The sequence below is a fragment of the Borostomias antarcticus genome, assembly GCF_949987555.1.
Source record: "Borostomias antarcticus genome assembly, contig: scaffold_156, whole genome shotgun sequence".
Classification (NCBI taxonomy): domain Eukaryota; kingdom Metazoa; phylum Chordata; class Actinopteri; order Stomiiformes; family Stomiidae; genus Borostomias; species Borostomias antarcticus.
Window position 1 is genome coordinate 7,166 of NW_028176739.1, and position 72,089 is coordinate 79,254.

The 72,089-nt window shown below is 43.0% G+C and overlaps 1 protein-coding gene across 1 annotated transcript; it reads left to right on the top strand.

Moving 5' to 3' along the window:
* Positions 1-43,794: 43,794 nt before the first annotated feature.
* On the top strand, positions 43,795-56,510 carry LOC311328168 (HTH-type transcriptional regulator CysB-like; the record flags this gene model as incomplete). The annotated part of the gene is made up of 2 exons (XM_084462180.1): positions 43,795-43,863; positions 55,509-56,510. 2 exons carry the CDS (start codon positions 43,795-43,797, stop codon positions 56,508-56,510), a joined length of 1,071 nt encoding a protein of 356 aa, XP_084318306.1.
* Positions 56,511-72,089: the final 15,579 nt, after the last annotated feature.

Below are 72,089 nucleotides of genomic sequence, written 5' to 3' on the forward strand. Positions count from 1 at the left end.
TACAGATAACCACCTGGCTTGCTCTGTTCAGGCCGACAGCCATCAGCAGCTCCAGTTTTCGACAGTCGCCAAAGAACACAGGGTCTCCGGCAAGACCTGCTTCGTGAACATGCTGCGGGTCGTCATCGATAGCAACAAAAGCCTTATTTTCCTGTGTTAAGAAGCGGGCAATGGTCTGTCCAATCCGGCCATAGCCACAAATCAGGGTATGATGATGCATATGCGCAGTCTGCTTTCTAACTTCTTCTTCTGTTGCCCGGTGAAAGTTCTGCTCTGATTTATCAAACTTCATTAGTTTAACAATGCCATTGCTGTTTCTGATCAAGAGCGGGGCAATGATCATTGAAAGAATCGTAACGGCCAGCACAATAGATGGCAGATTGCCGCCACTTTCACCGTATTGTGATGCTAGGGCTACTAAGGCAAAACAGAATTCACCACCATGGGCAAGAGCAAGGCTGGCTCTCAACGATATATTCTTGGTTTCACCATAGGTTCTTGCTAGTACATAAATCGCCACAAACTTGAAAACGATCAGTGCTATCGTTCCCAGAAGGATTTCCTGCCAGAAGTCCAGTAGCACATTCATATCCAGCATTAGGCCGACTGAAACGAAAAAGAGCCCCAGCAATACATCCCTGAAAGGCTTGATGTCGGCTTCAACCTGATGTTTGTAATGGCTTTCGCCCATCATCATACCGGCAACAAATCCGCCTAGTGCCATGGATAAATCCATCGCGTGGGAAAGCCATGCGGCCATCAGCGCTATAACCAGTGCCATCAGCACAAACAGTTCTTCTGAGCGAGCCTTGGCAACTTCATGAAAAATAAGCGGAAGAACCCATTTGCCTATAGCTAGCATAAAGACAACAAATACGATACCTTCAGCAAACGCAAAGCCCAGTGAAGAGACTATAGAATCACTTGGACCGCCAATAAGGGCAGGGATCATAATAAGGAAGACAACAGCCGCAATGTCCTGAAATAAAAGAACACCGATGGCAAGCTGCCCTTGCCTAGAGCGAATTTCATTGCTTTGAGTGAGTTCTTTGGAAACAATAGCTGTGGAGGACAGTGCCAGAGCCGATGCACATACCAGCGATGCCAGCAGGGCAAAGTCAAAGGCTATTAAGATTCCGAAAATCCCCATGGCCGTAAGAAGAACCTGTAATCCACCCAAGCCAAATACTTCCTTTTTCATACCCATAATGGTTTTTATTGAGAATTCCAGCCCAAGCGTAAAGAGGAGGAAAACCACACCTATCTCAGCCAGCAGGGCAATATCAAAGTCCTGCTGAATCAAACCTGATGTTGTCGGGCCAAGAATGATCCCTACAAATAAATATCCAAGACTTTCAGGTAGTTGGAAGCGCTTAAAGAACGCAATGGTTACGGCCGACATAGCCAAAATTAGCATCAATTGATTGAAAAATGTAAAGTCCATGGGATCGCCAGTTGAAATTATTAGTGCCCAAAGGGAGTATAAGCAAAAACACAATATTGTAGTTATATCTACATAATCTTTACTAACTACATGGTTATATTATCGATATGATAAACCCACTTTTTATGAAATAGTTCATGATAAATGTGTTTTTACGTACCACATATGGGTGTTACATTGGTGAAAAGGCTGATAAAATCCTGAATCTTTTTTGGATAAACAGGTTTGTCGGTGGACGGCAACCTTGTGTATATCTGAGGGATACGGGTCCATGTGATTGCTACAGAAGAGGTGAAGTAGCTTGCATAGCCATTCACTCTTGAGTAGCTGAATGACTGGCTTAATCTGCCAGTTTCAGGATATGATACACAATATTAACTTTTGAAGAGGCCCAGAAAGTTTAAAGTCCCTCACGCCCAAGAGTTACAGCGTAATATAGTGTACGCTAGCGCATCATTATTATGCTTAATCTTCCGGCTATCGACGTGTAAACTGGGCGCTATTCTTGGTGTTCTGTGGCTTTGTCATGCAGTCGTATTAACTGAAGCCTTTGAACATCATGGATGTATTAGACTTTTCTGGAAATCGGGAAAGTAAGAAAAGTCTAACATTGCGTTATAGGATAGAATTATCAACGGTTGTTAATTGGCAGGGAGAGCATGATTAACTACGCCAGAGGTCTCCTCAGAGCTGAATAATGGCAGCTATTCTGGGAAAAACGGTGTTTGAAGATAAAACCCGCTTACTAAAACTGGCAACCTATGCATCAGTTGTCACTGCAAGTGTTTTGATTATCGCCAAGCTAATAGCGTGGTTTATGACTGGCTCAATGAGCCTGCTTGCAACCTTGCTGGATTCCACCATGGATATCTTAGCCTCCATGATTACCTTGTTTGCAGTAAGAATTGCCATTGCTCCGGCAGATGAGGATCACCATTTTGGCCATGGTAAAGCAGAGCAATTGGCTGTTTTAGCTCAGTCAGCATTTATTGCTGGTTCTGCTATAGTTCTTGTCCTTAATACGCTGGATCGAATGACTAGTGATGACGTCATTCTTGGAAATGAGAGCGCAGGTATTGGGGTGATGGTTTTTTCTATCCTTGCAACATTGATGCTGTTATCTGTTCAACGTTATGTCATCCAAGAAACCAACTCGGCGGCTATCAAGTCCGACTCTCTTCATTACCAAGTTGACCTGCTAACCAATATGGCTGTTCTGGTAGCACTTATTGGTGCCAGTTTTGGCTATAAGCAGGTTGATAACATTCTGGCGCTGTTTATCGGCGGTTACATGTTGTTCAGTGTTAAAAATATGTTCTGGGAGGCAATCCAGCAGTTAATGGATCATGCCCTTCCAGAGGAAGATCTTCTGGAAATTGAACTAAGAGCTCTATCGATTGAAGGGGTTCTGGGCGTTCATGATGTCAGAACTAGAGTATCTGGTTCAATTCCTTTTATCCAGATGCATCTGGATCTTGAAGCAAATATTCCGCTGTTTCATGCCCATGAGCTCGGAGCACAGGCAAAACTGGCAGTTCTAGAATATCTACCTGAAGCTGATGTTATTGTTCACTTGGACCATAAACGTCGTGAGGAAGATGAGCCAGATTAAAAAAGTTCAGTGAGGTTTCTCTGGTTTCCAAGGAGACCTGTTCAATGGATTTCCCAGTATGGCTGGCAATTACTTTGATAACTTCAGGCAGAAAAGCCGGCTCATTCCTACGGTTTCCGGGTTTTTTGGCCAGTGTTTTTGGTAGTAGCCACGGTGCATCCGTTTCAACCATCAGTCGGTTAGCAGGAACATCTTTCATCAAAGGGTGCAGATGAGTTCCACGGCGGTCGTCACAAATCCATCCAGTAATGCCAATATGGCAATCCAGATCAAGATATTTGTAAATGGCTGTCTTGTCAGCGGTGAAACAGTGGACAACCAGTTTGCTGATATAGTCACGATAGCTTTTGATAATTTCAGAAACCCGCTCTGATGCATCACGCTCATGGCAAAATATGGGAAGGCCACTTTCTATGGCAAGTTCCAACTGACTTTCAAATACTTTCTCCTGAACTGGCCTGTGGGAAAAATCCCTATTAAAGTCTAGGCCAGTCTCTCCTACAGCCACCACTTCCTGCTCATTTAATAATTCTTTCAGCTCTTTGAAGGTTTGAATATTGGTGTCTTTTGCCTCATGTGGGTGTATACCAGCAGTACAAAAGCAATGGCCTTGGTAGTGTCTGGCTAAATCTAGAACTTGCTGCGACACCTCTAGAGATGTGCCTGTAAGAATCATGGTTGTAACACCATGCTCAATAGCACGACAGACCACATCATCCCGATTTTTATCAAAGGCTTTATTACTGAGGTTTACACCGATATCAACCAATTGCAGAGTCATCAATTATCCTGTTATAGCAACATTTCTAGTCTAGTACGGCATATTTTGGTGCATGTTTTTAAACAAGGTCTCAAAGAAGCTTATTCCCATGTACCAGCTTAAGGTAAGAAGATAGGCTCGGTTAATATGACCCATAAATTAAATACAAGGCAGAAGATGAAGTTAATGTAAGTCATCCAGCCGGCGATCATCCTATTAAATCAACACAGCAGATTACCATTGGACAGGCAGGAGTTACAACAAGTTGGTTTAAACACGATCGTCGCTGGTTACTAATGGACGAAAATTTACGATTGTCACATAACGGAGATACCCAATAGTGGCTCTGGTAACGACCGAATTAGTGGATAATGGACTGAAGATCTAACATACAAATGCTGAAAATGTTTTTGTTTTTACTCCTGTAGATGTGGATAGGTGAGGTAGTACTTTACAAACAGTTGTCGAATAAAAGTACAGCTACAGTGCCACGGATACTGGTAACGAAGCAGCGAACCGGTTCAGCAAGACGCCTGACTGGTGCTAAGTATTCAGATCAGAGGAAGGTGATCACACCACCTTGGCTGATGGTTTCCCATTCCTTGCGCGATGTTCGACTTTTCGTGCGATCTGACAAGGCATGACTGCACCAACTTTCTACTGTTAAAAGCAGTCCAAAATAAAGATGGTTTCATCCATGCCAGTTGAAGATTTTATCACTGAAGTGGTTATAGTTATCAGGGCATACAGACTCTGGTAGTATCCAAGCTCCATAAGGTGTGTCCAGATGACAGAAAAGAAAGTTAAACCATATACGGCAGAGTTCAAGGAATCAGCTGTGAAACAGGCTGTAGAATCAGATCAGCCAGTCACTGAAACCTCCAAAGATCTTTGTGTTACCGTTAATACCATGAATACCTGTATTGCCAAGTATCATAGACCTAAGTCACCTAGAAAAGTCGAGAAGAATGATGAGCACGTATACTACGAGCTGAAACGTTTACGTAAATAAGTAGCAAGCTTAAAGATGAGCATGTCATCTTTAAAAAGGCAGCAGCCTTCTTTGAGAGAGTATCTAAGATTCCGGTTTATCAGAGATAATCAAGATAGCTTCAGTATCATAGCCATGTGCCTAGTTATGTAAATAACTTGGGCCGTTACGATTGTAGTTCCCGTACTAAGTTGAAAAGATCCTAGTAAGACCCAGCGTGGGAGTGCCTCTTTTTATACGACACTACAGACGCTCAAACATCATGGTTGTCAATATATACGGTAACGAAAAAGAGGCGGTTTTATGGTGACATAACGTCGTCAAACCAATCACTCCATGACACCGTCTTTTGTTCACGCATCCTACGCCAATACCATCGATTATTCATTCTTCACGACAGATCGTGATCATTTGGACGCTCTCAATTACTCTGATGGCATGAGGGAAAAAATTATCATAGATGTGATGGATCGCTCTTATGATCTAACGATTAAAAAACATCGTGAGAGTTGCCCCGATATGGTTGGAAAAGGATAGGCTATGCAACTGGTAGCAGATGCGGCTCAAGACTTTTAAGGTTTTTACGAACAGCGCAAGATTGTGATGGAACAAACAGAAGACATGCAGGTCCTCAGTTTTGACGGTAATGGTCTAGTGATGCGCCCGGAAGGGTTGAGGTACGCACTAGGAAGAATGCGCAAAAGAGTCAGCAGAAGCTGCAAACCATACTCAGTCATGGAGAGAAGAAAGATAGCCAACTAAATGGCACCGGCAGCCACCGTTTATACGGTAAAACCCAATCCTCGAACGGCAAAATCAGTCATAGCATAGCTATATATCGGAAGAGCGACAACGTTGTTAAATTCCGTCCTTCCACCAAGAATAAGATAGTGTGGGCCAGTGTAGAAAGAGAGGCGTAAGCCGTCATAGGGGAATCTTTCAAGGAAGCGCTCAGGCTAGATCCGGCGAAGAAACGGCAGTTGGTCATTTTATTGATTGGCACCATCATCAGCGGAAACTGATTACTTGGATTATGAAAAAGAATGTAGTTAAAGCAACCATAATCATGGACTTTATCCATGTACTTGAATATCTGTGGAAAGCCTAGCACTGCTTACACAACAAGGGTAATGAGGCTATTGAAATATTGGTGGCATAACAATCCCTGAAGATACTCATGGGAGAATCTGACAAAGGTGGCCATGGAAATCAGGCAAAGTGCGAGCAAGAGAGGTCTGACAAAACTGGAGGCCTTTGATCAGTGTGCAGACTGTCTTCAAAAAAACCGTCCCAGCCTCTGCTATGACAAGGCGCTGGATGCTGGATATCCGATTGCCAGTGGAGTAATTTATGGAACTTGCCGCCATTTGATCAATGACCGTATGGATCTAACCGTGCCAAAGTAGTGTTTGCAAGGGCAGAGACTGTGTTAAAGCTACGCTCACTGGATTCAAGTGGAGATTGGCAGGCATGTTGAAACTCCCATAAGTAATGCTCTCGCCTTCGTAATCATGGAGAACCAATGAATGAAGCGTAGTAGCAAGGGAACCACTACCCCCGAGCATTGAAGGTAAATAACGTGAGTTAGACGCTTCCATTTTGGCTACATCTCTTGGATTTTAAGGTCTTGAGGCATAGGAATATTTTTTGAACAGTGCCCAATGGCTCCTTCTGAGCCTTTGTCAGCTAATAAACTGAAGTTACACGAGATAATCCCTTGCGCTACATAGGCTTCAGCCTTTTTTGACATATGCATGTTACAGAGGAAAATGTATTTGAGTGCTTGATTGGCTGGCAAAAGCTCAGAAGAAACCATTGGACACTGTTCAAAAAACATCATTATGCCTCAAGCCCTTAAAATCAAATGCGTGTGGTTCTTTTGATACGACAATGCAGCTGCTAAAACATCATGGTTTTCAATATATCCGGTAACGAAACAGAGATTGTTTTATGGTGATATAACATTGTCAAACCAATAACTACATAGGGTGTGGCTCTTTTGATACAACAACGCAGCCGCATCCCTATCCGATTGCCAGTGGAGTCATTGAGAGAGCTTACCGCCATTTGATAAATGACCGTATGTATCTAGCCTAGGCAAAGTGAAGTTTGCAAGAGGCAGAGGCTGTGTTGAAGCTATGATAACGTAATTCAAGTGGAGATTGGCCTGAGTACTGGAACTACCATAAGAAATGCTCTCGCATGCGTAATCATGGGGAACTAATGAATGTGGCGTCGTAGCAAGGGAACTACACTAGATTGCTCCTGCTCCTGCTCCTGCTCCTGCTGTGACTACAACGCCTGACTACGACAGAACCAAACAAGATGGTCAATTGTATGTAGGTATTTTTCCTGACGTGATTTCTATGCTCACCGTCGCTACCAATGACCGGCGATTTCTGTGGCTAATCATTGGCCTACTTATCCAGAACCCTTGTAGAAGACGGCGCAACACTTAGTTGCCTTAGTATGGATATAACTCTCTATGGTGCCATGCTCTTGTTGTAGAGTGGATTCAAGGTTCTAAATGATAGCGTCCAAATGATCACGAGCTAGTGAGAAGAATGAATAATCGAAAGTATTGGCGCAGGATGCGTTCACAAGAGACGGTGTTATGGAATTATTGGTTTGAAGACGTTATATTGCCATAAAACAGTCTCTTTTTCGTTACTAGATGTATCGAAAACACTTATGTTTTAGCGGCTGCATTATCGTATCAAAAGAGCCGTACTTAAATCTAATGGCTCTAGCCAAAATTTAAGCGACTAACTCACGTTAATAACGTACTCAAATCATTCTTTTTATGTAACATGAATATATACAAAAAGGCTTAATCCTATGTAGCGCAAGGTGTTATCTCGTCAAACGAATGTTTGTTGCATTCCGTCCTACCTCCAAGAATAAGAGAGTGTTGGCCAGTGTAGAAAGAGAGGATAAAGTCATGATAGAAGAAGCTTACGAATAAGCGTTTGGCGAGATTAGGAGCAGAAACGGCAGTTAGTCATTGTTATTGATGGGCATCCTAATCAGCGGAAACTGATTACCGTGATTATGCAAAAGGAGGGAGTTAAAGCAACCACCATCATGGACTGTATCAATGTACTTGGGTGTGGTTCCCATGCTACTACGCACATTCATTAGTTTTCCATGATTAAGAAGACGATAGCATTCCTTATGGAAACGCGATGTTCTCCTTTTTTAGAGCTACATAAAGTTTAAAATCCACGAATTTCCAATGGTTATAGTGAATAGTGTATATTAACACAATATAATTATACTTAATATTGTACCTATTGACGTGTAAGTTTGGCGTTATTCTCGGTTTTCCATAGTATGGTCATATGGTCATATGGTCATATGGTCATATGGTCATATGGTCGTATTGACTGAAGCCATTGAAAATCATGGAATTATCTAACCTTAGTAATCCTAGATAACTAATGAATGGAGAGTCGTAGCAAGGGAACCACACCAACCGAAAACCATGAGGTTTTAGCGGCTGCATTGTCGTATCAAAAGAGCCGCACCACATTGCTTTTGCCAGAGAGAAAATGCTTTCAAAGCATCGTCTGGCAGCGAAATGCCTTTTCCCCCAGTTTTCCCAGATTCCTAGCCTTCTTACAGTAACTTTTCCTATACCATCTTTGTCAGTGCTTCTTGGTCACTGTTCCTGCTATGATAATTCTGGAACAGCACCAAACGTTGCTCAACCTCTCCATAACCCATCACAGGAAGATACTTCAGTAGTAGTAATAAACCTAATGGCCTTCAACAAGCTGCAATGACATCGTAGGCGCTTTTTTAACTACTCCTTTGCTCCTTTGGTATTCAGGGAACCTGGCGAGATAAACAGCTGTTTTTGCTGATCTAGAGACTGAAGTGTTTAGGTAACATACAGTGCCACATACTCTACCAGATAGCCATTATTCAAGGCCTCTTTGAAGCAGACCCAGTGTTTTTTGATGATCTGCATTACAGCAGGTTTTATCGTTTATATTGCCGCTGCATGGAGCCATTAATAGAGGAATACCAACTTGATCCTCTGTCATTAACTGCAAGAGCACCTGATTCAAATCAGGCCGGTGATCACGGCTATAGCCTTGGCAGATATGGATGCAGGTCCAGTCGTCTTGGTTTTCATCGCTGTTGGAATCACCGTCCACATGCAGGTTGGTACCGTTCAGGTTCAATGCCATGCCGGGCAATTACAGATTATTGACGACCTTGATGGCAAGGTTCAGATACAACTAGCTGACGCCAGCGTCATACAAGTAATTAAGGCTAGTCCAAGAATCTTGTCGGTTCAATGTTCTGGCTGAATGCCTTCTACAACCAGCCGATCAACAGGCTTGTTTTCGAAAAATTCTGGAACCATATGCAACGTTTGCCCGGTAAAACCAAGGCCATTAATCACCATTGCTACAACTGCCTGTCCAATCGTGACATTCCATGCATCAGAGGCAATGGTTATGCGTGCATCAACATATTCAGCTATCTTTAGATCACGGCATGTTGCGGCAACCAAACCAAGGTGATCTATACTCTTAATCTAGTGCGAGCAGGGCTGTATCACGATTTTCCTGAATGCCTTTTACCGTTTGGACTGTGGTATTCAGGAAAATATCAGTTGTGGTGATGAAAAACAGTCACATCAGTTGCTCGCTTGTTTTCCCTAGCTATGACAGGAGAAAGAATTTCAGCCATTGAATACTCATACACGTAATGTGGCACATGATGGTAACCAAAACTGGCTATGGTCAAAAATGTTTGTATGCTGTTTTGTATCCTATGCATTGGATTGTGTTGAGTTGCCAACTCATAAAAAGTATGAAACAAATGCATGACTCCAAAAGCCTCACCAGACGCACCATGACCGTGATTATGATAATGTTTGTGTGCCCCACCAATAAACTCACCAACACCATGTGCATGGTCAACTATTTCTGCAATATGAAATACAGCGCCAGAAGAACTGGCGAATTTATTCCATACTGTCTGGCTAGGAGCCAAATTAGCAGGTGGAAGTGGAGGTGCGTGACCATGCCCGCTTTCCGGCAAACCTAAATGATGTGCAGCCCCGAATATATGTAAAACAAGGCCAATTAGGTCACCATAACCGATTAAAGTTTTAAACGCCTGATGCCTGTATAATTTCCACCGATCAAGTATGTGGACAGAAGAGGGAATATTATTATCAGCAAAAAGAATGACCATAGAGTAACTATCACCAATATCCAGAATAATGAAGTCCTCAAGGAATGCAGTATTTAAATAATCAGTATCTTTCGCTGAAAGTTCATGTACTTCAGGTTGGAATAAGTGGAGGGTTTCTGAATTTTTTGTTTTCCCTATCAAATAGTCAGATAGTTCAGTCTTATTATTAAGCTCTTTATAAGCATGAACAATAAGTGAAGGATGTAGCTGAGTAATAATTGCCCTAGTCAGAGGGTTATCTTTTGCCCCAAGTTGAAGTTCTTCAAAATCAACACTAACCGGAATTTTCGTATCTTGATCATCTTTGTATAGGGTTATGAAGCCTAAGTCTATAGTACTGGCAGGGACACGATGTAAGTGGCCTTCAAATTTTAACTCTTTAATCGGGAGTATTGAGCCATTATTCTGGTAGATACCATTCTGATGAGGTTCGAATTTATAATGGCATACATTATCATGACTTGAACACTCAACGGTTATTGTACCTTTAAATAACTCTTGTTCAAGATAACTTAAGGATATTTCTACAGATTCTACCAAATTATCCAGTATCGCTAATGCACCACCTGAAAGAAAGATAAAAAAAAACATGGCAAAAAAGCTGCTTTTTTGAAAAGCTGGCATACTTATTCCCCAATCATTTGTTATTGATGGGGCTTAGAATAGACTGCATTGAATAAGATGCAAAAAAGAATGATTCCCATTTGACAAGAAATATCACTTGCCTATTTCTTATCAATATAGATTTACCTGATTACCACTGTGCCCATGGCAGCAAGGCGCCTTAAGCAGGCTTATTAACAGTGACAATCGTGAAAGACATTGGATGTGATTATTTTGATTCGACAATGCAGCCGCTCAAACATCAAGGTGTTCGATATATCGGTAACGAAAAAGATACGGTTGTATGGTGATATAACGTGTCAAACCAATAACTAATCTAGGGTGTGGCTTTTGTGATACGACGCCACATTCATCAGTTCTCCACGGTTACAAAGGCGAGAGCAGTCCTTATGTAAAGTCGCAATACCCTGCCAATCTCCACTTGAATCCAGTGAACGTAGCTTCAACACAACCTCTGCCCCTTGCAAAGCAATCTCCTCTGTGCCTAGGCTAGATCAATACGGTCCATTGATCAAATGGTGGCAATCTCCCTAATAACTTCACTGGCAATCGGATAGCCAGCATACAGCGCCTTGTCATAGCAGCGTTTGGGACGCTTTTTTGAAGATAGTCTGCACACTTATCAATAGCCACCAAGTTTTGTCAGATCTCGCTTTGCTCGAACTTTACCGTATCCCACGGCCTCCTTGTCAGACTCTCCCTAAGTATCTTCAAGGACCGTTCTGCCACCCAGCTTTCAATAACCTCATCCACCTTGTCATGTAAGCAGTGCCAAACTTTCCACCGATATTCAAGTACATGGATAAAGTTCATGATGCTGGTTGCCTTAACTACCTTCTTTTTCATAATCCAAGTAATCAATTTCCGCTGATGAGAGTGCCCATCAATAACAATGACCAACTGTCGTTTCTGCTCTGGATCTCGCCTAAGCGCTTCATCGAAAACTTCTGCTATCACGGTTTCCTCCTCTCTTTCTACACTGACCAACACCCTCTTATCCTTGGCTGAGTACGGAATTTTACAACGTTGTCGCTCTTCCGATACATAGCTATGCTATGACTGATTTTGCCGTTCGAGGATTGAATTTTAGCGTACAACCGGTAGCTACCTGTGCCATTTCGTTTGCATCTTTTTTCTCTTCTGGGCTGAACCGGATTGGCAGCTTCTGCTGCCTATTTTGCGCCTTCTTCCTAGTGCGTACCTCAACCCTTCCGGGCGCATCACTAGACCATTACCGTCAAAACTGAGGACCTGCATGTCTTCTGTTTGTTCCATCACAATCTTGCGCTGTTCGTAAAAACCCTAAAAGTCTTGCGCCGCATCTGCTACCAGTTGCATAGCCTATCCTTTTCCAACCATATCGGGGCAACTCTCACGATGTCTTTTAATCGTTAGATCATAAGAGCGATCCATCACATCTATGACAATTTTTCCCCTCATACCATCATAGTACTTGTCAGTATTTAGGTTTAACTAAGCATCCAGCCGAAACCCGCTGGATTGCTGCCGCCGGCTGTAACTGCGACCGCCTGACTACGACAGAACAAAACAAGCTGGTTAACGTGAGTTCGACGAGATAACCACTTGCACTACATAGGCTTCAGCCTTTTGTACATATTCATGTTACAGGAAAAGAGTAATTTTAGTTCTTTATTGTCTGCCCAAAGGCTCCTTCGGAGCCTTTGGGCACTTTTCAAAAAACATCCCTATGCCTCAAACTATTAAAATCTCATGACTGTAGCCGCAATTGAAGCGACTAACTCACGTTGAATATATCAATGCACGTAATGCCACTATCGTAAAGGCAGATGTTGCATATGTTTCGATAATTTTTCGAAAACAAGCCTGTTGATCGGCTGGTTGGAGAAGGCATTTAGTTAAAACATTTAAACGATAATATTCTTGTACTGGCTTTTGATGACTTGTATAATTCTGGCGTCAGCGAGTTGTATCTGAACCTTGCCATCAGGGTCATCAATCATCTGAAAATGCCCTGCATGTCATTGAATCTGGACGGTACCAGCCTGCATATGGATGGTGATTACAACAACAATGAAACCCCAAATGACTTGACTTGCATACACATCTGTCATGGCTATAGCAGTGATCACCGTCCTGACTTGAATCAGATGGCCTTGCAGTTAATAACAGAAAATCAGGCTGGCATTCCTCTATTCATGGCTCCATGCAACGACAATATAAACGACAAAACTGCTTTAATTAGATTATGAAAAAATACTCCTGATTACCATCTAACCAAAGCAGCCTGCTCGTCTAAACTTACGTCACCGGTTTTCCTCTAAGTAGTTGATGCGTCATGGCAAAAAACAAAATTCAGTTTCAGAAAAGCATACTCCTTGTGTAGTTCTTTAAGCAATATGGTCAGGAACAATAATGCATGGACCAGTTTGTCACATGGCGGTGCCAGAATGGGTTTGAATGTCCTCTGTGTTGTTGCTTTGAGTATTGCACCATGTAAACCAGTGCAACCGCTGCTGCTGCCAGACATCATTTACCAGTGGGTCCACTCTGTAAGCTGCAAACTACCATTTACCACTTGGTTCATAGGCATATTTTTAATAACCTAGACCAATAATGACATATTGGCCATGTGGCTCTCTAGACAGCAGGAAATCTCTTATAGTACTGCTTGGCACTTGAAGCACAAGCTTATGCAGGTAATAAAAGACCGGGATGCCAGCAAGGTTCCTCAAACTGGCTAAGGTGGTGGTAATCAGGGAAAACACTTGGCCTGCTTCAAAGAGGCCTTGAATAATCGCTATCTGGTAGCGAATGTGGCACTGTATATTGCCGAAACCATTCAGTCTCTCGATCAGCAAAAACAGCTGTATATCTCTCGGTTACCCTGAATATTAAGAAGGCAAAGGAGTTAGTTAAAAAAGAGCCTTCGATGTCATTGCACCCTGTTGAAGGACATGAGGATTATCACTCTGCTGAAGTATCTTCCTGTTATGGATAGGCTGAACAACGTTGGGTTCTGTGCCTAAATGATAATCGCAGGCTCAGTGACCAGAAAGCGTTGACCAAAAGGGTACAGAAAAAGTCACTGAAGGAGACCGGTAATCTGAAAAACCATGGGCAAAAAGGTATTTCTTTGTCGGGATGATGCTTTGAAGGTATTTTCTCTATGGAAAAAGCAATATGGATACTGTCAAAGATCAGAGCCAGAGATTATCAGCAAGCCATGCTATGGAAAAAAAGGCCGTCCATCTACGGATAGTGAACCTGACCATATGTAATACCATGTACAAATAGCCTGCTTCGTAGCATGCGAGAAGTACGAGGATGTACAGGCTTCACTTGGTTGCTTTATTCTTGGCACGAATGGCCTGAATCAGGACGATCTGAATACAAGTTAACTATTGTTTACCTATAAATCGCAGCAACATGGTGGAAGATGATTTCTATTTCTGAGAAACCATGATTTCTTGGCGTCGTCCATTTACATTTGCAAGCCTGAACGCATTGAAGCGCTGCTAATAACAATGACACTATGGCTTATGGTCTATACTGCCTTACTGCACAGAATAAGATATGAACTGAAAAGGCAAATACTATTCTTTCCAAATCAGAAGAAAAAGGCCTGCCATAACCACACCTCCAGATTGGTATTATTCTGTTCCCATGGAATTAATGTGTTAATGATCAATAATCAAGAGCGACATGTGGTTGGCTTTAAGGAAAGACAATGGATGATCATCCAAACTTTAGGTGTTTTTACGAGTCGGTATATTCCTGATAGAGGTGGTGAAATACAGTACCTCTGGTAAAAAATTACATTGACCTATTTTCAACCAGCGCTTGGCATTCTCATGGCCTATCCAAATATCCCTGTCTGTGTGTGAAATGTTAACATCAACAATAACTAAAAAGTTGTAATCATGGATATAACCACTGATTAAATATGCTTGTAAGCCGCTGTAACATTTTCTTTTTCAAAGAATTTAATATCATGATTACTATTTTCCCCTTATGGTAAGTAACCATTGATAATTATGATGGTCTTACCATTTATATCATAAACGAGATGTTCGACTTTTTTAGATACCATAAAGTTTAAAATCCAAGACTTGCCAAGGTTACAGCGTAAATAGTGTACGTTAGCGCAACATAATTATTCTTAATCTTGTGCCTATTGACGTTTAAACTGGCGTTATTTTCGGTTTTTCAGAGTTTGATCATATGGTGTATTGCTGAAGACCTTGACAATCTTGGAATGTTAGACTTGAGGGAAAGTAAGAAAAGTCGAACAGCGCGTGTTGTAATCTCCAATTATGACTCTTTCCTGAGCGCTTGGGGTAGTCTGTTGGGCAGCCTCTTTGCAGATTGAGAGCTGGAGCTTTACTCAGCAAGGCAACGCCATAATGGTTTTTCTGGCCATGGAATTCTACGCTGTAGCCCATTCCTGTGACTTCTTTTACAGGGACGTCATTATTAGATACTTCGGTCTCTTGAAGGCCCATAATATCTGGACTACTGGCATCGATAACTTGCTTTAGTGGTGTAGCCTTGATCTCAGACCATTAACATTAAAGCTAACTACTTTCATTACTTTACCCCTAATAAAGATATCATTACCTACATGATATTAATTATTTATTGAACCAACCAAACGCATAATAGGAATTTAACATAATACATATTATGCGCATAACAATTTCATTGAAAGAACATTCTCCATTCATGGAAAAAATACCTACAAAGGGCTTTATTCACGACAATTTATACGTAATGCATATTTTTAGAGAATTTTTCCAAAAACCAGTTGTCCAATCTAAAAGATGTTCAGGATTTTGAGTAATTAGACGTCATCGTGTTTTAACGGCGTTCAGCCGGAGTTGAGTGAGCGGAAGATCTATTAATGCTCTGTACACTGATCGGTATTACATTGGCAAACTGTTTCTTAACGTAACAGTTTTGTTACCAATTGCCGAAATACTTACCGTCTGCAATCAGAAACTTGCTATAACGGTGGAAAACTGTCTACTATTTATGCTGGCATAGCAGTCGCCGTAACAGTTGTACAGACTAGGCTAAAGCCTAATAGCATGGAATTTAAACGACGCTAATAGTCCACAACAAACCTCATAACCAACTAGAGAAAGGTAACTGCCAATGACTTTGAAAGGCCTCATTAAATTAACCCAACTGATGCAGGAGCAACCACTGACGGTTATTCAATGGCAAATTCTCCTTGTGGTTGCAGAAAACCCTGGAGAAACCATTACAGATCTTGTAAACGCAGAAAAACTGACTTGCGGTACCCCAAGTGATATTGCTGTAAGTGTTAAGCGTTTAGGTGAAGGAAGACATGATCGACCAGGTCTTGGGTTGATTAAAAAAGTGCAGCATGAGGATGATGGCCGGTATTTCAAACTGACGCTGACTGCAAAAGGCAACAAGCTTGTTGAGAAAATTAAACAGAAATCTCGTTATTTGAAATGAGTGCATCAACAATATAGACAGGGTTCTAAATAGTTGGGAGAGTACAAAGCAGTTACTCTTTAGGACCCCATGCCTTCAGACTTCTTACTCTTCTTCAATTGCTCTACGACTATGCAGAGAATGATGTCAGCGGCGCCTGTCTATGACCACGCGAAGCGCTGGTTCTAGTGGCTCGTGATGTTAAAAGTATCCGTGGACTAAACCTTATCACCCATCTCTTTAGCCAAATTACTGTTTGCTGGCCTATATTCATGTTTTTATCACATTACTGCAGGTAAGTTCAGTTACCGGCAGCACGTATATTATTGAAAAACTATTGATACCAGTATCATACTACTGGGATCAATAATTCTATACTTGATGTTTTGTTACCTATGAAAAAAGAAAATCAGGATAAACAACGAAGACACCTTATATTCAGTATTCTTGATGATTTGAAAGAACAAGGAGAGAGAATCAATGCTGATAAAGTTGCTCGTATAGGGAAAATGGGCAAGCAAACTATCTTGCCTTACTACAATGAGTGACGTTTCTTGGTAACCTTCGGTGAGGAACAAGAGCTACCGGATGAGCTAGTGACAGGCTTGAAGAGAGGTATGGCAAAGTGGAACCATAAGCTGACTGAAGGGCAAAGGGCTTTTGAGGAGTCAGCAAATCAAGAAATTGATCAATTGAAAGAAGCTCTACAGCAGCTTTTATATAAAAATGATGTTTTAACTAGCCATAATGACGATTTTCTCGCGCAAAACCAACAGGCTCAGTCAGATTTGGAAGCTATAAAGCTGGAGGTGCAACAAAACACGTTACAGCTTAAGGATTTGGAAATCCTTTTGCAGTTAGAGAAACAGCAGGAAAAACAGTTGCAACCCGTTTTTGAGGAGCAAAAAACAACTCATCAGCAAGCTATCAATAATCTTGTAAAACAATTGGATAAGCGGCATCAGGAGCAACTGAATCACTGGTTAAATTTTGTTGATGATGAGCGTATGATGAAACATTGGTTTGAAAAAAATATAGCTAAACTCAATAAAAAGTATGGTGAGCTGAATAAGGTTATCATGAATTACATGGACGTCTTGATAGTAAGTCAAAGGCCTATACTCGGGTATGCGAGGAAAGAAAGAATCTAACATATAGTAAAGAGAAAGTGTATGCAGCCCTTGCACTGATACAGCAGCTTATGGTTTTGCTGCACTGTAAACAGATGGATATCTTGACGTATGTTAGAGATCTCCAAGGTGGCTCAAGGGAGTTGCTGATTATCCATCAGCAATACCAAGCAGGAAAAAATACCATGAGAAACTTGAGTGTCGCATCACTGAGATGGAAGGAAGAGTCAAGCTGTTTAATAGTTTGGAGCTTGAGCTAGAAAGGGCTAGCGATGCTGCAGAGGCCTTTGAAAAGACACTGCCAAAAAGACTTTATCATGAAGAGGTTAAAGAGTGAGTCAGTCTTTTCCCCATGTCTATTTGATAAGGCATACCATGCCATTTGCCAATGATGTTAATAATCATGACAATCTTATGGGTGCTGGTAATGATGGTGATGCCATGGCTATATTTTTAAATAAGTCAGGTGCACGGTCAGAAGAAACCCTTAGGCATTATGAGCGGGAAGTTACTCTACTAACGGTATATTTATATCTGTAGTTAGGGGTTGAATACAAAGAAGTAAGGCTAAAACAGTTACAGAACTATCTTTATTTTATTAAAAATTTGCCCTAGCGCTGGCTGGTCAAAGGAGTTCTTCATGGTCAACCCAACATGGTTATGTTTCGATCACCCATTAGTCCGGGTAAAAATACTGACCGAATAATTGATATAATTTCATCTTTCTTCTCTTTTCTTGAGAAAAACCACTATGTTTTAGGAAATCATGCATCTTCTCTGGTTCGCTCAGGTGAAAAAGTAGCTAAAGGGAATACAGTTATTCGCTTTTTTTATGAAAATTAGTGGCAATTTATCAAGGAGTGTCTTGAGAGTTTACCATCCAAGACGGATATGGAGCGCCTTGAGGCCAACCGCACGCGATTTATCATGTCATTAAGTTATGGGATGGCTTTAAGAGAGTCTGAGCTTACTGGACACACTTGCTCTGACATACACCATGATAATAATGATGGCTTTTACCTCAGCGTCCTTGGTAAAGGAAGAAAAAGAAGAAAAATACCTATAAATGCTAATATTCAGCAAAAGATTATTCAGTATCGACAGATGAATGGCTACTCAGGGTTGTATGGCAATGATTTTCCTTTGGCTCAAAAAGTGCGAAAAACAAACGCCGCTATTCGCAATCTATCCTCTAGATGGCTTCGATACTGGTGTAAATCCTTTATTTGGTATTGCCAGGATAGAGCGGATCACATCATCAGGCACCGACTGCAAGGTCTACCATTTCATACACTTCGTCACACCGCACTCACACACTTGACGCGCAGAATGGATATTGAGGATCTTGCTATATTTGCTGGTCTCGACTCGATTCATACTACGAGCCAATATTATCATGCAGACGCGAGTCGATTGAAAATGATGGCTGCCGATCATCATATTTGATAGGACAAGAATAGAAGGCCTTGCTTCTATTAAGAATTGTTGTCACAGGTAACGATGGAATTCTCTAGGGTGATATTGGGTCTTATTATTCATGCTCAAGGAAGATCATGAACTGTTGTCAGGGTTGCAAAAAACCGGTTAAAGGGCGATATGTCAAGGCTGTTGGGGTGATGTGGCATACGAACTGCTTCAAGTGTAACGGATGCAAAAAGCCGTTTGCAGGAAACACTTTTATGGTCTTCAGGAATCGAGCTTTCCATCCAGACTGTCTTAAATGTCCTAGTTGTAGAAAGTCAGTAAGTGGCAGTTACATTGAGCATGACAAGATGCCATGGCATCCAGTTTGCTTGGAAAAACAAACTGCTACACTGTGCTCTGTCTGCCAAAATCCTTTGACGGCTAATTATTTTGTCGATTTCTGGGGGAATGCATTTTGTAATAACCACTATGGTCACCAAGAATGCTCAAGCTGTGGCCGGCTGGTGTGCGATAATCTTACGGATGGTGGTATGCAATATCCTGATGGTGTGGTGATATGCAATAGATGCAGCCTTAATGGAGTTTCTTCGCAGGAGCGTGCTGAAAAAATAGCGGAGGAAATGCGCTCTGCACTGGCGTCAGTTGGACTAAAACTCAATTCAACCCAAACCCCGGTCAAGCTATGTGGTAGGGATGAATTAAATGAGGCGAGCCATCATGATTTTCATGAGAACCACCCTATTCTAGGGGTTACTAAAACGACAACCACTCATCAAAAAGGACTGGTTTTAGCCAGAAACTTTGAATGTATTTTAATTCAAATAAACTTACCAGAAGAGCATTTCCGCACAGTAATGATCCATGAATTAACTCATGCTTGGTTTTTTTATAATTATTACGAAAATCTTCCTTTGAAAGTTGAAGAAGGTATGTGTGTTCTTATGGAATATATCTGGTTAAAAAGCCTCGATACCAAGGATGCAGAGTACAGACGAGAGCAAATAGAGCTTAGTTCAGATCCGATTTATGGCGATGGGTTTAGGAAAGCAAGAAAGTCTTTGAATTATATGCCTCTTGTCTCACTTCTTTATTTCATTAAGGATAAGAAAAGATTCCCGGGACGTTTCAGTTCCTTTTTCTTTCATGGCTAAAGAACCTGCAATTCAGTCCACAAGGATAAGCTAATTTCCACTGAGCCTTTGCAGGAGATTAGCCATGGAACAACAACTCAGCTTTCTGACGCTGAATTCACTCCAAAACGTTGCCAAACCAGCAAATAACATTTCTTACTCGTATGGATAAGCTTATTCCCTGCCACGACTTGAGGCTATTATTGAACCTAACTATCCCAAGCAATGGGCGTAGACCTAACCATTTATTCACTATGCTACGAAGACACTGTCTTCAGCAGTGGTATAATAACTATAACATCAGTGATCCAGCCATGAAAGACGCCCTCTACGAGATTGCTTCTATGCAACAGTTTGCCGGATCGTCTCTGGATAAAGCTATTCCAGATCGCACCACCATTATGCACTTTTGACATCTACTGGAGGATCACAATCTGGCTCATGCCATTTTCCAAGACGTGAACCATTGGCTGACAGCGTTTGCTATCATTTGAAAGAGGCCACACTTGGTGGATGCCACCATCATCGAAGCACCAACATCTACAAAGAATAAGGTGGGTCAGCGAGACCATGAAATGTACCAGACCAAGAATGGAAACCAATTGCATTCCGGTATGCAAGCGAATCATATAGTGCCGATGCCAGAACCGGCTTAACTCATAGTCTGACGACAACAGCCGCCAATGAGCATGATCTGAATCAAGTCAGTAACCTATCGCATGGTGATAAGCAGTTTGTCTTTGCCGATTACGGATACAGGGTAGCTAGGAAGCGGAAAGAACTTGATACAGAAAGGACACAATGGCATATAGTTGAACAACCTAGAAAGTTGAAAGCACTCAGGAAACACCATTGAATCAACAAAGTTATTTTGAACTCTGAATACCTTAAAGCCAGTATTCTAGCCAAGGTGGAGCACCATTTCAAAATCATCGAATACCAGTTTGGATTTATCAAACTGCTTTTCACCAACACGATTTATATTTCCCTGAATCAAACTGCCAAACGGTAAAAGACATCCTGATTACCACTGTTCATCATCCAGCTTAAGGAGCCTTACTGCCATTGGGCCAGTTCGCGCAGCCATGTAACCAAGCCTTAATACCATTGCTTTCAAATCAAAGCGCCGGTTGAATTGATAGCAATATTCAGCAAGGTATCTTGGCAGATACTTCTGGTTAATATTGTGGTAACTACCTTTCAAAGAATTTTTGACTTTCCAGATCATGGTGTTAACCAACGTTAACAACTCATAGCCATCGATTCGTGACCACCACCTGTTACCACTGCTGTATGTTGGTGTTCGGCGTCGGCTATTCCTGTGAATGCACCTAGGCCATAACTGACAACATAGCAGGTATGATCACCAAGATACTTTGGTGCCCAGAGTTACAGCTCCTATTTCCGGAAACTGATGACCATGTTGAACAGCATATACAGTTGGTAGTTCTCCTCGTTGGTTTGCACGATGGTAACAAAGTGGTGTTTATTTTCAGAACCTCTTCCACATTTGCCTCCATGGTTTTCACCACCACAGTAGGAATCATCCATCTAAACATGTCCCTGCCACGTACGACTGTCATCACGTTTTTCATTACCTGCATAAGCTTGTGCTTCAAGCGCCAAGTAGCATTATAAGAGATTCCCTGCTGTCTCGAGAGCTCTAAAGCAGATATGATATTCTTGGTCTGAGTCATTAAAAACGTGCCTAGAAACCAAGTGGTAAAGAGCAGTTTGCTAGCACCAGCAATGGTGCCACTGGTCAATGATGTCTGGTGACGGCAGCGATTGCATTGGTAAAGCTCACGGGTTCTTAGGATGCAATACTCCCGACAACAACACAGATGACATTCAAACCAATTAGGCCACCGGCATTTGAAAAACTGGGAACGTCATTGTTGTTCTTGGCCATATTGCTTAAAGAACTCCACAAGTCACATGCCTTTATGAAACTGAATTTTGTTCTTGGCCATTATGCACCTCTTCCTTCGAGGAAAAACGGTGACGTAAGTTTAGACAAGAATGATACTTAGGTAAGATGGTAATCATGACAGACATTGGTGTGGTTCCCTTGCTACGACGACACATTCATTAGTTCTCCATGATTACGAAGGCAAGAGCATCCTTATAGCAGTTCCCATGCGCCTGCCCATCTCCACTTAAATCCAGTGAACATAGCCATCAACACAGCCTCTGCCCCTTGCAAACTCCACTGTGCCAAGGTTAGATCCATACTGTCATTGATCTAATGGCGGCGGCAAGCTCTCTCAATGACTCCACTGGCAATCTGATAGTCAGCATACAGCACCTTGTCATAGCAGAACCGTGGGACGGTTTTTTTGAAGATAGTCTGCACACCTATACATGGCCTCCAATTTTGTCAGACCTCTCTTGCTCGCACTGTGTCGGCTTCCCTTGGCCACCTTGTCATACTCTCCCCTGAGTATCTTCAGGTACCGTTCTGCCACTAAGCTATCAATAGCCTTATAACCATTGTTGTGTAAGCAGTGCTAGACTTTCCACAGATATCCACGTACATGGATAAAGTCCATGATATGGTTGCCTTAACTCCATTCTTTTTCATAATCTCGGGAATCAGTTTCCGCTGATGATGGTGCCCATCAATAACAATACCTCACTGACGTTTCTTCTCCTGATCTCGCCTGAGCGCTTCCTCGACAGCTGCTTCTATCACGGCTTCCCCTCTCTTTTTACACTGGCCAACTCTCTATTATTCCTAGCTAGAGTACGGACTTTAACAACGTTGTCTATCTTCTTATCCATATCCATGACTGATTCTGCCGTTCGAGGATTAGATCTTACCGTATAGATGGTGGTTACCTGTGTCATTCATTTGCGATCTTTCTTCTCTCTAGGACTGAGCTTGGTTTGCAGCTTCTGCTGACTCTTTTGCGAGTTATTCCTAGTTGCTTCCATAAACCATTACGATCACATCACTAGGCCATTACCATCAAAACTGAGGGGCTGCAGGTCTTATGTTTGCTCAATCCAGACCTTGCGATGTTTGTAAAAAGCCTAAAAGTCTTGAGCTGTATCCGCTACCAGTTGCATAGCCTGTCGTTTCCCAACCATACTTGGGCAACTCTCACGATGTCGTTTAATCGCTCGATCATAAGATCGATCTATCAAAGTACTTGTCAGTATTGCGGTTTAACTGAACATCCAGCAGACACACGCTTGATTGTTTCCGCTGGCTGTCACTGCAACACCTAATTACGACAGAACCAAACAAGCTGGTCAGTTGTCGTGAGATATTTTTTCTACCGTAATTCCTCTGCTCACCGTCGCTACCAATTACCGACGATTGCTGAGGCTCATAATTGACCTGTTTATCCAGATACCTTTGGAGGAGAAGAAGGTGCAACACTTCGTTGTATTCAGTCAGGATATAGCCCTCTATGGTGCCATGCTCTTGTTGGATAGTGGATTAAATGCACTGAATGACAGCATCCAAATGATCACGAGCTAGTGAGAAGAATGACTAATCTATGGTATTGACGTAGGATGCGTTCACAATAGCTATGTTATGTAGTTATTGGTTTTACGACGTTATATAACCATAAAACCGTATCTTTTTAGTTACCAGATATATCGTAAACCATGATGTTTTAACGGCTGCATTGTCGTATCAAAAGAACCACACCCAATGGCATTTGACCTCCAGAATGGCTCGCAAGCTACCGACACGCAATATCGGTTCATATCTGAATATCATGTCATGGTGTCAGCCAATACAGTTTGAGAACTCAATCGCTGTTTGTTAAAAGAACAGTAGGAAAGCTAGATTCTGCTTTTTGGCGACTACATTGGACTTCCGGTCGCTCAATAAAGCATGACCACCGACAACCTAAGCCTAACTCTTCATTATTTAGACAAGACTTAATGCAAAGAAGTTAAACTTTGGAGGCGAGTACCGGAGTCGAACCGGTCTAAATGGAGTTGCAGTCCACTGCATAACCGCTTTGCTAACTCGCCCTAGTTTGAACACACTGGTGCCCGAGACCGGACTCGAACCGGCACGATCCTGCGATCGAGGGATTTTAAGTCCCTTGTGTCTACCCATTTCACCACTCGGGCAATACTTGAATATTACAGAGTAGAACCATAAAAAAACAGGCTTCTGCTTGCACTTCTATTCTGGCGGCTAGTACCAGCGCAGAACCGATCTAAATGTAGCTGCAGTCCACTACATAACCACTTTGCTAACTCGCCAGAATCTGGATTGGGAAACGAGGTTCTCTCTTGTCATAAGCCGATCTCAACCTTGGCAAGGTTGCGCTCTACTAACTGAGCTATTCCCACAACTTTATGTTAAACGACGTAGGTAACTGACTGTCAGCGCCAGAACACGAGGCGTATTATAGTTTTTTTTGTTTTTATGTCAACCCTCTCCGTCGTATCAATCAGGCTTGTTGAATGGAGACAGATCTGGCCAAGCTGCCTTCAGATATATATACATAGACCATAGTGTAAGTTTTGCGGACAAATAAAGTAGCAAAATACCTAGCAAACCAACCCATGAATCAACAGGAACAGGCGATAACAACAGCAGAGTAATGGATGCCATTTGGGCCACTGTTTTCGCCTTTCCAATCATACTAACAGCTACGCTGGTTCGTTTACCAAGCTCGGCCATCCACTCTCTGAGTGCAGATATAACGATTTCACGGCCAATAATGATCAATGCTGGCACGGTTACCCAGAATGCCCGAAATTCATCAATCAATAGGCATAATGCCGTTGCCACCATAATTTTGTCAGCCACAGGATCAAAGAAAGCACCAAATGGGGTTGTTTGATTCAGTCGTCTGGCAAGATAGCCATCAAGCCAATCCGTTGAAGCGGCAAATGCAAATATTCCTGCACAGGTAAGATAGCTCCACTCAAAGGGGAGATAAAATATGATGACAAGAAAAGGAACTAGCACTATTCGTGTTAATGTCAAAAAATTCGGAACATTCATAAAAAGCCAGAAATAAAAACAGGAAATTCCCTAGGTCTTACGCTACACAGTACTGCTCCACAGTGCAGGAGCCTGTCCGAAAATAGCGCCCGTAACTAGGTTGGCAGAAAAATTGAGGATAAAAAGCTGATTCTGTGAGACGAATAATCCGCTATTTAACGAACAAAAGCGACTTTTTAGACCAGTTTTATGCCACAGCGTAGGGTAGCCTATTCTTGGACGGGCTCCTAGTCATTATGCAAATATTCATGTATCTGCTGTGCCAGTTTAAGACTGATACCTTCAACTTTCTTTAATTCTTCAAAAGTTGCATTACTCACACCATCGCTACCACCAAAGAACTTTAGTAGCGCAGAACGCCTTTTCCCGCCTATCCCTGGGATATCTTCAAGAACCGAGCGTTTTCTTGCCTTCTGCCGGCGTTGTCGGTGTCCCGTAATTGCAAACCGATGCGCTTCGTCCCTGATCTGCTGTATTAAAAGCAGTGCTGCATCATAACCTGCTGGGTTTAGTTCTTCGCTCTTATATATAAGCGTTTCAAGACCTGCTTTTCGTGCTACACCTTTAGCAATACCGAGTAATGGTATTGTAAGATTGAGTTGAGACATGACCTCTGAAGCCTTGCTCAACTGACCTTTACCTCCATCAATGATGATCAGGTCAGGCTTTATCCCCTCACCCTCTGGAGCTTCAGCTAGTTTCCGGTAACGCTTATCAAGAGCAATTGCCATAGCGGCATAATCATCACCAGGCTCTATACCAGCGATATTGAACCTCCTGTATTCACTGTTAATTGAGCCTTCAGGTCCAAAAACCACACATGATGCCACAGTGGCTTCGCCCATGGTATGGCTGATATCAAAACACTCCATACGTAATATTGGATTATCCATGCCAATCAGTCCATGAAGTTGAGTGAAGCGTTTTGCTAGGTGACTTTTACTGGCCAAATGACTTTCAAGGTTTTGCTGCGCGTTCTTATTGGCCAAGCTCAGCCAGTCATATCTGTCAGAACGGACTTTGCTCTTAAGTTTGATTTTTTTACCTGAAACGGTAGTGATCGCATTCTCCATTGTGCCAGCTCCAGAGGGCTCAAATGGGACTACAATTTCATCAGGCAGGTCACGGCTTCCAAACAACCGAACATAAAATTGTGCCATAAAGTCTTCAAGATAATCTGCAGGCTCGGCTTCAAGCTTAAACTCTGAAAAGTAGTATTTGTGGCCAAGCATTATGCCGGATCGAACAAAAAGAACATCAAAGCAGGTATTACTAGCTACTTGAGCAAAGCCAATAACATCAATGTTACCGGCCGATTTTGTCACAGACTGCTGCTCCTGAACTGCTCTAAGGTGATTAATCTTATTACGAACTCCAGCGGCTTCTTCAAAATCAAGTTCTTCAGCAGCTGTTTCCATACGCTTGATCAGAGAGCGAATCAGTTTCTGGCTTTTACCTTCAAGAAACTGCTGAGTGTCTGAAATATCCTGCAAATATTCTTCTTGTGTCACCAGTCCAACACAAGGGGCTTTACATCGGTCAATCTGATACTGAAGGCAAGGTCTGGTACGGTTCCTGAAATAGCTGTCTCTGCACTGGCGGATTTTAAAAATCTTCTGAAGCAGGTTAAGGCTTTCTCTTACAGAACCTCCGCTGGGGTATGGACCATAGTAATGATCTTTCTGGCGCTTGCGCCCTCTGCAGAAGTCCATTCTTGGAAAATCACTATCACCAGATATGTAAATATAAGGATATGATTTATCATCTCTCAACAATATGTTGTAAGGCGGCTTCCTGTCCTTGATAAGGTTCTGCTCCAGAAGGAGCGCTTCGGTTTCGGTATGAGTGATAGTTAGCTGAATATCAGCAATTTTTCTGACCAGCGCCATTGTCTTTGTCGTGAGCCCGGTAGCTCTGAAATAGCTGGATACACGACCTTTCAGGTTCTTGGCTTTGCCGATATAAAGCGTATTCCCTTTTTTATCACGCATATCATAGACGCCTGGACGGCTCGAAGCCTTTTCCAGAAAAGCCTTGTAATCAAATGTTTTATTTCCTTCACTATCTGCCATGAAACACCAAAAGGATATTGGGGTGGTTCTTTTTATACGACAATGCAACAGTTAAAACATCATGGTGCTAGATATATCCGGTAACAAAAAAGAAAAGGTTTCATTATGACATAATATTGTCAAACCAATAACTACATAACACATCTATTGTGAACGCATTCTACGCCAATACCACCTATTATTCATTCTTCTCACCAGCTCATGATTATTGTGACGCTATCATTCCGCACCTTGAATCCACTATCCAACACGAGCATGGCACCATAGAGAGCTATATCAGGACTGAAGGCAACTAAGTGTTAAGCCTTCTCCTCCAAGGGTATTTGGATAAACAGTACAATTATGAGCCGCAGCAATCATTGGTAAGCAACTAGCGCCGGAGAGCAGAGAAATCACGGCAGAAAAAATACCTCCCAACAACTGCCCAGCTTGTTTGGTTCTGTCATAGTCAGATGTCGCAGTTACAGCTAGCGGAAGCCACCAAGCGTATTTCCGCTGGAGGCTCAGTTAAACATCAATACTGACAAGTACTATTATGTAATGAGGGAAAAAATTGTCAGTGATGTGATGGATAGCTCTTATGATCGAGCGATTAAACGACATCGTGATAGTTACCCAAGTATGGTTGGAACACTACAGGCTATGCAACTGGTAGCAGATACGGCTCAATACTTAGAGCCTGTTTACGAACAGCTCAAGGTAGGGATTGAGCAAACAGAAGACCTACAGATCTTGCAGCTTTGACGGTAAGGGCCTCGTGATGCTCCCAGATGGTTTGAGGGAAACAACTAGGAAGAACGCGCAAAAGAGTCAACAGACACTGCAAACCAAGCTAAGCCAGGGAGAGAAGAAAGTCACAAACGAATGGCACAGGTAGCCACCGTTTATACGGTAAAACCCAATCCTCCAACGGTAGAATCAGTCATGGATATGGATATGGATATGGATATGGATATGGATATGGATATGGATATGGATATGGATATGGATATGGATATGGATATGGATATGGATATGGATATGGATATGGATATGGATATGGATATGGATATGGATATGGATATGGATATGGATATGGATATGGATATGGATATGGATATGGATATGGATATGGATTGGAAGAGCGGCAACGTTGTTAAATGCCGTCCTCAAGCCAAGAATAAGAGAGTGTGGGCCAGTGTAGAAAGAAAGAATGAACCAGTGATAAAAGAAGCTTTCGAGGAAGCGCTCAGGCTAGATCAGGAGCAGAATCGGCAGTGGATAATTGTTATTGATGGACACCATCATCAGCTGAAACTGATTACCTAGATTATAAAAAAGAAGGTAATAAAGGCAACCATCATTATGGACTTTATACATGTACTGGAATATCTGTGAAAAGCCGATCACTGCTTACACGACAAATAGGATGAGGCTATTGAAAAGATGATAGAACGGTCCCTGAAGATACTCAGGGGAGAGTCTGACAAGGTGGTCCGGGGAATCCGACAAAGTGTGAGCAAGATAGGTCTGACAAAACGTAAAGCCATTGATAAGTGTGCAGACTATCTTCAAAAAAACCGCCCTAGGCTCTGCCATGCCAAGGCGATGGACGCTGCTATCCGATTGCCAGTAGAGTCATTGAGGGAGCTTGCCACCATTTGATCAATGACCGTATGGATCCAACCTAGGCACAGTGGAGTTTGCAAGGAGCAGAGGCTGTGTTGAAGCTACGCTAACTGGATTCAAGTGGAGGTTGGCAGGCGAATTGAAACTTCCACAAGAAATACTCTTGCCTTCGTAATCATGAATAACTAATGAATGTGGCATCGTAGTAATGGAACCACACCCAAAGAAAATTATCAAACCGGCTGTGAATTATATCTTCAGAGGGCTGGAAACGAACAATCTTGAATTGATACGAGATGTTCGACTTTTCAGTCGATCTAATAAGGCAAGACTTAACCTACTTACTACTGCTACAAGCAATCCATAATAAAAATGGTTTGGTGTGGTTCTTTTGATACGACAATACAGCCGCACCCAATGAATAATCTATGGTATTGGCGCAGGATGCGTTCACAAGAGACGGTGGTGTTATGGAGTTATTAGTTTGACAATATTATATCACCATAAACCGTCTCTTTTTCGTTACCTGATATAACGTTAGTTCGACACTAAGAAAGCCATTGATACTCCTTCTGTTAGTACCGGAACATCAATATGTGGCTTCCTTGGATGCCGTGCATAGGCAATCAATCCTGCCATCAGGTTTACAGCAAAGTTATACCTTATTACCACTGTTCATCAGCAAACTTAAGGAGCCTTGCTGCCATGGGGTAAGTTCGTGCAGCCATGTAACCAAGACTTAATACCATTGCTTTCAAATCAAAGAGCCGGTTGAATCTATAGCAATATTCAGCAAGGTATCTTGGCAGATCTTCGGGTTAATATTGTGATAACTGCCTTTCAGATAATTTTTGACTTTCCAGATCATAGTATTGACCCACGTAAACAACTACTTAACCGTCGATTCGTGACCACCATCTGTCACCACTTCTGTATGTTGATGTACGGCGTCGGCTATTCCTATGAATGCACCGTGGCCATCACTGACAACACAGCAGGGATGATCACCGAGATGCTTTTACGCCCAGAGTTACAGCTCCTTTTCCCGGAAACTGGTGACCATGCCGAAACGCATATACAGCTGGTAGATTTTCTCGTTGGTTTGCACGGCGGCAACAAATTGGTGTTTATTTTCAGAACCTCTTCCACCTTTGCCTCCATGTTTTTCACCACCCCAATAGGAATCATCCATCTTAACATGTCCCTGCAGAGGACGGCTGTCATCACGTTCTTTCATTACCTGTATGAGCATGTGCTTCAAGCGCCAAGCCGCATTATAAGAGATGCCATGCTGTTGCTAGAGCTCTAGGACAGATATGCCATTCTTGGTCTGAGGCATTAAAAACATGCCTAGAAACCAAGTGGTCAAAGGCAGTTTGCTAGCTTCTAGCATAGTGGCACTAGTCAATGACGTCTGGTGACGGCAGAGATTGGACTGATAGAGCTCACGGGTTTTTATGGTGCAATACTCCAGACAACAACACAGAGGACATTACCAACCCATTCGGCCACCGGCATTTGAAAAACTTGGCACAGCATTGTTGTTCTTGTCCATATTGCTGAAAATAACCCCACAAGGCTCATGCCTTTCTAAAACTGAAGTTTGTTCTTGGCCATGATGCACCTTCTACTTCAAGGAAAAACAGTATCGTAAGTTTAGACGAGAAGTCTGCTTAGGCCAGATGGTATTCAGGAAGTTATATGGTGAACGGTGTCTAGTATGTTCGATCTGCGGAATATCATTCAACTGATCATTTACGCTTTCTATTACTGTTCGTTTCCTCAATACCACTTGATCAAAGTCATTCAGCTATTTGGGTTTCATATTTTCCCTGACTTTAGTTACCAAATTCAAGCCTTTCCCCTGCAATCATGCTCCCAACTTCTCAGAGACACAGCCCATATCTCCATAAATCCAACCAGTGAACTCTTCAATGAGATCTGGCACTGGTTTACGGTCATCGGTATTGGTCATTGTTATGCAAAATGATAGCATTTCTCCAAGATGGTTAATGATAAGGTGTAACTTGAAACCAAACTTCCACTCTGTAGATATTTTCCTCCGTTTAGCCTCTTCACTTAAGACCTTGTGGCTATGTATCCTATGGTTGTCACAGACAACTATGGGCGGCGAATCAATGAATGACAGGCCAGTTGGGTGCCCCATGCACCGGAACTTTAGATGAACCGTCAGTGGTATCAAAATTAGTTTCATTAGTGCTACAAAGCTATTGTAGGATACCAAGTTCTGGAAATAGTTAATTGATGTGTGTGATCAGTCGCTGGTAATAGTGTTTGAAATTGCAACAGGTACTATAATGGAAATAGATGATGATGGTCATTATTTTACTGAGTTATAGTTTGGATATCACTGTGGCCTTTTTTGAATGACAGATTAGTTATCTATTCCATTGCGATTCAAATGTTATGCAGAAAGCATCCACATCACAGAATACACTGACGATGGACACGGAAGCCTCCAGTTCGTTGTCTATAGTTTGGTACCAGAAAGATAGCTAAGTGCCTATGGCTCATCTGTCTTTCACCATCGAACTCCCGTTGATATATAGAAAGTCATGATGTTGTAGCGGTTGCATCGTCTTATCAAAAGAACCGCACCAATATCTGAATAACGTTAGTTCTACGAGATAATCCATTGTGCTACACAGGCTTCAGCCTTTTTGTACGTATTCATGTTACAGGCAAAGAGTGATTTTAGTACTTCATTGGCTTGGCTGGCAAAGGCTCAGAAGGAGACATTGGGCACTTTTCAACAAACGGCACTATACCTACAGCCCTTGAAATTACATGTCTGTAGCTAAATTTGAAGTGTCGAACTCACATTGAATACCATGTCATGGCATCCGCAAATACAGTTTGAGTACTTAATCCCTGCCGCTTAAAAAACAATAGAAAGACTGTAGTCTGCTTTTGGATGGCGATATTTGGCTTACAATCGTTCAATAAATAATGACTGATCAATAAACTAAGTAGAACTTCGTGTATTGATTGAAACCGAATAAAGGTAATTTACCGACCTGAGAAAGGTAAAGTTCGGAAATTAGGAAAAAACAGTAACATGGCTTCCATAAAAGGAAGCAATGAAAAACAAGTGTCATTCGACGATGGTGTCGACGAGCTCATGACGAATGGCTAGATGTGTAAGCTCTACATCACTGGTAATATTCAGCTTGTCAAACAGTCGATAGCGATAACTGTTGACTGTCTTTGGGCTAAGGCATAGTTTGTCTGAGATGGTTTGAACTTTTTCACAATTAACGATCATCAGTGCTATCTGCATTTCCCGGTGTGACAGCTGTCTGAATGGAGAGGCGCTATCGGGCTGTATCGACTTCAGCGCCATTTGCTGAGCAATTTCAGGGGATATGTATTTTTTACCAGAAAAAACAGTTCTGATAGCTGATACCATGTCGGTAATATTCGAGCTTTTAGTGACATAACCTGATGCACCAGCTTCGATTAGTTTTGCAGGAAACGGATCATCCATACAAACCGTAACAGCGATCACTTTCGCGTGTGGATTAATTTGGCAGATTTTTCGTGTTGCTTCGAGTCCCCCTATGCCAGGCATCCTGACATCCATCGACGTGACGTCCGGGGTGAATTCTCGATACAGACTAATGGCCTCTTCACCACTTACGGCTTGAGCAACGATCTCAATACCTCCAATGTCCGCCAACATGCGTGAGATTCCTGTTCTCACCAAATCATGATCATCCGCAACCAGAACTCGTATCACAATGTACTCCAGTACGTTTCTTACGTGATGTTTGGCTTTTCTTACTTTCTAGAAAAGTCTAACATCTCCTGATTTTCAAGGGCTTAAGCCAATACGACCACATGACCATACTCTGGGAAACCGAGAATACCGTCAACCTACACGACGACAGCCTCTAGATTAAGCATAATTATGTTGCACTACCGAACACTATTTACGCTGTAACCATTGGTAAGTCATGGATTTTAACCATTCATGGTCTCTAAAAAAGTAGAACACTAGCGTTTCTTATAATTTTACTTGAACGATTATGCACAGAGTTTTCGAGTCTGGAAACCCCCGGACAGGAAAAAGGCAGAAGACGATTAATTTCAAAGAGCAGCATTTACATCTATCTTTCACCACCCATATCCGGAATATACCAACTCGTAAAAAACACCTGAAATTTGGATGATCGTACATTGTCTTTCCTTCAAGCCAACCACATATCACTCTCAATTATTGATCGTTAACTCAGTAATTCCATGAAAACAGAATGATACCCATCTGTCGGTGGTTCTGGCAGTGCTTTTGCCTCTGATTTGGAAAGAATCGGCTTTGTCTTTTTAGCTCATGACTTATTCTGTGATGTAAATCAGCATTGGCCATAAGACAGCGTGTCATTACCATCAGCAGCGCCTCAATGCGTTCAGGCTTTTTAGGTAAAGGGACGGCACCAAGCAATCCGAGCTCTTCAGAAATCAAAACCATCTTTAAACATGTTGCTGCTACTTTAGGGAGGCAACAATTCACCTGCACTCAGGTCGTCCTGATTCAGGTCATTCGTACCAAGAATAAAGCACCATGTGCACCATGTGCCTATTCGTACTTTTCGCATGCTACGCAGCAGGCTGCTTGTACATGGTATTCCATATGGTCAGGCTCACTATCCGTCGATGGACTGCCTTGTGTTCCGTAGCATGGCTTGCTTATAACCTCTGGATCTGAGCTTTGACAGTATTCACATTGCTTTTGGCAGAGAGAAAATGCCTTCAAAGCATCATTCAAGCAGCGGAATGCCTTTTTGCCTCGTTTTCCAGATTACAGGCCTCCTTCAGTAACTTTTCCTGTACCATTTTGGTCAGCGCTTTCTAGTCACATGCCTGCTATTATCATTCGGAACAAAATCCAACGTTGCTCAACCTCTCCATAACAGGAAGATACTTCAGCAGAGAAATGACCATCATGGCCTTCAACAGGCTGCAATGACATCGTAGGCGCTTTTTGAACTAATTCCTTGGCCTCCTTGATATTCATGGAAACCATGAGATAAACAGCTGTTTCTGCTTATTGAGAGACCGTATGGCTCCGGCAACGTGCAGTGCCTCATCCGCTACCAGATAGTAATTGCTCAAGGCCTCTTTGAAGCAGACCAAGTGTTTCTTGATGATCTCATTAAAGCATGTTTTGTAGTTTATATTGCCTCTGCATGTAGCCATGAATGGAGTAATACCATCCTGATTATCTGTCATTACAGGCAAGACCAACTGATGCAAGTCAGGACTGTGATCACGGCTATAGCCTTGGCAGATATGGATGCAGGTCAAGTCATCTGGATTTTCATCGCTTTTGTAATCACCATCCACATGCAAGCTGGTACCGTCCAGATTCAAGGCCATGCAGGTCAGTTTCATATGATTAACGACCTTGATGGCAAGGTCAGATACAACTCGCTGACGCCAGCATCATACAAGTTATCAAGAGCCAGCCCAAGAAGCTTATCGTTTAAATGTTCTGCCTGAATTACTTATCCAACCGGACAATCAACAAGCTTGTTTTCGAAAAAATCTGGAAACATATGCACCGTTTGACCGGTAAAGCCAAGGCCATTAATAATCATTGCTACAACTGCCTGTCTGCTACAGACATTCCGTGCATCTTAGAGTCATTGGTTATGCACGCATCAATATATTCATCTATCTTTAGCTCCCAGCATGTTGCGACAACCAAGCTAGGGCAATTCAGACTCTAAATCTGATACTGTAATGGCTGTATCAGGATTTTCCTGAATGTCTTTGGGTGTAGTTCCATTGCTACGACGCCAAATTCATTAGTTCTCCATGATTACGAAGGCGAGAGCATTCCTTATGGCAGTTCCAATAGGTCTGCCAATTTCCATTTGCATCCAGTGATGCGTAGCTTCAACACAGCCTCTACCACTTACAAACTCCACTTTGCCCAAGTTGGATCAATACGGTCATTGATCAAATGGCGGCAAGATCCCTCAATCACTCCACTGACAATCGGAGAACCAGCATCCAGCGCCTTGTCATAACAGAGCCTAGGACGTTTTTTTAAGATGGGTTGCACACTTATCAATGGCCTCCAGTTTTGGAGGACCTCTCTTGCTAGCCTTTTCCGGATTCCCCTAGCCACCTTGTCAGACTCGCCCCTGAGTATCTTCAGAAACCGTTCTGTAACCTAGCTTTCAATAGCCTCATTCCCCTTGCCGTATAAGCAGTGACAGGCTTTCCACAGATATTAAAGTACATAGATAAAGTCCATGATGATCATTACCTTAACTACCTTCTTTTTCATAATCCAAGTAATCAGTTCCTGATAATGAAGGTGCCATCAATAACAATGACACACTGCCGTTTCTGCTACGGATCTAACCTGAGCGCTTCCTAGAAAGCTTATTCGATCACGTCTTCCGCCTCTCTTATTCCTAGCCGAAGGACGGAATTTAATAACATTATCGCTCTTCCGCTCCATATCCATGACCGAGTCGGTCATTCGAGGATTGAATTTTACCGTATAACCGGTGGCTACCTGTGCCATTCGTTTGCTATCTTTCTTTTCTCCCTAACTGAGCCTAGTTTGCAGCTTCTGCTGACTCTTTTGCGCATTCTATCTGGTTACTTACCTCAACCCTTCCGGCGCATCACTAGGCTCTTACCGTCAAAACTTATGATCTGCAGGTCTTCTGTTTGCTAAATACCAACCTTGAGCTGTTCGTAAAAATCCTCAAAGTCTTGAGCCGTATTCACTACCAGTTGCATAGTATGTCGTTTCCCATCCATGCTTGGGCAACTCTCACGATGTCGTTTAATCATTCTATCATAAGAGCAATCCATCACATCAATGACAATTTTCCCCCTTATGCCATCAGAGTACTTGTCAGTATTGAGGTTTAACTGAGCATACAGCGGAAACACACTTGATTGCTTCCGCTGGCTGTAACTGCAACGCCTGACTACGACAGAACCAAACAAACTGGTAAGTTGCATGTAGGTATTTTTTCTAACGTAATTCCTCTGCTCAACGTCGCTACTTGTTACAGACGATTGCTGCGGCTCAGAATTGGCCTGTTTATCAAGATACCCTTGGAGGAGAAGGTGCAACACTTCTTTGCCTTCAGTCCGGATATAGCTCTCTATGGTGCCATGCTTGTGTTGAATAGTGGATACAAGGTGCTGAATGATAGCATCCAAATGATCACGAAATGGTTAGAAGAATGAATAATCAATGGCATTCCGCAGGATGCGTCCACAATAGACGGTGTTATGTAGTGATTGGTTTGACGACGTTATATCATCATAAACTAGGTTCTTTTTCGTGACCGTATATATCAAAAGCCATGATATTTTAGCGGCTGCATTGTCGTATCAGAAGAACCACACCCAATGTCTTTTCCCGTTTGGGCAGTGGGATTCAGGAAAATATCAATGGGTTTGGTGAAAAGCAGACATTACAAAAAATACCACTTTACTGAAAAGTGGTATTTTTATTAATCAAAAAAAATACTGCCTTTTATTTCTGGTCATAGCTTACCTTCAAGCTCTGGAACCGCTTCAAACAGATCAGCCACAAGGCCGTAATCCGCCACCTGAAAAATGGGGGCTTCTTCATCCTTATTGATAGCAACAATAACCTTGCTGTCCTTCATGCCTGCAAGATGCTGAATTGCACCGGAAATACCAACCGCAACATACAAGTTAGGAGCAACAATTTTGCCGGTCTGCCCAACTTGCATGTCGTTGGGTACATAGCCAGCATCAACTGCTGCCCTAGACGCACCAACAGCAGCCCCCAGTTTATCCGCTACCTTATAGAGCAATTCAAAGTTTTCACCGCTACCCATGCCACGACCTCCGGATACAATGATGTCGGCAACGGTGAGTTCAGGGCGGTCAGATTGAGCAAGCTCTTCACTGACAAAGCTGGATACACCTGCGTCATGACTACTGGCAACAGCTTCAACTACCGCGGAACCACCTTCAGAAGCCACAGGATCAAAGCCAGTACTGCGAACAGTAATAACTTTAATAGAGGCATTGGACTGAACAGTCGCAATAGCATTACCGGCATAAATAGGACGGACGAAAGTATCTTCGCTCACTACTCTGATAATGTCTGATATCTGATCCACATCCAGCATGGCAGCTACACGAGGCATTGTGTTTCTGGCATCGGTTGAGGTAGATGCCAAGATATGGGAATAATCCTTACCAAGTTCAGCAACAAGTAGACTGACATTTTCTGCAAGCCGATTTTTAAATGCCGTGTTTTCAGCCAACAGAACTTTGGAAACACCTGATACGGCAGAAGCCTGCTCTGCCACACTGCTGCAACCTGAGCCAGCAACCAAGAGATGAATTTCCCCTCCAACAGCTATAGCTGCGGCTACTGTATTCAGGGTTGCAGCTGCAAGTGTGCCATTATCATGATCGGCAACGACTAATATGGCCATTAGATCACCTTCACCTCATTCTTTAATTTTTCTACCAGCTCATCCACGCTAGCCACTTTGATACCAGCTTGACGTTCTGCAGGTGGCTCTACTTTAATGGTTGTTAAAGTAGACGACACTGAAATACCAAAGTCTTCTGGTGATTTAACATCCAGAGGCTTACGCTTGGCTTTCATAATATTGGGCAGTGAAGCATAACGTGGCTCATTGAGCCGCAAATCCGTAGTAACTACTGCTGGCAGATTAAGACTTACTGTCTGCAAACCCCCATCAACTTCTCTCGTCACGCTGACTTTACCGCTGTCAACATTGATTTCTGACGCATAAGTTCCCTGTGACATGCCCGCCAGAGCTGCAAGCATCTGCCCGGTCTGACCATTATCACTGTCTATAGACTGCTTACCAAGAAGGACTAAGTCCGGTTTCTCAACGTCCACAATCGCTTTAAGTAATTTAGCGACTGAGAGGGATCCTAGCGGGCCATCAGTCTGCACCTGAATGCCACGGTCGGCACCAAGAGCCAGTGCTGTCCGTATCTGTTCTTGGCACTCCTTAGGTCCAAGGGATACAACAACGATTTCTGTAGCTACACCTTTCTCTTTGAGTCTTACTGCTTCTTCAACAGCAATTTCACAGAAAGGGTTGATTGCCATTTTAACGTTGGTGAGATCGACGTCAGTGTTATCCGCCTTCACTCTAACCTTGACGTTGTAGTCAATGACTCTTTTGACGGCTACTAATATTTTCATGAGTACGCAGCATTCCATTATCGTTATTAGCTTGATTTTGAATTATCGAACAGATAACGAACAACCGGTTTTGGGAACCAGAGAGATTTTATTATCCTTCAGCAACCTGTGTTCACACATCTGAGAAAGCGCAGTCTACCAGTACGTCAATAATGGTTCAAACGTATGTCCCAACTAGTTCATACGAAAGCTCACCTTAAAGGCACTTGTCTGTTACCAGCATTGAGCTTGGATACACCTATTTGTCTGAACATCGTGTCCGTGTTATCTGCTTCACCGGTTAGCATCAAGTAGAAAATGCCGATTATAAGTATTTATACTCGATGTTCGACTTTTTTAGAGCCATAGAAATTTAAAATCCCTGACTTTCCAAGTGACACATCCCAAAATAGTGTACGCTAACGCAACATCATTATACTTAATCTGCCGGCTATCACCGTGTAAGTTATGCATCACCCTCGGTGTTCCAGAGTTTGGTTATATTGTCGTATCGGTTGAATCCCTTGAAAATCAAGGCCTGTTCGACTTGTCTGGAAAGTAATGGAAGTCGAACATCGCGTTATTAATATCTACTGAGATGTTGGCCATTTAGGGAAACAAAAGTATACTGCCTAACAAGTTCAAACACTTGTTTTAATTATATCCTACCATAGAATAGCATAACGGCATGGAGAAAGCTCATCTTGGAACGAAAGTCTATGGCATTTGATGTCATTATCGTGGGTGCAGGCCCTTCTGGCTTGTCGGCCGCCTGTCGCTTGATGCAATTGTCACAGGAACATGATAAAAAAGCAGTCCGTGTCTGTGTTGTTGAAAAAGGCTCAGAAGTTGGCGCTCATATCCTGTCAGGCGCTGTTTTTGAGCCGTCAGCACTAAATGAACTATTCCCAGCTTGGAAAGAGCAAGGTGCACCACTGAATACCCAAGTCTCTTCTGATGATATTTATGTTCTTCGTTCAGAAAAAAAATCCATAAAAGTGCCCAATATCTTTGTGCCTAAAACCTTGCACAATGTAGGTAATTATATTATCAGTCTTGGCAATCTTACTCGCTGGCTTGCCGAGCAGGCTGAGGGGCTTGGAGTTGAAATTTTCCCAGGCTTTGCTGCTCAGGAAGTTTTATTTAATGATGATGGCAGCGTTAAGGGTATTGCCACCGGAGATATGGGGGTTTCAGCCTCTGGAGAAGAGAAAAACAGCTATATGCCTAGCATGGAGCTGCATGCGAAATACACTCTATTTTCTGAAGGGTGTCGGGGCCATTTAGGTAAAGAACTTATCAGTCATTTTCAGCTTGATGAAGGTCGCGACCCACAGCATTACGGTATAGGTATTAAAGAGCTTTGGAATATACCACCAAAAAAGCATCAACAGGGGCTTGTAATTCACACATCTGGATGGCCACTGACTGAGAGTGGATCCACCGGTGGTGGCTTCCTGTATCACCTTGAGAATAACCAGATAGTTCTGGGCCTTATTACGGATCTGAGTTATTACAACCCACATTTGAGTCCTTTTGAAGAGTTTCAGCGATTCAAGAAGAGTCATGTCATCAAGCAATACCTAGAAGGTGGCAAGCGTATCTCTTATGGCGCAAGAGCCCTTGCAAAGGGTGGCCCTCAATCACTGCCAGAAATGACGTTCCCGGGTGGACTTTTGATTGGCTGTGATGCTGGGACTATGAATGGTGCGAAAATCAAAGGCTCTCATACAGCAATGAAGTCAGGGATTATTGCTGCAGAAGAGGTCTTTAAAGCCGTCAGCAGCGGCTCTGAAGGTGGTGATAAGCTTGACTCTTTCAATGAAGCATTTAAGGCATCTTGGCTTTATAAAGAGTTGCACCAGCAGCGCAACTTTGGTCCTGCCATGCACAAGTTTGGTAATATTGTTGGTGCAGCCTTCGCTTTTACTGACATCAATATTTTCAACGGGAAATTGCCTTTTACTTTGCATGACAAAACACCAGATTATGCGCAGTTAAAACCAGCAGCAGAGTGCAGCCCTATTAGCTACCCAAAACCTGATGGTGTTCTGACATTCGACTGTTTGAGCTCTGTATTTCTTTCAAATACCAATCATGAAGAAGACCAGCCATGTCACTTGAAGCTGGCAGACCAGGCTGTTCCCCTAGATCATAATCTTCCTGTTTATGATGAGCCAGCCCAAAGATATTGCCCTGCAGGGGTGTACGAGATTGTGGTTGATGAGAATAGTGGTGAAGACAAATTCCAGATAAACAGTCAGAACTGTGTTCACTGTAAGACTTGTGATATCAAAGATCCGACTCAAAATATAACTTGGGTGGCACCTGAGGGGGCTGGCGGTCCAAATTATCCAAATATGTAAGGCTACGAGAGTCGCGTAGGTGCTAGCCTATTTCCCACTGTCCTGTTGAGTATTAACGCGAAGTAAGACTTAGGTAATTGAACCGTCATTATTTATTGAACGATCGTAAGCCCAATATAGTCACCCAAAAGCAGCCTCTAGCCTACCCGCTGTTTTTTAAGCGCAGCGATTAAGTTCTCAACCTGTATTGGCTGACACCAAAACGTTATATTCAGATATGAACCTATATTGTGTATTGTGTGCCATCAACTTGCGATCCATTCGATAGATCAAATGCCATTTGGTGTGATTCCCTTGCTACAACGCCACATTCATTGGTTCTCCACGATTACGAAGGCAAGAGCATTCCTTGTGGAAGTTCCAACACACATACCAATCTCCACTTGAATCCAGTTAGCGTAGCTTCAACACAGCATCTACCACTTGCAAACTCCCCTTTGCCACGGTTAGATCCATACGGTCATCGATCACATGGAGGCAAGCTCCCTCAATGACTCCACTGGCAATCGGATAGCCAGCATCCAGCGCCTTGTCGTAGCAGAGCTTGGGACGGTTTTTGTGAAGTTTGAAGATAGTCTGCACACTGATTAATGGCCTCCCGTTTTGTCAGACCTCTTTTGCTCGCACTTTGTCTGATTCCTAGGGCGCCTTGTCAGACTACCACTAGGTATCTTCATGGACCGTTCTGCCACCACGCTTCCAATAACCTCATCCTCCTTGTCGTGTAAGCAGTGACAGGCTTTCCACAGATATTCAAGTACATGGATAAAATCCATGATAATGGTTGCCTTAACTCCATTCTTTTTCATAATACCGGTAATCAGTTTCCACTGATGATGGTGCCCATCAATAACAATGACCGACTGCCGTTTCTGCTCTAGACCTAGCCTGAGCGCTTCATCGAAAGCTTCTTCTATCACGGTTTCCGCCTCTCTTTCTACACTGGCCAACACCCTCTTATTTCTGGCTGGAGGACGGAATTTGACAATGTTGTCGCTCTTCCGATTCATATCCATGACCAATTATGCCGTTCTAGGATTGGGTTTTACCGTATAACCGGTGGCTACCTGTGCCATTCGTTTACGATATTTTTTCTCTTCAAGACTGATCCTAGTTTGTAGTTTCTGCTGACTATTTTGCGAGTTCTTACTAATGCTTCCCTCAACCATTCCAAGTGCATCACCAAGCCCTTACCGTCAAAACTTAGGATGCATGTCTTCTGTTTACTCAATAACACCCTTACGCTGTTCGTAAAAATCCTAAAAGTCTTGAGCAGTATCTGCTACCAGTTGCATAGCCTGTCGTTTTCCAACCATACTTGGGCAACTATCACTATGCGTTTAATCGTTCGACCACAAGAGCGCTCCATCACATCGCTGACAATTGTTCCCATCATGCCATCAGAGTACTTGTCAGTATTGAGGTTTAACTGAGCATCCAGTCTACACACGTTTGATGGCTTCCGCTGGCTGCAACTGCTACCCCTCACTACTACAGAACCAAACAAGCTGGTCAGTTGTCGGAAGGTATTTTTTTCCGACGTAATTTACCGTTAGTTCGGCGCTTCAATTTTGCTACAGCCCTTGGATTTTAAGTGCTGTGGGCATAGCGATGTTTTTTGAAAAGCGCCCAATGGCTCCTTCGTAGCCTTTGCCAGCCAATAAAGTACTAAATCACTCTTTCCCTGTAACATGAACATGTACAACAAGGCTGAAACCTATGTGCAAGGGATTATCTCATAGAACTCACATTAATTTATTTGCTCACCGTTGCTACCCGTTACCACGTTTGCTGCGGCTCATCATTGGTCTGCTTATCTAGATACCATTGGAGAAGAAGGAGCAACACTTCGTTGCCTTCAGTTTGGATATAACTCTCTATGGTGCCATGCTCTTGTTGGAGAGTGTATTCAAGGTGCTGAATGATAGCGTACAAATGATCACGAGCTAGAGGGAAGAATGAATAATCGATGGTATTGGCGCAGGATGAGTCCACAAAAGAAGGTGTTATGTAGTTATTGGTTTGACGACATTATATCGCCATAAAACCTTCTCTTTTTCGTTACTTAATATATCGAAAACCATGATGTCTTAACGGTTGCATTGTCGCATGAAAAGAGCCGCACCCATCAATAATCAAGAGCGACAGGTGGTTGGCTTGAAAGAAAGACAATGTACGATCATACAAATTTTAGGTGTTTTGAACTAGTAGGTATATTAATGATATGGATGGTAAAAGACAGTAAAAAACCGAACATGGACATTTGTCGACCATCTGTGATTGATGAGAAGGGGCATGTAGAGGCTATCCAGTTGACTTATGCAACGGATACCAAGATACGAAGACACTACAAAATAAAAGCTGATGCTAGTCCGTTTGATCCTAGGGGAGAACAGTATCTGGAAGATTTACGGTACAAAGGGATGCAGGACTCTCTGGAGTTTCGCAGGAAAAGTCTCAGCCCATGGGTTTAGCAGCTGGGACAGTGTGGTTTATGGCGTCAACCGAGAAACAGAATGAACAATCATCACATTGTTTATAACCAGCGTAGTGGTAATGATAATCTTTCCAACCTCCTTATGATGCACCATACTTGCCATGTGCAGGTTCAGCATCAGGAATTATCAGGCTCAAAGCTGGTCTTTGATTCAAGGACTTAGAGAAGCTTGAGTCGTATGCTGGGAAACTCGCACGTAAGGTTCTTAGGGAGGAATGAATCAGTAATGATTTGTCCCTCCCAGACCCAGCTGTTGTGTATAACCTAATGGTGGTGACCACCATCTTCTTCTCACTTCGGAACGCGCCCAAGTGAATATTGCTCTCCCTGACTGGTGATCACCAGATCTAGTCCCCCATCTACAGGAACCTCTTCAGCCTCTTCCACCAATTGATAAAATACATTCCTATTTATCAGGGCATGAAGCTGATCCCTGACTCGAATATAGGGGGCTGGCTCATTTGTCATGGAGTCCTCCATCATGATCAGTGGATGGCTCTTATCTAAAGCTACTTTGTCTCCAATATTGGTGATAAATAGGTACTGTTTGCCATTATCACCATCACCTGTTTCTGCCTGAACAATTATAAATGGAGCATCATCTACCTGAATCCTAACCTTCTCAACCGGGGTCACCAAATAATAACAGTCGTCATCATCATGCCTTAACACTGATGCAAACAGTTTTACCATCGCCTCCCTAGCAATAGGTGAGCCATTGTAATGCCATTGGCCATCTCTACTGATTCGCATATCGATATCGCCACATAATGGAGGGTTCCAGCTATGAACGGTAGCCAAACCCTGTTTTTTCTTAAGGAATTGAAGGTTTGAGGCAATATCACCTAGCTTGGATGGTTTGCTCACAAAGAGTTCTCCCATTCGCAGTGGTTACTTTATCAACTATTTCGAACAACATGGAAATAACAAGTTTTGGTGTTTTCCCTAATGCTGCCAGATAAGTACTTAAACACATGGAAAGCTGTCAATATTATCTCTATTTATAATCGTAACCCTCACAAATGCTAACATAAAGGAATAAATATGGGGCCCAGGGTTGGAGCATGGAACTTTTCAAAATAGTTGCGGGATACCTTACTGACTGGCTGAGTAGCAATACTCAGGAAAAAGACAGCCCATTATGTGATTTTCAACGTATACGCCATGAAGTTAAGCCCTGCGATGTCCTTTTGGTTGAAGGGCGTTCCAGAGTCAGTCAGGTTATTAAGCAGACAACCCAAAGTCCATGGTCCCATGCAATGCTTTATATTGGCCGACTTCATGATATCGAGGATGACAGAGTTCGCCAAGTTGTCAGCACGGCTTATGGTGGATCTCCTGATGAACAGCTGGTCATTGAAAGTGAGCTAGGGATTGGTACAGCCATTCGACACCTAAATAGCTACAAAGGAGAACATTTACGAATATGTCGACCTAAGGGGATCAGCTACAGAGATAGTCAGAAAGTGGTGCATTACGCGATCAGCCGGCTAGGCATGGATTATAACGTCCGGCAAATTCTTGATTTAGCAAGATTTTTCTTACCATACTCTTTTCTTCCAAGACGCCTTGGTTCTTCACTGTTTGAACATTCTCCAGGCCAAGAAACAAAAACAGTCTGTTCCTCAATGATTGCTGAAGCTTTTAGCTTTATCAATTTCCCGATACTGCCGTTAGTTAAGCATGATGGCGAGTCTGGTGTTCAGCTTTTTCAGCGCAACCCAAAACTCTGTACGCCCAGTGATTTTGATTATTCTCCCTACTTCCAGATCATAAAGTATCCATTTTTGGATTACAGTCATCACGCTGATTATCATCTGCTTCCATGGCATGGGCAAGGAGTGCTTGAAGGCAGAGAAGCCGACTTCTACATGTCTTCCAAGCAAATCCGACAGTTGCAGAAAGAAAGCTCTGTTGATGATTAAAGCCTGCAAGACTCACCATTCTTTCTAGCCGACAAAAAGGATGGTGATGAGGGTGGACCTATATCAACGCATTAAATGAAATGAAAAGTCTGGTAGTTAGGCACAGAGAAACCAGAGTTTCTGTGGGAATAAGACACGAGCTAAGATCATTACAAGCCGTCACAGTTTACAACTATAATCAAATAATTGTATCTAACTTTTAAGATGTGTCATGAATTTGTCATAACCTCCTTCTGAACAAATTAGAGCCGATTTGAATACGATGAAAAATATTGCTTGATTAGGTTCTGTTAATATAAGGAATGATCAATAGAATGTCGCATTATATTGATAATCAACGTTAGTTCGTTGGTGAAAGACAGTGGAACCACAGCCACTTAGCTATCTTGCTGATACCAAACCAGAGATAACGAACTTGATGCTACCGTGTCTATTGTCAGTGTATTCTGTGATATAGATGATTTCTGCATAACATTGTGAATCACAGTGGCATAGAGACAACTCATCTGTCATTCACAAAAGCCTCCAGTGATATCCAAGCTATCGCTCAGTGCAATAATTACCATCATCATCTATTTCCATCAGAGTGCCTTTAGCAATTTCAAGCACTATATACCAGCGACTAATCACACAACATCAATCAGACTATTTACTGAATCTGGTATCCTACACTCGCTTTGTAGAACTCATGAAACAGACTTTGATACCACTTACGGTTTATCTGAAGTCTTCGTGCATGTGGCAACCAACGGACCTGCCATTCATTGAATCGACACCCATCATTGCCTGTGACAACCCTAGGATCAACAGCCACAAGGTCTTCAGTGAAGAGGTTAAACGGGAAAACCAGTCTCCAGATTGGAAGTTTGGTTTTAAGTTACACCTTATCATTAACCATCTTGGAGAAATTCTATCATTTTGCCTGACAACAGCTAACACCGATGACCGTAACCAAGTACCAAATCTCATCGACGAATTAACTGATTGGATTTATGGAGATAAGGGCTATGTCTCTAAGAAGTTGGTAGCCTAATTGCAGGAGAAAGACCTGAACCAGTAACGAAAGTCAGGAAAAATATGAAGTCAAAAAAGCTGAAGGCCTTTGATAAAGTGATGTTGCGGAAACCAGCAGTAATAACAAACGTAAATGATCAGTTGAAGAATATTCTGCAAATCTAACATACTCGGCATCGTTCACATTTAATAATTTTACTGTAAACCTGATGGCATGATTGATTGCCTATGCACGGCAGCCAAGAAAACCACATATTGATGTTTCAGTACTAACAGAAGGTATACCAATGGCTTTCTGCGCGTCAAACTTACGTTAATAACTTATGTCAACACTCAATGTTCAACTTTTTTAGAGCCAATGAAAGTTTAACATACCTGACTCTCCAATTGTTACAGCGCAAATAGTGTACGTTAACTCAACATAATTATGCTTAATCTAACGACTTCGGCGTGGAAGTTTGGCGTTATTCTCAGTTTCTCAGAGTTTGATCATATGGTAGTATCGTATGAACCATTGAAAATCAGGTAATGCTCAACTTCCTAGGAAGTAAGAAAAGTCGAACATCGCACGCCAACAGAGCCTAGTATCATTAAAAAAGTCATGTATGACGTATTGATAGCTTCAAAATGGTGATTCTCGTGGATAGTGCTATTAGACTTGCCAAATCACTTTTGCAATTAACAGCAGAAGATATATTAGCCACCAAATACCAGTGAGCTAACACTGGAAAAGTATTGAGTGTGGTTCTTTTGATACGACAATGAAACCGCTAAAGCATCAGGATTTTCGATATATCAGGTAACGAAAAAGATACGGTTTAAACATGAGTTCGACGAGATAATCACTTGCGCTACATAGGATTAAGCCTTTTCGTACATATTCATGTGACAGAAAAATAGTGATTTGAGAACTTTATTGGCTGGCAAATGTTCCAAAGGAACCATTGAGCACTTTTCAAAAAACATCACTATGACTAAAGCCCTTGAAATCCAAGGGCTGTAACCAACATTGAAGCGTCGAACTCACGTAATTTAATAACTTTGTCTCTCTTCCGATCCATATTCATGACCGATTCTGCCGTTCTAGGTTTGGGTTTTACCGCCTAAATGGCGGCTACCGGTGCCATTCGTTTGTGATCTTCCTTCTCTCTGGCCTGAGCCTGCTTTGCAGCTGCTGCTGACTCTTTTGCAAGTTCTTACGTGTTGCTTACCTCAACCATTCGCTCGCATCACCAAGCCATTACCGTCAAAACTGAGGATCTGCAGGTCTTCTGTTTGCTCAATCACAACCTTGCACTGCTCGTAAAAAACCTCCCAGTCTCGAGACGTATCCGCTACCAATTGCATAGCCTGTCGTGTTTCAACCATACCGTGGCAACTATCACAAGGTCGTTTAATCGTTCAATCATAAGAACGATCCATCATTCGATGACAATTTTTCCCATCATGCCATCAGAGTTCTGGTCAGTATTGAGGTTTTAACTAAACATCCAGTGGAAACTCACTGGATTGCTTCCGCTGGCTGTAACTGCGACGCCTCACTACGACAAAACCAAACAAGCTGATAAGTAGTCTGGAGGTATTTTGTCTGACGTGATTCCTCTGCTCACCGTAGCTACCAGTTACCAACGATTACGGCAGCTCATCATTGGCCTGCTGCTTCAGATACCCTTGGAGGAGAGGGCGCAACACTTCGTTGCCTTCAGTCTTAATATGGCCTTCTATGGTTCCATGCTCTTGTTGGAGAGTGCATTAAAGGAGCTTAATGATAGCGTCCAAATGGTCACGAGCTGGCGATAAGAATGAATAATATAGGGTATTGACGCAGGATGCGTTCACAAGAAAAGGTGTTATGGAGTTATTGATTTGAGGACATTATATCACCATAAAACTATCTCTTTTTTGTTACCTGATATATCGCCAACCATGATGTTTTAGCGGCTGCATTGTCGTATCAAAATAGCCGCACCCAAAGCATGAAGTTACAGCCTACCGGTACACCAAAAACGATATTCACTATCTGATGAAGCGCTATTTCTTTGGCCTTGAAGATGTAAATATTCACGGTATTGCAATCAAAGATCAGGTCAAAAGCTCCAGTGTCCTAAATACTGGTGAGTTTTACGAGTACATGGAACGAATAGATACTTGGCAAGTGGATATGGCAGCATCTTGCCGAGTCCTAAAGCTAGCCAATATTAGAGGTATTTGTAATTGGGTAGGTACTGATAAGGAACTATTGCTTGTAATAGCAGACAAACTCACAGACAAATCACAAGGAGACTAGAGATGAATAACTCATCTAATTCACAACCTATGCTCGCTGGCAGCTTTAACGTCTCTCAAATGCAGTTAAACCTTCCCCTTGACCTATCCGTGCCTAAAACTACGCAGAGCGCATTTCATTCCCGTGCCGTGGTAGCTGCAAGTTGCTCGTACGATCAGACGGCCATTCTTCCACATTCTCCGATGCATCAAGAGTGTGCGAGTGGTGGTGCCTCATTTCAGGCTCTTGACTGCATGACTGATGTAGTAGAGGAGGAACAGCTATCATCCAATAACGAACAGGTGCAAGCTTTTGGTGCCAAGCAAAAAAAACGCTATGTGTGCGAGCACCCAGATTGCAATAATAAAGACTTCCAATATTCAAGTAATTTAAAAGTTCACTCAAGGATTCATACAGGTGAGAAGCCATATAAGTGTGAAGTCTGTCAAAAAACATACCGCCAACTTGGGCACTTGAAACAGCATACTACATCACATTCTGGCGAGAAGCCATTTGGTTGTGATACCTGTAGCAAAAGGTTTATAAGTTCGTCCAGCAGGAAAGTTCACTCACGGATTCATACAGGCGAGAAGCCATATAAGTGTGAAGTCTGTACAGCTTGCTTTAGGCAATTAGCGCATCTGCACAGTCACAACTCTTATCGTCATAGAGTCATAAATCCAAATACGCAATCTTCATAAACAAACGCAACGTACGACTGTTCTTAACTTGCTAGAAAAGTCGTACATTACATCATTATCAAAGTCTTCAGTCAATACGATCACATGACCAAACTCTGGGAAATATAGCACCACGGCCACCTGACGCGGTGACAGGCGGAAGATTAAGCATAGTTATGTTGCGCTAACGTACGCGTATTTAACGTGAATTCGATGGCGAAAGACATGCGGCCACAGCCACTTAGTTATCCTTCTAATACCAAACCGTACACTTATCCTCGCTTGCCGTCGCGTTACCATAGCTAGCCGTAATCTTCAAGCAATGGCCTGTATGAAGTGGTTATAGTCATCCGGACACACAGACTCTGGGAGTATCCCAGCCACCTAAGGTGTATCAAGATGTTAGGAACAAAAGTTAAAATCCATATGACGTAGTTCAAGGAATCGGCTGTGAAACTGGCTGTAGAGTCAGATCTGCCAATCGCTGAAACCTCAGAGATCTTAGTATTAACGTTAATACCATGCATACCTAAATTACTAAGTATCATCGACCTAAGTCATCTGAAAAGTAGAAAAAAATGATGAACACGTATACTACGAGCTGAAACGTTTACGTAAAGAAGTAGCAAGGCTTAATAGAGGAGCATGCCATCTTAAAATGGTGTGGTTCTTTTGATAAGACAATGCAGCCGCTAAAACATCATGATTTTCAATATACCCGGTAACTAAAAAGAGACGGTTTTATGGCGATATAACTTCGTGAAACCAATAACTACATAACACCATCTATTGTGAACGCATCATGCACCAATACCATCGATTATTTATGCTTCTCACCAGCGCGTGATCATTTGGACGCTATCATTCAGTACCTTGAATCCACTATCCAACAAGAGCATGGCACCATAGAGAGCTATATCAAGATGGGGTGGTTCTTTTGATACGACAATGAAGACGCTAAACATCATGGCTGTCGATATATCAGGTAACGAAAAAGATGCGGTTTTAACGTGAATTCAACGAGATAATCCTTTGCGCTATATAAGCTTCAGCCTTTTTGTACATATCCAGGTTATAGAAAAATAGTGATTTGAGTACTTTGTTATCTGCCAAAGGCTCAGAAGGAGCCATTTGGCTCTTTTAAAAAAACATCACTATGGCTCTAGCCCTTAAAATACAATGGCTGTAGCTAAAATTTAAACTACGAACTCACGTTAGTTACCGCTACAATCATCATGGCCTTTATCCATGTACTCAAATATCTGTGTAAAGCCGGTCACTGCTTACATGACAAGGGAAATGAGGCTATTGAAAGCTTAATGGCAGAACGCTCCCTGAAGATACTCATAGGAGAGTCTGACAAGGTGGCCCTGAGAATCCAGCAAAGTGCTAGCAAGAGAGGTCTGATAAAACGTGCGGCTAGTAATAAGTGTACAGACTATCCTCAAAAAAACCGTCCTAGGTCTTGCTATGACAAGGCGCTTGATGCTGGCTATCCGATTGCCAGTGGAGTCATTGATGGAGCTTGCTGACATTTGATCAATGACCGTATTGATCTAACCGTGGCAAAGTGGAGTTTGCAATGGGCAGAGGCTATGTTGAAGCTACGCTCACTGGATTCAAGTGGAGATTGGCAGGCGTATTGGAATTGCCATAAGGGATGCTCTCGCCTTCGTAATCATGGAGAACTACTGAATGTGGCGTCGCAGCAATGAAACCACACCATTATGATTTTGGTGCGGCTCTTTTGATACGACAATGCAGCCGCTAAGACAGCATGGTTTTCAGTATACTAGGTAACGAAAAATAGACAGTTGTATGTTGATATGACGTCGCCAAACCAATAATTACATAACACCGTATATTGTGAACTCATCCTACGCTAATACCATCGATTATTCATTCTTCTCACCAGCTCGTGATCATTCGGACGCTATCATTAAGCACCTTTAATCCGCTCTTCAACAAGAGCATGTCACTATAGAGGGCTATATCCGGACTGAAAGCAACGAAATGTTACGCCTTCTCCTACAAGGGTGTCTAACATGAGTTCGACGCTAGAAAGCCATTGGTACATCTACTGTTAGTACCTAAACATCAATATATGGCTTTCTGTGCTGCCGTGCATAGCCAATCAATCCTGCCATCAGGGTTACAGCAAAGTTAAACCTGATTACCATCTGACCTAAGCCTCCTGCTCGTCTAAGCTTACGACACTATTTTTCCTCGAAGTAGAAGGCGCATCATAACCAAGAACAAAATTCAGTTTCAGAAAGGCATGAGCCTTGTGGAGTTCTTGCAGCAATATGGCCAAGAACAACAATGCCGTGCCCAGTTTTTCAAATGGCGATGGTATAATGGGTTTGAATGTCCTCTGTGTCGTTGTCGGGAGTATTGCACCATAACAACCCGTGAGCTCTACCAGTGCAATCTCTACCGTCACCATACACCATTGACCAGTGGCACCATTCTGGAAGCTAGCAGCCTGTCCTTTACCACTTGGTTTCTAGGCATGTTTTTAATGACTCAGACCAAGAATGGCATATCGACCATAGAACTCTCTAGCCAGCTGGTAATCTCTTATAATGCTGTTTGGCGCTTGAAGCACAAGCTTATGCAGGTAATGAAAGAACATGATTACAGCCGTCCTCTGCTGTGACATGTTCAAATAGATGACTCCTACTGAGGTGGTGGAACACATAGAGGCAAACATGGGATAGGTTCTGAAAACAAACACCAATTTGCTACCTACGTGCAAACCAACGAAGAAAACTACCCTCTGTATATGCATTTCAGCATGGTCACCAGTTCCCGGGAAAAGGAGCTGGAACTATGGGGCAAAAGCATCTCGGTGATCATACCTGCTATGTTGTCAGTGGTTGCCTCGGTGCATTCACAAGAACAACCAACGCCGGACACCACATACAGCAGTGGTGACAGGTGGTGGTCACGCATTGATGGCTAATGAGCTGTTAACGTGGGTCAACACCATGATCGGGAACGTCAAAAATTCTCTGAAAGGCAGTTACCACAATATTAACCAGAAGCATCTGCCAAGATACCTTGCTGAATATTGCTATAGATTTAACCGGCACTTTGATTTGAAAGCAATGGTATCAAGACTTGGTTACATTGTTGCGCAACTTGCCACATACCAGCCAAGCTCCTTAAGATGGCTGATAAACAGTTGTATAAGGAAGTGAAATGCTGACCTGTGCCGAGTATATTAGATCTGCGAAATATTCTTCAACTGATCATTTACGCTTGCTATTACTGCTAGGTTCCTCTACATCGCCTTATCAAAGGACTTCAGCTCTTTTGGCTTTATATTTTTCCAGACTTCAGTTACCAAGTTCAGGCCTTTCTCACACAACTAGGCTACCAACTTCTCTGAGACATAGCCCTTATCTCCATAAATCCAACCAGATAACTCTTTGATGAGATCTGCCACTAGTGTAAGGTCATTGGTGTTAGCTGTTGTAAGGCAAAATGATAGAATTTCTCCTCAATGGTTAATGATAAGGTGTAACTTAAAACCAAACTCCCAACCTATAGGCGTTTTCCCTGTTTAACCTCTTCACTTAAGACCTTGTGGCTGTTGATCCTATGGTTGTCACAGACAACGATGGGCGTCGAGTCAATAAATGGCAGACCAATTGGTTACACCATGCACTGAGACTTTAGATAAACCGTCAGTGGCATCTAAAGCCTGTTTCATGGGTTATACAAAGCGATTGTAGGATACCAAATTATGGAAATAGTCTGATGTATGTTGTGTGATCAGTCGCTGGTAATAGTTTTTAATATTACAAAAGGCACTCTGATGGAAATAGATGATGATGGTCATCATTTCACGGGTGTAATTCACTTGCTACGACGCCCCATTCATTAGTTCTCCATGATTGCTAAGGCAAGAGCATTCATTATGGAAGTGCCAAATAAGCCTAGCAATATCCATTCCTGATTACCATCTTACCTAAGTCTCATTCTCGTCTAAACTTACGACACTGTTTTCCTCGAAGTAGAAGGTGCATCATAGCCAAGAATAAAATTAAGTTCCAGAAAGGCATGAGCCTTGTGGAGTTCTTTCAGCAATATGGCCAAGAACAACAATGCCGTGCCCAGTTTTTCAAATGGAGGTGGCCGAATTGGTTTGAATGTCCTCTGTGTTGTTGTCGGGAGTATTGCACCCTAAAAACCAGTGAGCTATACCAGTGCAATCACTGCCATCACCAGACATCATTGACCAGTGGCACCATTCTGGAAGCTAGCAAACTGCCCTTACCACTTGGTTTCTAGGCATGTTTTAATGACTCAGACCAAGAATGGCATATCTGCTCTAGAGCTATCGAGACAACTGGGCATCTCTTATAATGCTGCTTGACGCTTGACGCACAAGCTTATGCAGGTAATGGAATAACGTGATGACAGCCGTCCTCTGCGGGGACATGTTCAGATAGATGATTCCTACTGGGTGGTAAAAAACATGGAGGTGAACGTGAAAGAGGTTCTGAAAACAAACACCAGTTTGTTGCCGCCGTGCAAACCAACAAGTAAAACTACCAGCTGTATATGCGTTTCAGCATGGCACCATAGAGAGCTATATCCTGACCGAAGGCAACGAAGTATTGCGCCTTCTCCTCCGATGGCATCTGGATAAGCAGAACAATGATGAACCGCAGCAATCGTCGGTAACTGATAGAAAGGTGAGCAGATGAGAAGTTACGTCAGAAAAAATACCTACCGACAACTGACCAGCTTGTTTGATCCTGCCGTAGTCAGGAGTTGCAGTTACAGCCAGCGGAAGCAATCAAGCGTGTTCCCGCAGGATGCTCAGTTAAACCCAATACTGACCAATACTCTGATGGCATAAGGGAGAACATTGTCAACATGTGATAGATCTCTCTTATGATCGAATGAGTAAACTACATCGTGAGAGATGCCAAGGTATGGTGGGAAAACGACAGGCTATGCAACTGGTAGCGAATACGGCTCAAGACTTTGAGGCTTGTTACAAACAGTGCAAGGTTGTGATTAGCAAACAGAAAACCTGCAGATCGTCAGTTATGACGGTAAGGGCCTAGTGATATGCTAGGAATGGTTGAGGAAAACAACACGGGAAAACGCGCAAAAAAGTCAGCAGAAGCTGCAAACCAAGCTCAGTCCGGGAGAGAAGAAAGATCGCAGACGAATGACTCAGGTAGCCACCATTGATGCGATAAAACTACATCCTCGAACATCAGAATCGGTCATGGATACGGATCGGAAGAGCAACAACGTTGTGAAATTCCATCCTCCAGCCAAGAACAAGAGAGTGTGGGCTAGCGTAGAAAGAGAGGCGTAAGCCGTGATAGAAGAAGCTTTCTAGGCAGCGCTCAGGCTAGATCAGGAGCAGAAACGACAGTTGATCATTGTTATTGATGGGCACCATCATCATCAGCAAAAAATGATTCCCTAGATTATGACAAAGAAGGGAGTTAAAGCAACCATCATCATGGACTTTATCCATGTACTTGAATATCTATGGAAAGCCGGCCACTGTTTACACGCAAAGGGGATGAGGCTATTGAAAACTTGGTGGCAGACGGTTCCTGAAGATACTCATGGAAGAGTCTGACAAGGTTGCCATGGGAATCCGGTAAAGTACGCGCAAAAGAGGTCTGACAAAACTTGAGGCCATTGATAAGTGTGCAGACTATCTGCAAAAAAGCCGTCCCAAGCTCTGCTCCAACAAACCTCTGGATACTAGCTATCAGGTTGCCAGTGGAGACATTGAGGAAACTTGCCGCCATTTGATCAATGACCGTATGTATCCACCCGGAGCACAGTGCAGTTTGCAAGGGCCAGAGGCTGTGTTGAAGCTACGCTCACTGGATTCAAGCGGAGATTGGCAGGAGTACTGGAACTTTCATAAGCAATGCTCTCACCTTCGTAATCATGGCTAACTAATGACTTGGGCGTCGTAGCAAGGTAACCACACCCAACTGGTATTTATTGTGAAGATTTCTACTTTAAATCCTGTTGCAGCTCACTGTCATGCCAGCTGCAAAATGGCACCTTTACTGACAGGATGTGACTCAACGTTGTATATAACCAAGTTAGCTATGGGTTTACCATTGGCTGAATGATGGTTTTCCACTTTATTCAAACTGAGCCAAGGCTACAATCGTGAAAAACACTAAAACAGGTATTGCAAGCCAAGCCCGAGCAATATCATAGCTAAAATGATCAGCATACACGTACCTAGAAGTTTCATACCCACTTTAGTTCCGACATATATGGCAAGGATAGAGCCAATTAACAGACTTCCTAAAAGAACAAAATCAACATTACCAAACCAGATATGGCCAAGACCAGCCAACAAAGTTAAGGACACTGAATGTGCCAGATCACTGCCCAAGACTGTCACTGGTTTAAGAAGCTGGTAGAACAGTACAATAGCCTCTGTTCCAAGAGAGTCAGCACAGACCGATTAGAGTGTTACAAATACGCCAAGGAAAATACCTGCACTAAATGTAAACGTAGTATGGAATAATTGGGACACCAGTGATCTGTCTTTTTGTTAACAAAAAACTCATAAACAAGGATCAAGCGGTCAGTGTCAGCATTATCCTGAGGCATAGTGTAAAGATCGGACTATAATCAGCACTCCTGTCAAAAAAACCTTGAGCAGAACGATCGTCAGGGCTGTAGCAGGAAGGCTGCCGCCACAGAGTGTTTTGACCAAACTCCAGTCAATACTTCGCTGCCGGTGGTGGACAATGACTCCGGTTGACTTGGTAAAGGCTGCATACTCTGGTCCGTCACACTGGCAATATGAGTGGGAAAGCCAAACGTTAACAGCAGTGGTGTCATCAATGAACCGCCACTGATACCTGTCAGGCCAACCGCAAATCCAACACCGGCATCGGTGGCAATGGATGTTGGAAAATCCATAAGCATCGTGAAATTTATGGTCTAAAGTTATAACTAGCCAAGACAATGATTGAAAATATTGACTAAAAACCGATGATCCGAAGGTAACTATATTGACTGGCTTGTATTCTTGAAAAGAATTTAATGTCATGCTTTTATACTTTATAGAACTAACTGATCCTGTTTTACTCTATCCATTTTTGTCAGCACAACCTGCCTGACCGGAGGCCGTCAATGAAGCTGCAACAACTGCGCTATATCTGGGAGGTCGCGCACCACGATCTCAACGTATCAGCTACTGCGCAGAGTCTATACACTTCGCAGCCTGGTATAAGTAAGCAAATCCGGCTTCTGGAAGATGAATTGGGCGTTGAGGTCTTTGCCCGCAGTGGAAAGCATCTGACTCGCATTACCCCTGCTGGAGAAAAAATCATTGATACAGCTGGCGAAATTCTGCGCAAAGTAGAGTCTATCAAGCAGGTTGCTCAAGAGTTCAGTGATGAGCGTAAGGGTAGTCTTTCAATTGCTACCACACACACTCAGGCTCGCTACGCCTTACCAAGAATTATTCAGCGGTTTATTAGCCAATATCCAGATGTTGCGTTACACATGCATCAGGGTACTCCAATTCAGATTGCTGAAATGGCTGCAGATGGTTCTGTTGACTTTGCAATTTCTACCGAAGCTCTTGAGCTGTTCAATGATCTGGTCATGATGCCATGCTATCGGTGGAACCGGTGCGTGCTGGTACCTAAAGATCATCCGCTGGCCCATATTACTGCATTAACGCTGAAGGACATTGCCAGATTTGCGCTGGTGACTTACGTATTTGGCTTTACTGGACGATCCAAATTGGATGAAGCTTTTATGAACGAAGGGCTGTCTCCAAGGGTCGTCTTTACTGCTACCGATGCTGATGTGATCAAGACTTATGTGCGTCTTGGGCTTGGCGTCGGGATCATTGCCAAAATGGCTTATGATCCTGAGCTTGATTCTGATCTTGTCCCTCTGAATGCTGACCACCTGTTTGAACCAAGCATTACCAAAATTGGATTCAGACGTGGTACCTTCATCCGCGGTTTCATGTACGACTTCATTGAAGAGTTTGCGCCTCACCTGACCAAAGATGTGGTTCAAGAAGCAATCCTTCGTCATAACAAAGCCGAAGTTGGCGAGCTGTTTTCCCAAGTTCAGCTGCCTACCCGGTAATGACATACAGGCGGCCTGATTCAAGCCGCTTTTTCAAGTATTTTCTTAACCAGTTTGAAATAAATGGTGTCAATAACTGGCTCACAGCTTTCTTCTTTAACAATAAAAAAGGTGGCTTTGTCCACCTTATAAAGCTCTGCAAGCAACGCTCCGGCACTGCCTGCATGGCTTCATCAGAGGTGTTGAACTGATCAGCCATGTTGATGTGCCATGAACTCTCCAGCCCCTCCTGTACTTCCTTACATTACTGGCAGAGATAGCCATCGGCCATTATTTTTTTAACCATGGTTATTTTCATGATGCACTTCTCCTTGATGATTGTTTCCAAGTACCTATGGTTATCATTGTAGTAATGGCAACATATTTACTAATAGGATCAATATAAATATTGATAGGTCTTGATGCTACGCTCTCGAGCAGCCTTTCTGTGGTCTGTTGACGTTGAGTTGTGTGCTCAGCGCATCATAGAGGCTCAGAAAAACGCCATCTGCTTTGTCATACTTGCTTGCCGTAGAATAACTACTGACTGCACCAACCTTTCACGCATATGACGTTTTGCTGAGCCTTGAGCTCGCAATGCAACGCCATCAGGCCATTAGTTATAATAAGTCTAATCATCAAAGCGAGAATGGGGCGGTTCCCTTGCTACAACGCCACATTAATTAGTTCTCCATGATTACGAAGGCGGAGCATTCCTTATGGAAGTCCCAATACGCCTGACAATCTCCACTTGAATCCAGTGAGCGTAGCTTCAACACAGCCTCTAGCCCTTGCAAACTACACTTTGCCCAAGTTAAATCCATACGCTCATTGATCAAATGGCGACAAACTACCTCAATAATTCCACTGACAATCGTACAGCCGGCATACAGCGCCCTGTCATAGCATAGTCTGTGACGGTTTTTTGAAGATAGTCTGCACACTTATCAATGACCTCCAGTTTTGTCAGACCTAACTTGTTAGCACTTTGCCGGATTCCCATAGCCAGCTTATCAGACTCTCCCATGAGTATCTTCAGGGACCGTCCTGCCACCCAGCTTTCAATAGCCTTATCAACCTTGTCGTGTAAGCAGTAACCGGCTTTACACAGATATTCAAGTACATGGATAAAGTCCATGATGATGGTTGCCTTAACTCCATTCTTTTTCGTAATCTAGGTAATCAGTTTTCGCTAATCATGATGGTGCCCATCAACAACAATGACCAACTGTCATTTCGGCTCCTGATCTAGCCTGAGCGCTTCCTAGAAAGCTTCTTCTATCACGGCTTACGCCTCTTTTTCTACACTGACCAACACTCTCTTATTCCTAGCTGGAGGACAGAACTTAACAACGTTGTCACTCTTCCTATCCATACCCATGACCGATGTTGCCATTCGAGGATTTAGTTTTACCGTATAAACTGTGGCTACCTGTGCCATTCGTTTGCGATCTTTCTTCTCTCCCAGACTGAGCCTAGTTTGTAGCTTCTGCTGACTCGTTTGCGCATTCTTCCTAGTTGCTGGCCTCAACCATTCCTTGGCGCATAACTAGGCCATTACCATCAAAACTGATGATCTCTAGGTCTACTGTTTGCTAAATCCAAACCTTGAGCTGTTCGTAAAAAACCTTAAAGTCTTTAGCCTTATCCGCTACTGTTGCATAGCCTGTCGTTTCCCAACCATACCTAAGTAACTATTACGATGTAGTTTAATTGTTCGGCCACAAGAGCGATCCATCACATCACTGACAATTTTGCTCCTCATGCCATCAGAGTACTTGTCAGTATTGAGCTTTAACTGAGCATCCAACGGAAACGCACTTGGGTGTGGTTCCCTTGCTACGACGCCACATTCATTAGTTCTCCATGATTACGAGGGCGAGAGCATTCCTTATGGAAGTTCCAATACACCTGCCAATCTCCACTTGCATCAAGTAAGCGTAGCTTCAACACAGCCTCTGGCCCTTGCAAACTCCACTTTGCCTAGGTTAGATACATACGGTCATTGATCAAATGGCGGCAAGCTCCCTCAATGACTCAACTGGCAATCTGATAATCAGCAACCAGCGCCTTGTCATGGCAGAGCCAAGGACTGTTGTTTTGAAGATAGTCTGCACACTTATCAATAGCCTCACGTTTTGTCAGCCATCTCTTACTCGCACTTTACCTGATTCCTAGGCCACCTTGTCAGACTCTCACTTGGGTATCGGCAGGGACCATTCTGTCACCCAGCTTTCAATAACCTCATGCCCCTTGTCGTGTAAGCAGTGACCGGCTTTCCACACATATTCAAGTACATGGATAAAGTCCATCATGATGGTTGCCTTAACTCCATTCTTTTTCATAATCACGGTAGTCAGTTTCCGCTGATGATGGTGCTCATCAATAACAATGACACTGCCGTTTCTGCTCCTGATCTAGCCTAAGCGCTTCCTAGAAATATTCTTCTCTAACGGCTTTCACCTATCTTTCTACACTGCCCACACTCTCTTATTCCTAGTTGTAGGACTGAATTTAACAACGTTAGCTCTTCCAATCTATATCCATGACTGATTCTGCCATTCGAGGATTGGGTTTGACCATATAAACGGTGGCTACCTTTGCCATTAGTTTGTGATCTTTCTTATCTCCTAGACTGAGCATAGTTTGCAACTTCTGCTGACTCTTTTGCGCGTTCTTTCTAGTTGCTTCGCTCAACCATTCCTGCTCATCACAAAGCCCTTACCGTCAAAACTGAGGATCTGCAGGTCTGCTGTTTGCTCAACCTCCACCTTGCGCTGTTCGTAAAAAGCCTCAAAGTCTTGAGCCATATCCGCTACCAGTTGCATAGCCTGTCGTTTTCCAACCATACCTAGGTAGCTCTCACGATATTGTTTAATCGTTCGATCATAAGAGCGATCCATCACATCACTTACCATTTTTCCCCTCATGCCATCAGAGTACTTGTCAGTATTGAGGTTTAACTGAGCATCCAGCGGCAACATGCTGGATTCCTTCCGCTGGCTGTAACTGCGACGCCTGACTACGACAGAACCAAACAAGCTGGTCAGTTGTCTGGAGGTATTTTTTCTAACGTTATTCCTCTGCTCACCGTCACTACTAGTTACCGACGATTGCTGCGGCTAATCATTGGCCTGTTTATCCAGATACCCTTGGAGTAGAAGGCGCAACACTTCGTTGCCTTCAGTCCGGATATAATTCTCTATGGTGCCATGCTCTTGTTGGATAGTGGATTCAGTGTGCTGAATGATAGCGTCCAAATGATCACGAACTAGTGAGAATAATGCATAATAGATGGTATTGGCATAGGATGCGTTCACACTAGACGGTGTTATATAATTATTGGGTTGACGACGTTATATCACTATAAAACCATCTCTTTTTCGTTACCTGATATATCGAAAACCTGATGTTTTAGCGGCTGCATTGTCGTATCAAAAGAACCACACCCAACACGCTTGATTGCTTCGCTGGCTGTAACTGCGACGCCTGACTACGACAGAACCAAACAAGCTGGTCAGTTGTCTGTAGGTATTTTTTTCTAACGTGATTTCTCTGCTCACCGTTACTACTCGATACCGACGATTGCTGCAGCTCATAATTGCCCTGTTTATCCAGATACCATTGGAGGCGAAGGCGCAACACTTAGTTGCCTTCGGTCTGGATATAGCTCTCTATGTCGCCATGCTCTTGTTGGAGAGTGGATTCACGGTACTGGATGATAGCGTCCAAATGATCACGAGCTGGTGAGAAGAATGAATAATCTATGGTATTGGTGTAGAATGCGTTCACAAGAGGCGATGTTATGACGTTATTGGTTTGACGACGTTATATCACCATACACCCGTCTCTTTTTCGTTACCTGATATATCGAAAACTCTGATGTTTTAGTGGCTGCATTGTCGTATCAACAGGGCCTCACCATTTTACGAACAGCGCAAGGTTGGGATTGAGCAACCAGAAGACCTACAGATCCTCAGTTTTGACGGTAATGACCTAATTATGCGCCCGTAATGGTTGAGCGAAGCAACTAGGAAGAACGCGTAAAAGAGTCAGCAGAAGCTGCAAATCAGGCTCAGTCCGGGAGAGAAGAAAGATCGCAAACAAATGGTACAGGTAGCCACCGTTTATACGGTAAAACTCAATCCTCGAACGGAAGAATAGGTCATGGATATAGATCTGAAGAGCGGCAACGTTGTTAAATTCCGTCCTACAGCCAAGAATAAGAGAGTGTAGGACAGAGTAGAAAGAGAGGCAGAAACCGTGATAGAAGAAGATTTCTAGTAAGCTCTCAGGCTAGATCAGAAGCAGAAACTACAGTTAGTCATTGTTATTGATGTGCGCCATCATCAGCGTAGACTGAGGACCGTTATTATGAAAAAGAAGGTAGTTAAGGCAACCATAAGCATGGACTTTATCCATGTACTTGAATATCTGTAGACATCCGGTCACTGCTTACATGATACGGTGGATGAGGCCATTGAAAGCTGGGTGGCAGAACGGTCCCTTAAGATACTCATGGGCAAGCATAACAAGGTGGCCATGGAAATCCAGAAGAGTGCTAGCAAGCGAGGTCTGACAAAACTGAAGGCCATTGATAAGTGTGCAGACTATCTTTAAAAAACCGTCCAAAGCTCTGCTATTACAAGGACCTGAATGCTGGCTATCCGATTGCCAGTGGAATTATTGAGGTAGTGTGCCGCCGTTTTATCAATATACGTATGGATCTAACCGTGGCAAAGTGTAGTACACAAAGGGCAGAGGTTGTGTTGAAACTACGCCCACTAGATTCAAGTGGAGATTGGCAGACGTATTGGAACTTACATAAGGAATGCTCCGCCTTCATAATCATGGGGAACTAATTAATTTGGCGTCGTAGCAAAGGCATCACACCAAAAGTCATTGATACGGTGAACCATGCTGTTTCTGAAATCAAAGAAAAAGGCGGTTATAAAACGCTGGAACTAGTGGTTATTCTGGAGGTGGTGCAATTGCATTGTAAAGGGCGGATAGGAGGGATGATGTAATCTCTGTTCGAACAGTCGCTGGTAACTTGGATCAGCATTTTACTAACCGGTTCCACGTAATTTCAGAGATGCCGCTGGCTTTGAATCATCCATATTATAAGAAAAAGCTTGTTAATGTACCTCAGATCCATTTTGTGGTGGCTGGAGACCATGTGATACCTGAGGCTGTCAGCCATCATTATGCAAATGCGATAAAAGACACGTCATGTGTCACAATTCAATAAGTTGAGGCATATCACCAGCATGGATGGGGGAGCTAGTGGTCTCGATTGTTATCTATCCAACCATAATACAAAAAATAGTACTGGTTTAATTGGTTTGCCTGAAAAATTCTTTTTCTAGTGCATTCATGAGATTACTCACTTTGGTAATGGATTCCTGATATTCATCTTCACAGTACGAATCGGAAACAATAGCACCACCACCCCAACAGTGCAGTTCCCCATCTTTTGCTAGGATAGTTCTGATTGTGATGCTGGTATCCATATTGCCATTACAGCTGATATAGCCAATGGCTCCGCAATATACGGTTCTGGCTACAGGCTCCAGTTCGCGGATAATTTCCATGGATCTAATTTTCGGGGCTCCGGTAATAGAGCCTCCTGGGAATGTACTGTTTAGCAGACCAAACGCATCCTGATTGTCAGCCAGTTCACCAATTACCGTGCTAACCAGATGATGAACGTTGGCATAGCTTTCAAGAGCAAACAGGCGCGGGACAGAAACCGTTCCAATTTTACAGACTTTACCAAGGTCATTTCGCAGTAGATCGACGATCATCAGGTTTTCAGACTGGTCTTTCTGGCTCTGTTGCAATTCAGCAGCGATAGCATGGTCTTCTTCAGGTGATTGTCCTCGTGGGCGAGTTCCTTTGATAGGATTCGTGGAGACATGACCATTTTCCAGACGGATGAACTGTTCTGGAGAGTAGCTGAGTATTGTCAGATCAGGACGAGATATAAAAGCAGAGTATGGTGCTTTAGTAACCGTTCTCAGCAGCTTAAATGCTTCCCATGAATCACCATTGAATGGCGCGGTAAAACGCTGTGTAAGATTAACTTCATAACAGTCTCCAGCGGCTATGTAATCCTGAATCCGTTGAAATGCCACTTGATACTCTTCACGGCTCTGTGTCGGTTTGAAGCCACCAAGCAGCTGAAAAGATGCGTTATCATAGCGGTTGATAATTGAGTCAATGAGTTTCAGTATTTTGTTTTTCAACGATTCAGTTATATCTGGGTGAAATACCAGACAAGTACGTCGCTCCTTATGGTCCGCAATCAGGGCCCAGTGGTACAGTCCGACTGACATAAGTGGTGTTGTAATATCACGGTGAGCTATACGGCTTGGCTCTAGCTGCTCACAGAGTTCATAGCCCCATAGGCCAACCATTCCACCGGTAAAAGGTAGACCTTCGTTATAAACGTTACTCATTCTGTGGAGATGGGTCGATAATAGCGAGAAAGGATCTGGCTCTGACACTAGTTCAGTTGTATTTTGAATTAGGTCTTCAATAATCAACTCAGCTTCGGCCGTGAAGGTGAAATGCATCACTGGGGCTGCAGTTATGATGTCATAACGGCTGAAATGATCCTTATAAACCGCATTGTTTCCATCAAAAGCCGAGCTATCCAGAAAACACGGATAGTGGAGATTAATAAAATGCTCAAAATAGAGACTGGTATCGTTTTTATATTCCAGTTCCAGAATCGTCAGAGTTTTCATACAGGTGCCCAAACTAAACAACCGGCATTTTAACTGGAGCCGTAGTGCAATACCATTTATTGAGAGCCTTCTTGCAGGCAATAAACAAGCAATCAAAAAATAACATAGTGACTATTTTTATTGATAAGCCATAAGCATATAGAGTGTTTGCCATTCTTCCACTGAAAGTCTCTTCCAATATGAAATGAGCCTGAAGGGAAGCCTTATTGGCAACATAAAATGAGGCTGTTATTTCTGGTCTTTCGTACATTATTACTGGATCAACATCATAATGGTGCGGCTCTTTTGATACGACACCACATTCATTAGTTCTCTAGGATCACGAAGGCTAGAGCATTCCTTATGGAAGTTACAATACGCTTGGCAATCTCACTTGAATCCTATGAGCGTAGCTTCAACACAGCCTCTGCCCATTGCCAACTCCACTTTACCACGGGTAATATCCATACGGTTATTGATAAAATGGCGGCAAGATCCATAAATGACTCTCATGGCAATCGGATAGCCAGCATCCAGCACCTTGTCATAGCATAGCCTAGGATGTTTTTTTTGAAAATAGTCTGCACACTTACCAATAGCCTCCAGTTTTGTCAAGCCTCTCTTGCTCACACTTTACAGGATTCCTCTGGCACCTTGTCAGACTCTAACCTGAGTATCTTCAGGTACCGTTCTACCACCCAGCTTTCAATAGCCTCATTCCCATTGTCGTGTACGCAGTGACCGGCTTTCCACAGATATTCAAGTATATTGATAAAGTCCATGATGATGGTTACCTTAACTTCATGCTTTTTCATAATCCCGGTAATCAATTTCCGCTGATGAGGGTGCCATCAATAATAATGACCAACTGCCGTTTCTACCCCGGATCTAGCCTGAGCGCTTCCTCGAACGTTTTTTCTATCACGGCTTCCGCCTCTATTGCTACACAGGCCCACACTCTCTCATTCATGGCTGAAGGACGAAATTTAACAACGTTGTAGCTCTTCCAATCAATGTACATGACAGGTTCTGCCGTTTTAGGATTATGTTTTACCGTACAAACGGTGGCTACCTGTGCCATTCGTTTGCGATCTTTCTTCTCTCCAGAACTGATCTTGGTTTGCAGCGTCTGCTAACTTTTTTGCACGTTCTTTCGTGTTGCTTCCCTCAACCATTCCTAGCGCATCACTAGACCCTTACCGTAACACTGAGGCTCTGCAGGTCTTCTGTTTGCTCAATCACAACCTTTAGCTGTTCGTAAAAAGACTCAAAGTTTTGAGCCATATCCACTACCAGTTGCATAGATTGTAGTTTTCCAACCATATCTGAGCAACTACACGATGTCGTTTAATCATTCTATCATAAGAGCGATCCATCACATCGCTGACAATTTTTCCCATTATGCTATAAGAGTACCTGGCAGTATTGAGGTTTAACTGAGCATCCAGCGGAAACACGCTGGATTGCTTCCGCTGGCTGTAACTGCGACGCCTGACTACGACAGAACCAAACAAGCTGGTCAGTTATCTGAAGATATTTTTCCCGACGTGATTTATCTACTCACCGTCGCTACCAGTTACCGAATATTGTTGCTCTAATCATTGGCCTGCTTATCCAGATCCCCTTGAAAGAGAAGGCGCAACACTTCGTTACCTGCAGTCTGGATATAGTTCTATATGGTGCCATGCTCTTATTGGAGAGTGAATTCAAGGTGCTGAATGATAGCGCCCAAACGTCACTAGCTGGTGAAAAGAATGAATAATGCTGGTATTGGTGTAGGATGCGTTCACAAAAGACGGTGTTGTAGAGTTATTGGTCTGACGACATTATATCACCATAAAACCGTCTCTTCTACGTTACCAGATATATCTAAAATCCTGATGTTTTAGCGGCTGCATTGTCGTATCAAAAGAACCTCACCCAACTAAGATGTCAGCCAGTCGCTCATAACTATGATCTCCACACTGATAAGCCAATTCGCAAATCCTCTTTACCGACGGGCCATGCAGCCAATTATGGAGCCGATCCGTCTCCACCAGCAACAGCAGAATATCAGCCTTAGTATATCGAGATTTAAATCCATTACCGTCCGCTGTTTACACTTCGCCAGCCTTGGTCAATGTACTCCTTGATCAATCTGGTAATCTTGGCTCTGTAATAGCCTGCAGCAACGGTTAAATATTGCCTGATTATCCACTTCTCATGGTTGCTCAGATTGAGGTAACGGAAATGTCTGATGGTGGTCTCAATCCATTGAGACACTCATCTTTTGATTCCCGTCCTAACTCGATATTCGTCGTTGTTTGAAGTAGTTAATCTACCTGTTTTAACGTGAGTAGGTGCTCCAATTTTGGCTACAGCGCTTAGATTTTAAGGGCTTTAGTCATAATGATGTTTTTTTTGCAAAGTGCACAATGGCTCCTTCGGAGACTCTGCCAGCCAATAAAGTACTAAAATCACTCTTTTCCTATAACATGAATATGTACAAAAAGGCTTAAACCTATGTGAGCAATGGATTATCTCGTGAACTCAGTTTGTGTTAACGTTTTGATGAGCCGTGTGTCCATTATGATTTTCATCCAATAATCATGTGCGAAAGATAAGAAATAACAGGCTAATTTCATATTGGAAGAGACTTATACTGCACGAAAACCAAACTTTTGGTTATACTGTTATTTCCATAAATAATCTAAGAATGAGCCTGAATGATGGAAAGCGGTTCCCTGCTCTTCTCTTTTTTTCTGATTTTTACAGGGGCAGCGGTACTCGCCACTGGTGCTTTATTTACGCGTCAGCCACTATTAGTTGCCTATATCGCTCTTGGAGCCATACTGGGGCCATTTGGTGTGGCAGTTGTCAATGACACAAACCTGCTAAACGACATTGCCCATGTGGGAATCATCTTTCTGCTGTTTCTACTTGGGCTAGATATGCAGCCAAGCCATCTTGCACACCTCATAAAGAAAACAGCAACTGTAGGCCTCCTCAGTTCCTTTATCTTTGCCATCACAGGTTATGGTATTGGATTGACATTTGGCCTCCCTCAGAATGAATCGATTATCATTGGTGCAACCATGATGTTTTCCAGTACCATCATTGGTATCAAGTTGCTGCCAACCACGGTGCTTCACCACAAACATACCGGGGAAATCATGGTCAGCCTGCTGTTACTACAGGATCTCATTGCGATTATCGCTCTTTTGTTACTCTACAACCTTGGTCCATCCCACAGTGCCAATTACAGCGAATTCATTATGGCACTTATCGCACTGCCAGCTTTGATTGTCACTGCCATCGTGATGGTTAAATACCTCCTGCTGCCACTAATGGCGCGCTTTGACCGTTTCCACGAATATCTATTCCTTCTGGCACTAGGTTGGTGTCTAGGCTTTGCAGAGCTGGCGCACAGCCTCAACCTTTCCTATGAAATTGGTGCTTTTATAGCCGGTATCAGTATTGCAACCAGTCCGATTGCTAAATACATAGCCATAAACCTGAAACCCCTAAGGGACTTTTTCCTAGTTCTGTTTTTCTTCTCAATCGGAGCCAGTTTTAACCTTGACCTGTTTAACCTAGTTGTTATTCCAGCACTTGTGATGACGGTAGTGGTTATTATCATTAAACCAGTTATCTTTGGCTTTTTACTTCGCAAGGTAAGTGAGAAGCGTTCAACAGCTTGGGAGGTAGGATTTCGTTTAGGGCAGACCAGTGAGTTCTCGATACTAATTGCGTCCTTTGCCAGTAGCCAGAACTTAATTGGAGAGATTTCAGCACATATTATTCAGGCAACAGCGATACTTTCTCTGATTGTCTCTTCTTATATTGTTGTGTTCCGATTTGAGTCTCCTATAGCATTATCAGAACGCTTGAGAAGAGACTAATTAACGTGAGTTCGACGCTCAGAAAGCCATTAGTACACCTTCTGTTAGTACTTAAACATAAATATGTGCCTTTGGGCTGCCGTGCATAAGCAATTGGTGCGGCTCTTTTGATACTACAATGTAGCTGCTAAAATATCATGGTTTTCGATATATCTGGTAACGAAAAAGAGACGATTTTATGATGATATAACGTTGTCCAGCCAATAACTACATAATACCGTCTATTGTGAACGCATCATACAGCCAATACCATCGATTATTCATTCCTCTCACCAGCTCGTGATCATTTGGACGATATCATTCAGCACCTTAAATCCACTATCAACAAGAGCATGGCACCATATAGAACTATATCAAGACTGCAGGCAACGAAGTGTTGCGCTTTCTCCTCAAATGGGATCTGGATAAACAGGCCAATGATTAGACGCCACAATATTAGGTAACTGGTAGCGACGGTGAGCCAATAAATCACGTCAGGAAAAATATCTTCAGATAACCGACCAGCTTGTTTGGTTCTGTCATAGTCAGGCGTCGCAGTCACAGCCAGCGGAAACAATCAAGCGTGTTTCCGCTGGCTGCTAAGTTAAACCTCAAGACTACAAGTACTCTTATGGCATGAGGCAAAAAATTGTCAGTGATGTGATGGATCGCTCTTATGATCGAACGATTAAACGACATCGTGATAGTTTCCCAAGTACGGTTGTAAAACGACAGGCTATGCAACTGGTAGTGGATACAGCTCAAGACTTTGAAGATTTTTACGAACAGCGCAAGGTTGGGATTGAGCAAACAGAAGACTGCAGATACCCGGTTTTTACGGTAAGGGCCTAGTGATATGCCAAGAATGGTTGTGTGAAGCAACTAGGAAGAACACGCAAAAGAGTCAACAGAAGCTGCAAACAAAGCTCAGTCAGGTAGAGAAGAAAGATAGCTACGAATGGCACAGGTAGCCACCGGTTATACGGAGAAACCCAATACTCGAGCGGCAAAATCGGTCATGGATAGGGAGAGCGACAACATTGTTAAATTACGTCTTCCAGCCAAGAATAAGAGAATGTGGGCCAGTGTAGAAAGAGAGGCGGAAGCCGTGATAGAAGAAGATTTCTAGGAAGCGCCAAGCTAGATCCGGAGCAGGAACGACAGTTGGTCATTGTTATTGATGGGCCCCATCATAAGCGGAAACTAATTGCCGTTATTATAACAAGAATGGAGTTAAGGTAACCATCATCATGGACTTTATTCATGTACTTGAATATCTGTAGAAAGCCGGTCACTGCTTACACTACAAGGTGTATGAGGTGATTGAAATCTGGGTGGCAGAACGGTTCTGAAGATACTAATGGGAGAGTATGACAAGGTGGCCCTAGGAAGCAGACAAAGTGCAAGCAAGGGAGATCTGACAAAACTGGAGGCCATTGATAAGTGTGTAGACTATCTTTAAACAAACTATCCTAGGATCTGCTACGACAAGGCGCTGGATGCTGGCTATCCAATTGCCAGTGGAGTTATTGAGGGAGCTTGTCGCCATTTGATCAATAACCGTATGGATCTAACTTGGACAAAATGGAGTTTGCAAGGGGCAGAGTCTGTATTGAAGCTACGCTAACTGGATTCAAGTGTAGATTGCAGGCGTATTGGAACTTACATAAGGAATTCTATCGCCTTCGTAATTATGGAGAACTAATGAATTGGCCTCGTAGCAAGGTAACCACACCCATATCCATGCCCCATTATGCCGTTCGATGATTTGGTTTTACCGTATAACCGGTGGCTACCTGTGGCATTAGTTCGCGATCTTTCTTCTCTTCCGGACTGAGCCTAGTTTGCAGCTTATGCTAACTCTTTTGCGCGTTCTTCCTAGTGGCTTCCCTCAACCAGTCAGCGCGCATCGCTAGGCCCTTACCGTCGAAACTGAGGATCTGCAGGTATTCTGTTTGCTCAATCACAACCTTGTGCTGTTTATAAAAAGTCTCAAAGTCTTGAGCCGTATCCGCTACCAGTTGCATAGTCTGTCGTTTTCCAACCATACCGTGGCAACTCTCACGATGTCATTTAATCGTTCGATCACAATAGCGATTAATCACATCGCTACAATTTTTTGCCTCATGCCATCAGAGTACTTGTCAGTATTGAGGTTTAACTGAGCATCCAGCCAAAACACGCTGGATTGCTTCCGCTTGCTGTAACGGCGACGCCTAATTAAGATAGAACCCAACAAGATGGGCAGTTGTCTGAAGGTATTTTTTCTTACGTGATTTCTCTGCTCACTGTCGCTACCAATTACCGACGATTGCTGCGGCTCATCATTTGTCTGCTTATCCAGATACCCTTGGAGTAAAAAGCGCAACACTGCGTTGCCTTCAGTCTGAATATAGCTCTCTATGATGCAATGCTCTTGTTAGAGAGCAGATTCAAGGTGCTGAATGATAGCGTCCAAATGATCACGAGCTGGTGAAAAGAATTAATAATCAATGGCATTGTCGCAGGATGCGTTCACAAGAAACGGTGTTATATAATTATTGGCATGATCTCAGATGAACATCAGTCAAAATTGCACAATTCTTTCGACCGCAGCATTAACTACTTCAAGCGGAGCACTAGCTGGCGCGCTGGGCGCAAAAGCGTCTAACTGTACCTTTGAAAACATTGCACTGGGACTAACAATATGCTTATAGGGGTAGTTCTATCGGTAGTTGCAACTATAAAATAGGTTAAAATATGTACAAAAATTATTTACAGCCTTGAAGAGCACATAGATAACCTATACGCAATTATTATCATGGTTACCACTATACCTCAGTAAGCTTGAGGAGCCTTCTGGTATGCCAAGTTCGCCCAGTCATATACCCCAGCATTGATACCATCGCTCTCAAATCAAAGCGCCGGTTGAATCGATACCAATATTCAGCAAGATATCTTGGCAGATGCTTCTGGTTAATATGGTGGTAACTGCCTTTCAGAGAATTGTTGACGTTCCCAATCATGGTGTTGACCCACGTAAACAACTCATTAGCCATCGCTTCGTGACCACCTGTCACCACTACTGCATGTTTGTGTCCGACGTCGGCTATTCCTGTGAATGCACCGAGGACATCACTGACAACACAGCAGGTATGATCAACGAGATGCTTTTGTGCCAATAGTTCCAGCTCCTTTTCCCGGAAACTGGTGACCATGCTGAAACGCATGTCCAGTTGGTTGGTTTCCTTGTTGGCTTGCACAGCGGAAACAAATTGTGTTAGTTTTCAGAACCTCTTCCACGTTTGCCTTCATATTTTTCACCACCCACAGTAGGAATCATCCATCTGCACATGTCCCTGCAGGAGACGCTATCATTCAGTTCTTCCATTACCTGCATAAGCTTGTGCTTCAAGCGCTAAGCAGCATTATAAGAGACTCCCGGCTGTCTCTAGCTCTCCATAGCCGATATGCCATTCTTGGTCTGAGTCATTAAAAACAGACCTAGAAACCACGTGGTAAAGAGCAGTTTGCTAGCTTCCAGAATTGTGCCACCAGTCAAAGATGCCTAGTGCCGGCAGCGGTTGCACTAGTATATCTCGCTGGTTTTTATGGTGCAATATTCACGGCAACAACACAGAGGACATTCAAACCAATTCGACCACCGTAATTTGAAAAACTGGTCCCAGCATTGTTGCTCCTAACCATATTGCTGAAAGAACTCCACAAGGCTCATGCCTTTCTGAAACTGAATTTTGTTCTTGACCATGATGCACCTCCTACTTCGAGGAAAACAGTGGTGTAAATTTGGACTAGAAGAATGCTTAGGTAAGATGATAATCAGTATTACTGTTGATTACGTAAGGAAGCCAATATCAGAAAGACCATACTGGCAATCGTGTAAAAGACCTAGTCAGCTTATTTTAAAAGCCACTAATACAGAGATCATAACAACTGCGTATACCAGAAACTTAACCATTCCTGAGATAAATGGCATTAATGAAAGTACTGATAGCACTGACTAGCATTAGGAATGGCTTTCCTTTAAAGCCAACAGCACAAAGGTTATTCCCCCTCAAACCCCTGAATAGGCTTAACAACACCCCAGTTATGACACCCCGGACACTGCCAATGCATCTCCTTGCCAGCAAAGCCACATCTACCACAAGCAAAGACAGGCTTTAGCTCAAGCATACGATCTGTCAGACGTTGAATCAGAGCCAATATATTATCCGGAAGATCACCCTGAAAACGGCAACATAGATCGATCAACTCATTTAGCCCACGAAGCGTGGGGTGGCGTTCTAACTGAGATGAAAGAAAATTAACCGCTTGAGACTCTCCTGACTCTCTAATCAAAAGACGTGTCATGGCAATAATAATTGCAGTGCCAGGACGCTCATTCAGACAACGGCCTAGGTAAGCTCCAAAGCCGCGCAAACTCCCCGTATGCTCAAACGCTTTTTCCAACAAAGGAAGGGAGAGCGGCATAAAACTGATATCCTGAACAGAAATTATCTGCAGGACTTTAATACTTTCTTTGTAGCCGCCCTCATCAAATTCCATCTGCCCTAACAAAAGGCTGGCTCTGACGCTATTACGATCACGAGAAAAGGCTTGGCGAATCAGGCGACGAGCAGTAACGCGATCATTGTGTTTAATAGCATTCTCACTTTGTTCACAATAATAGTGAGCAAGCAAAACAGCAAAATGCTCACCTTTGGTATGCCTAAGCCTTTCTGCAACATCAGTCGCCTTATCCCACTCACGTTCTTGCTCATAGACTCTCAATAACTGCCGCAAGGCTTGGTCACACAGATCATGATGTTGACTACTAAGGTCAAGAAGGATTGCCTCTGCCCGGTCCAACAAACCGGCAGATGAGTAGTTTTGAGCCAAGGCAAGCTGAACATGGAAGGACTGAACAGAAGTCAGGCTGGGTCTGGCAAGGAGATCCTGATGTACACGAATAGACTTTTCAACCTCTCCACGCTTGCTAAACAAACTACCAAGCGCCAGATAAGTATCTA